Below are 72,089 nucleotides of genomic sequence, written 5' to 3'. Positions count from 1 at the left end.
TGTATAAAATATAATGTGTTAAACATGATAATACCATCCTTAATTACAAAAAAAAGGTAAATAATGTCAACAATAATTATAGAAAAATTATTATGTGCTCAACATGCAACAATTTCGCAAGGTATATATATATAAGAAATTATTAAGTAATATGTTAAATATCATATAAGAAATAAAAACGTAAGAAATTACCTTACTTCTTTCTTCTTGAGAATAAGGTGAGTAACATTTCGTAAGTTTCACGTACCTTCCATTGATGACCATGAGAAGCAGAAAGTGGATTTACCTAAAAAAGGAAAAAACAAAGCTTGTTCATTCACATTAAAATTATTTAGTGAACATCACTTTATAATTAGCAGCTGAAAAATCTGAACTATTTCAACTTGTGTACCAAAATTGACTTGAGTCCAACGAACACCAATCAAATTTTAATGGAAAATTTATGACCCAACCAACCCAGTTGGAAAGAAAAATCAAGAACTCAGCGCAACGAGTTCTATTTGTAGCGAAGCTATAGATTTGATTGGGATGAAATTTTTGGAACTTGAAGACATGAATAAAAGTGATGTGTGAATAATTAACAAGTTAGGATTAAAAGAGATTGCAAAGAAAAGAAAACTGCAGTGCACAAATCATTTGGAATCTGATTCGAGCTTTCAATTACAACTATAATTGGGTGTTCTATAATGAAAACCCGATGGTTTAGACTCCAAATGTAAAGTTCAATGTCATGCACTATATATATGATACCACTATAATACCTCCTTTGTGTTTTATTTTATTTTATTTGTCTCGATCAAACTGCATAACTTAAGGTTGTTATTAAGTAATCCGTTATAACAGGTGCATACCTATTACTGGTGTCATGTTAACATGTCCTTTAAGTTTTATTTTTTGAAGTAGGTCTTTTATACTTTTTTTAAAATAAAAAATAGCAAGTTGTTATTAGTGATTATTAAAAATTCATTATTATGATAATAATTTTGTCTAACATATAACATGTTGAGATAGAACCACTATTAAAAGAACGCTGTAAAAAGTTAACTCTGGTGTAACATGAATTACCTCGTTATCAACATATGGTCCAAATATCATATATTATTTTTCTTGAGACTGATGTTCCTCTTGTCTCATGTAGAGTTAAATGACCAAATTATCAAAACATAAAAGGGTGATCCAATAATAATAATAAAAAAAAGCTACTTAGGTAAATGTGGGAAGATTTTATTAGTCGCACGTATTAGATTTTTGTATCTCCAAAGGGACTTGTGACACGAAGTATTGCAGATGTCAAAAATTTATTATTCTTCCATGCAACCTAAAAAATTCAAATTTTGATCAATACGGTTAAAAAAACAAGATGTAAAATTGAATTGAATTTAAATATTATTTTAATAGTTTATCAATAATATCTAAAACAATTACATTCAAAGTAATAAATATTAAATATTTAAATTATTATGAATCAACATTCAATAAATGTTGCATTGTAAAAAAATTGATAATATAAAGCTAAATGCCCTGCTCGGAGTTATTTATTTATTTAATAATTAATTATTAAAATAATTCAAAAATTAAATTTTTTTATAAAATTTTCTTTATTATGTTATTACTAGTTTCACCATAATTTAATTTTTATTACTTTTTTTAAAAAAATTTACATATTTAAGAGACATAATTTATTTTTCTAAATAATTTTATATACTGAATAAATAAAACTTAAAAATAATATTATATATCAAAATTTTATATAATTTTATTCTGCGTAGCGAAATTTATTTTTTAAAATATATTAAATAGTTTCGCACATTCAGTATCGAAACATTAACTCACCCTTTGATATTAAAATGTTCGGGTACACCAACCTGTGAAAGATTCCTGTCCCTGGAGAAAAGGTACTGAATTTTCAACGTTCTTTATGTGGGGATTACGAGAAGAAGTGGGTAAGAGCTCCATCCCTACACCTAATTTTTATTATTAACAAGGAAGTTTTTACTAATATAATATTAAAAAAAAAAAATTACCTGAATGGATCGGTGCTCAAAATATTTACAGAATCAGACTTAATTACTATATCAGTAATTGGGTAGCCAAAATTCTGTCCTTGAACTACCAAATTCTGGAAGTTAATTTTTAATTTTTTTTCAATTTTTTTAATATTTTTATATAATTAAATAAATTTTATTATTTAAATTATATTTATATATTTATATTCTATTATGTGAAAATAAATAAAAATAAAAATAATATTTATTTTACATGTTTATTAAAAAAATTAAATAATTATGATAATAAATAATATTTTTAGAAACTAATAATAATTATATTTTTTTAAAACTAATTAAAATATTTAAATAATAAATATATTATTTTAGATAATAATGTTAATGCTTAAAATTTTTATATTTAAAGAATATAAATTATATTTTTAAAAATTAAATAAAAATATTAAATATTATTCTGTTTATTTATTTATTTAAATATGTAATTTTGACTTAATATTTTTAAATATTAGTATGATAAAATGAAATTTTGAATTAAAATTTTATTTTAATTAAATTAGTTTTTTTAAAATAACATTATTTAATATTATAATTTTTAATACCCTAAACTCAAAAACTTTACTATTATAATTTTAAATAAATTTTATTTGAGAATAAAAATTTTATTTTTAAAAAGTAAATAAAATATTAAATTATAAGTTAATTATTTATACTTGAGACAAATATTTTAATATTAACGGTTTTATATTAATAAGGTAACAATGATGAAGACAAAGTGTATTAATAAAGATGATAACAAATTCATAACAACATTAATAATTAACTATCTCCGTAATGGTGGTCAGTTCCACAACGAGGGCGACGTCTGCGACGTGGTGGATTTCGTCGTTGTGGTTGTTGCTCTGGAATTTCAGGATGAACTTGTGAAGGATTTGGATCATCATGAAGGTCTAGTTGTTGGAATGCATTTGATAAATTACTAGGTTCATTAGCAAAATTCGGTTGGTAAAGAGACTACATGTAAGTTTGTGCTGAAGATGGAATTGTAAAATCAACTCCAAATAAGTTTGTAAAAAAATCCTCCGATGTTGTTGCAGACGAATGTCTTGTATTAATAATGTTTGCTTCTGGCGTAATGTTCAGAGAAATTGATGCAGTCTCGTGGTACAACGGTGTGGAAGTCGTACCGATTTCAAATGTGTTGGTAGTCATTAATTGTTGGTCGCTCCTTCTTGGATCTTGTAATAGTTGTGACACAGATAGAAAATAGATAGAATTGGCAATGTACCATTCCATTTATTCTTGTGTGTGACACAATGGGCCTTGCATTGGATGACCCGTTATTGTCAGCTCACGTCTGGTGTTCCATATCTCGATCCATTGAGCATGTCTTGTAACTCAATTTTCATCCTGTCTTCCTCTCATGTCAATTTTGTGGAAGTCATTCAAATTATTCGGTGGAAAATGGACTTCTTGGAAGAGACGAAACTATAATTTGACTATATCTGTTTAGTGTCATTCAACAATTGCAAAATAAAGGATGACAGTACATGAAATCCACAGTTGGACATCTCTATATGCTTCCATGGGTATTGATGTTTGCAAGTCTTGATATGGTGCCCATAAAAACTACAAATAAACTTAAATTTGTTACTTAAGATGATGTGTAAAAGATAAGAAAATAAATATGAAGAGTTACCTGATTAGCTTGAATGTGATCAAACATTGATCTGTACCCCACAACATCATTGTGAGGTTTATTTCAAAAGTTGAGTACTTTACCCCCACTTCATCTGCACACAAGAGAGTATGTTGGTAAATTACTAGAAATTGGCGCAATATATGGCATGTGATAACATGCCCAGGACATTAACAGTGATGAGCAACCACCCATTGTTTTGCTACTAACTTCCGTGACTCTACACATTTCCCTGTACAACATAGCTAAACAAGCAGAACCCCAACTATATAGTCTTGTTCTTCTAAGATTAGTGAATAAAGCTAAATACATAAGATGTACTTTGTTGCCTGTTTTGTCAGGAATCAAAACACCTCCAATTAAACCTAGTATGTAAGCCCTACAATGAGTGTGAACTTCTTCTTCATATGGTTCTTCTGGTAATGGCAACATGTTGTCTATCAGCCACTTCAGTTTTATCATAGAGCCAATTAGTGACTCTCCCTTGACTGTCACGATACCGAGATATGTATCATACATTTTCTCCCAGTCAAACATTGTTGGAGCAATGACTGGTAAACCATCAACTCTTAGCCCGAGTTGTAGTGCAACATCCTCCAAGGTTATAGTGCACTCCCCTGTTGAAAAATGGAATGTGTGAGTTTCAGGTCTCCACTTCTCAAACAAAGTTGTTATCAATGCGTGATCCACCTTAATATGCCTTAGTTTTGCTACCCCAGCGTGACTAGACAAATCACTATCACTCGTAAAACGTGGTGAAACATTGAATGACTGAGAATCCAATGTTACCATTATAAATAGTCATATTTGTGTTCATTTTATTCATTCAACCTTCTAAGCTTGTTCCTTGTTCTTGTGAACCTTCTCCTTCTAAAAATGTCTTCAATTTATGTCATTGTTCACTCTGATGGTGCCATTAACCAATGTCCTTATGAAGGAGTCACGTTCACCTCATCATCAGCCAAATTGGTACATCTAAAGAGAGGAGTGACTCTACAAAGGCTCAAGAAAGTCATCCACACAAAACTCAACCGAGACAAAAATGAAAGGGTGACAACCATACATTTTCGCTACCCAATTAGACTTGGCCCAGGAGTTAGTAACTACACATGTGTTGAGTTGAACGATGATGAAGACGTTGAGGCACTCTTCAACATCCACGATTCAAATAAACTTCAATTAGGTATAGAATTATATGTTACATTTGCTACAAACGTAACACAGCCACCACAACTTTCGCCTTCATCTTCACCTTGCCAAACTTACGAAACCATAAATCTATCTTTTCCAACATATGATATGAATTCCAACCTTAAGTCTTACACACAACTTTTAACTGGTCCATTCATGGATCTCAATGAAATACCCTCCCAACCATTTGAGCAAACCCAACCCTCTCAGCCTCTTAAAGAAACCCCCATTGAAGAACATGTTGTTGTGGGTCTCCCAATCGAAGTATTTGATCCTTTTAGCGAGGACGAAGATGAAATTCTATCTCAACAGTAAGATGATGAAGAAGACTCCCTCCCACTTCCAAATATTCTACCATCACAACCATTACCATTATACAACCCACCTCCACATTTTCTAGACTTTTCCATTCAAATACAAGAACATGACTCTGAGTTTGGCCATGTACTTGAATGTGAAATGGTAGTGTATTCGCCTAGAACACTATTTGTTGGCCAGCGCTTCCTAACAAAAGAACAAGTGCAAGACGTCATAAATAGATTTCACATTGTCAATCATTGCACTTACAAGGTGAAGATGTCAAGCACAACTAGGCTTGTCGTGGAATGCGTTCACAACGACTGTTCCTAGTGATGTCGCCCAATATTGCGCACCAAAGAGCAACACTGAGAAATAATGAAGCTTGACGGGTGCCACACATGTGCTTCCCCACTCATTTCACAAGATCATAACAACTTGGGATCACGAATGATTTCTCATGGGATTCGTGAAATGATACAAATTGATCCATCCACACCCATCACAACCATCTTAGCCCACATAAAGTCCACAATGGGTTACACAATCAGCTGTAGAAAGGGATGGTTAGGGAAACAACATGTCATTGAAAATATCTTCAGAAATTGGGAGGAGTCATACCATAAGTTACCTAGACAGTTGCTTGCAATACAACTGTATGTTCTGGGCTTCATTTAGAAATTGAGTACGCAACCGGCATACAAGAGTGGCTTGCTTGACAAGGGGAATGTGTTCTTCAAGAGGTTGTTTTGGACCTTCAAGCCATGCATTGATGGTTTTGCCTTCTGCAAACCAATTGTTCAAGTGGATGGAACATTTTTGTATGACAAGTATAAAGGGACTTTATTAGTGGCAGTTGCGCAAGACAACCGCAACAACATAATTCCCATTGCCTTTGCTGTGGTAGAAGGTGAAACTAGTGATGCATGGTTCTTTTTTTTGAAAAACTTAAGGAGGTACGTAACCCCGTTGTAATAAGTTCTTCATTGACAAAGGCAGAGAAGTAGATGCAATGATTAATGCTGGACATATGTACTCAGAGGTTGCAACTAAAACAATTCAAGATGCACAGTCAAAGGCAAACACTCATAGAGTCATCACCTTTGACAGAACAAGCACTAGATTTTTAGTCGAAAAAACGCAACATCCGACAGAAATTCGACCCGTAGGAAGATTTACAGTACGGTTAGAGGAAATGTGGTGTGATTGTGGGAAGTTTCAAAAAGTTTACATCCCATGCTCGCATGTACTTGCTTCATGCTTATACACACACCACAACTTTGACATCTACATATCTTACGTGTATATCTTACAACAAGTTTCTAAGGTATACGAAGGTCAGTTTGGAGAACTCAAACATGAAGACTATTGGCCAACTTACACGGGCCCATGTTCGAAGGACAAGTATACCCATCGAGAAGTAATAAAGGGTTCTTAAATTAAGTTCCCGAAATATCGTCCCACAAGGATTGATTTTCAATTACTAAGAATTTCTTAATTCAATTGTTTAAGCTTCAAAGATACGAGATTAATTAAAAACAAGAATTTATAAAATCAATTATAAAACTAATAGTAAGGGATACAATGCACGTCTTGGTTAAACTTATCGGAGAGGAACCTAGGGCATATGGGTTTTCTCATTCAATCCCTTATGTTATTTTTCTATTTAACTCTAAATCTGATTTCCTTGTGATTACCAATCATTCATATGAATACTATTAATACCCAATGGTCATGCAATATTAATATTCTTTTCTCTAAATTAATATCCCCAATGGTCATGCAAGACATCAATTTGAGAAAGCTTAAGGAACCTATGAACTTGTTAATTTAATAATGATTAGAAGAGAAAGATTGGTTTGGTCCACCTAATCCTTTATCTCGTTTTACCCTATAGATTTATTAATTAACCGAGGTACAGTCGCTTGACGATATAATTAATTAGGATTAAGAAAGGAGCGCAATAAGATAAAATTTAATCACAAAACGGAAATCAAATTTAGATTCAAACATCAAAATTCCATAAATTCATGAATAATAGTTCCCATAGCCCTAACTATGGACTTAGTTACTCATGCTAAAGAAAATAACTAAAACAATCATAAACAAAGCCATAATCAAAAGCAAACTAGAATGAGATGAGTTCCCGGTCTTCAAGTACGATCACTCGAAGCTCTAAGTCTCGCCAAGCATGTGCCAAGGATCCCGTACAAGAGAGACGAGATGAGAGATGTATCTCCAAAGCAAAAGCCAAGATGTCAAAACGGTGTAAAAACGTGTCTCCAAGATGCCTTCAGTCTTCCTTTTTAATAGGGTTTGAAAACCCTAAAAATTCTAATTAATTAGACTTCCCACAAATGAGTACGGTCGTGCAAGGCCTTAAGCATGACCGTGCTTGGGCTCGAAACACCCATGTGGTTGTTTAAAGGAGTTGGGCATGCTGACTACTGCGAAACTCTATTCTTCTATCAATTTGGGCCCAAAATGCACCCAAAATATACTTGCGGCCTCTTTATACAAAATTGCACAATTAATAAATAAATTAGTGTAAAACCCAAATAAAATAAAGATTGAATATGAATATATGAGCTATAAAAGATGGCCTAATTATAGACTTATCAGCCCAACTATGTGTCCAAATCCAGAACTGAAAAGAATTTCAAAAGGTCGGCCTAAGTCTAGTAGGATAAGGACAAAGATGGACATTAGAGAACAACAAAGTCAGCCAAAAAATTGTTCTTATTGTCACACCCATGGTCACACAAGAAAAACGTGTCCAAACATTGCTCAAACTTCTACTTCCTGTCATTGATTTATATTATTATTATTACTTTAAAATTTTCTTCATGTAATTTTTAATTTTATGAATGTCATTGCAACTTATAAATTTTAGTATTAGTAATTTATATTAAATATTATATATATATATATATACATAATATTATTTAATAATGTTTATTAATATTAATAACATATTTTTTAAATAAATAATTATGTATAAATTTTAATAAAGATTAATATCTCAAATTAAATAAATAACCTTATTATTATTATTTCATAGTTTTATTTATTTTACAACAATATAAAATTAAATAAATTATTATTGTAATTTTTATCAAATATAAATTTAAAATTAATTTAATTATTATTGTAATTTTTTTAAATAATATTAAATAAAAAAAATATAATTTCAGAATATAATATTAATACCGTTTTACAAAAATTAAAATTATATTAAATAATATGATAACAAAAATAAAAATATTATTTATTATCATAATTATGTAAAAAAATTAATAAACATGTAAAATAAATATTATTTTTATTTTTATTTATTTTCACATAATAGAATATAAATATATAAATATAATTTAAATAATAAAATTTATTTATTTATATAAAAATATTTAAAAAATTGAAAAAAAATCAAAATTCAACTTACAGAATTCGGTGGCTAGAGACCGAATTCTGGCTACCCAATTATTGCTACAGTAATTTGGTCTAATTCTGTAAATTTTTTGAGCACTGGTCCATTCAGGTAATTTTATTTTATTTTTATATTATATTAATAAAAACTTCTATTAACAAGTAATGTTTTTATAACTCCTTGAATTTAGATATATTGCAAATTGGGGTTAGAACTAATGTATACATTGAAGTGATAAGTGGGAAGAAGTGAATGCAAGTTCCTTCAGCTCCCTCCGTTTCCACGTTGATGGTGTGCTCTCAGGGTTAAAAATAATAATTAAAAATAAATTATTACATGAGTTATCAAAATAAAAAATTATAAGTATACGTACGTTAGTGTGAATTAAATGTTATAATATTTTGGTTCGTAACTATTTAATTATGAAATAATTATTTTTTAATGTAAGTTAAATATCATTGCATCACTTTTATAAATAATGAATTATATTTATATATTTTGTGTAAAAAATTAATAAATTTTTTTGTTATTATAATTCTTCTTTTCTTATTTTTAACAAAGTGATATCAAGAACTTAGTTCGATTTTAAGTGTTAAAAAAATTAAAACAAAATTGTTCTTATATGGATTGTTTTGAAAGCAACAAAGATAGAAATAAAGGAACTTAATCCTAACCGCAACTTGCCGGTAAAACTAAAGACTAAAGTTATAAAAATTGTGTGATCCTAATTGCAACTTGTTGATAGAACCAACACTATAAGATTTAGTTTTTAACACAAGCGCAAAAGAAAAGTCCTCACAAGGAAAAAAATTTCATATTTTTATTTAAATTTCACTTTTAAATGATTACAAAGAATCTTATTTATAGGTTAAGTCATCTACAAATATTAAGTAAATTTTAAATGCTTTCTACTTATAACTAAATGTACTCCCTTAAGAACAAAGTGGATTTTAAATGCACTCCACTAAGAACAAAGCGCTTCATTAAAAATTCATAATCAAAGTTAATGTCTTAGAAGACTTAAAGACAACCAAAAATTTGACTTGAAAATACAAAAAGTTAGTTGAAAAATTTACCTAAAAAATAAATACGAAAATAGAAAAATTAGGTTTTCTCTCTTAAGTTAAGTTTAAAGTGTCACTATGAAATTATAAGAATGTGACCCATTTAGATGCAACTTTTCACTCACTTGGATCTTTTTTTTCTTTGATCTTTATGATTAGGACTTGCAAAACTTGCTTCATCCTCTTAGTCTTGACTTTAGTTATTGGACATTTAACTCTATGTAAATGGTCTTTTGTTGTGCTAGTTGGATCTTAAGTGTTGACAAGGTTAAAAAGGCGTGTTTACAAACTCTATGAGAGAAGTTTGAATCTTTACGTATGACGAAATTCGAGCCTATTTCAGATGTTGATAATAGAGTAACGATTATTGTAAACCAAATGAAATGATATGGAGAAATGGTGGAAGATATTCACATAGTAGAAAAATATTTCACTCTTTAATCACAAATTTTGAATATGTGGTTGTGCTTTTCAAGAGTCAAAAAATTTAGATTCAATGTTTGTTGACCAATTAATAGATTCACTTCAAGCCTATAAAGAGAGATTTAATCGAAAACAAGATGAGTCTTTAGAGCAAGTCCTTAAAACTAAATGAAGAAGAAAAAATAAATAAAAGAAGACGTGGATGTGGAAGAGAATATGGTCATGATCAAGAAAGAAAAGATTGTGATAATTATCAATTCACTAAAGGTCATGAAAGAGATAAAGATATAGATACAGGTCATTTTGGTAGGACAAATGTATGAAACATATCTTGTTGCAAAACATGCAAGAATAAATTTTCTTAAAGAAGTTGAATCAGAGCAAAAAAGTCTCTCCAACTTGTTCACACTGACGTATATGGTCCATTTGATTCTATCTCATTTGTAAATATAAATATTTTTTACCTTTTTTTTATGATTTTAGTAGGAAGACTTGAGTTTATTTTTTAAAGAAAAAATTTGAGGCATTTGTAGCTTTTAAAAATTTTAAAGCACTTGTATAAAAAGAGTGGTTATGTAATCAAAGTTCCATGATATGATAGAGTTGATGATTTCACATCAAAGGAATTTAATGAATTTTAAAACATTAAATTTGTCGTCTTCTAACAGTTTCTAAAACTCCCCAATAAAATAGGTAGTAAAGAAAAAATAGAATTATTTTGAATATGATAAGATGCATGTTAAAAGTTAAAAATATGCTCAAAGAATTTTGAGAAAAAACTATTACTTGCGCAATTTATATTGTCTAACCGTTATTCTATAAGAAATGTCAAAGATCAAATACTACAAGAAGCATGGAGTGGAGTGAAGTCAAGAGTTGACCATCTTAGAGTTGGGCGCATTACATATACTTATGTACCCAACTAAGGAAGATTCAAGCTTTATGATCATAATGTGAAGTATGTGTTCATTGGCTATGATGCAAATTCAGAAAGCTACAAATTATACAACTCAAGCAATGGCAAAATAATGGTGAGTTGAAATGTTAAATTTAATGAAGAAGAAGCTTGGAATTGGGAGAAGGAAGAAGACAACACTTATACTTTTTTTTCATACTTTGAAGAAAGAGATCAAGAATGAGGCCAACCACTAAATGAGTTTTTTACACCACCTTTTTCACCATATCATGAAATCTCATCAATTTTTGAAGATAATTCAAGTGAAAAACCAAGAGAAATGAGAAGTTTCCAAGAATTATATGATAAAATTGAAATGATAAATGATTTGTTTTGTATATTTGTAGTGAATCTATAAATTTTGATGAAGTTATGAAGAACCAAAGGTAGAGAAAAGCCATGAAGGAAGAAATCCAAACCATTAAGAAGAATGACACTTAAAAACTAACAAATCTTTCTAAGGATCATGGTATTCAAGATTAAAAGAAATGTCAAAAAAGAGGCAGAAAAATACAAACTAAGGTTCATTGTTAAAGACTATAGGCAACAACATGGAGTTCATTATGATAAAGTGTTTGCACAAGTTGTTTGCATGGAGATAATTTGTCTTCTTATCTCCTTGGTAGCTCAAATGAAATAAAATTTTTCTAAATAATGTCAAATTAATATTTTTGAATGGTTATCTAAAAAAAATGTCTATGTTAAACAACCAATGAGCTATGTAGTAAGGGACAAGAAGAAAAAGCTCTTGAAATTGAAGGAGGTGTTGTATGGATTAAAACAAGCGTCGAGAGCATAAAATAGTTGCATTAATAAATACTTTTTAAGACAATGGATTTCTTCGTTGTAAACACAAGTATGCCCTTTATGTTAAAACTTTTGATAACGTTAATATTTTGTTTATTTGCCTTTATGTGGATAATCTTATCTTTATTAATAATAATCTAATTTTATTTGAAGATTTTAAGAAAATTATGTCTTGTGAATTTAAGATGACAAATATGAGACTTATGTCCTTTTACTTGGGATTAAAGGTGAAACAAATGGAGAATAATATTTTTGTCTTCCCAAACATGTATGCAAAAGAAGTATTGAAAAAGTTTAAGATGTTTTATTGCAATCTTATAAACATACCTATAGAGGTGGGTTAAAATTGTCAAAGTTTGATGATGGACAAAAGATAAATTCCATGTTTTTCAAGAGCCTTATGGCTTATGGGGATCTAGAAGTACTTAACAAGCACAATGTCTGATATTTTATATGCAATTGGAGTCTTAAGTCGTTTCATGGAAGATCTCACCTCTATCCACTTAAAAGCTCTAAAGAGAATTCTTCTTTATGTAGAAGGTATAATTGATATTGGATTAATTTATACTCTTTGTTATGACTTCAAGCTTGTGAGATTCTATTATAGTGATTTTGCATATGATATTGATGATAGAAATAATACTACTAGATTTGTGTTATTTACAAGTGATTGTACTCTTTTTTTAAATTCTAAAAAATAATATATTGTCACAATTTCTACTTTTGAGACTAAGTATGTCACTACAACCTTTTGCACATGTTATGTTATTTGACTTAAAAAATTGTTGAAAGAAACTTGCTTGAATCAGAAACATAGTACTAAAATTTACATTAATAATAAATTTGCATAAGAGTTTACCAATAATTTAATGTTTCATGAGCAAATCAAGTTGCAAATATTTTTACCAAGTCACTTAAATTTGAAAACTTTAGAAAATTATAAATAAAATTTGAAGTGGGAAAGAATTTTTAATTAAGGGAAGATGTTAAAAATAATAATAAAAAATTAAGTTTTACACAAATTACAGGAATAAAAAATTGTAACTAAATGTGTGTTAATATAATTCTTTAATTAAAGACAATTATTTTTTAATTTGTAGTCACTTAATATTTACAAATTAATTATTCTTCAATATAAATTAAATATTATTTGATTACTATTATAAATAATAAATTATACTGATACATGATAAAATAACAAAATCTTCTTACTTTTATAATGCTTCTGTCCTTGCCTCCAACATTAGGTTCCTTTTTGCATGGTCAATGTTATAGGCAATGCTGCCAAAGATGAGGTTGACAAAATTTTTTGCATGTATGGTGGAGGTTTCGGTCGCATTGAATACATACAACATTTTCAAAGAAGGAAATTGATTTTTCATACTCTTGAGTAGCCCTATCCAAAAATGCTAAGCCTGTCCGAAATCAGCTTGGCCGAAAGCCCAGAATGCAAACAGGGTCGAATCAGTTTATTTAGGGAAAACGCGAATCATTAAAAACAAAGTTATAAGGATAGAAGCGGTCGGAATCGGGTGAAGGAATTGACATCCGAACTGACTCGACCACTTATTAAATTAATATTAAAAAAATAAAAAATTGTCACCTAGAGACATATATTTAAATCTTCTTCTATTTCTTGGGACCGCTGCATGCCACTTTTTTTTTTCTGTCTTTCCTTTCTTCTGCTCCGTTCTTTGATTTGGTTCTTTCTGCTAGGGTTTTCATCCCTAAGGGCCGCATATTCTTAAGGGGAGGGTCGAGGGTAACGTAGAGAGGTTATTGCTGGAGAGATCGAGGGATTCAAGAGTGGTAATTTGGGAGAGGGTGTCAAGAATGAGACCCACAAAGGCATCTTGGGAAAGGTCGAGCTGGCGGAGGCTGCGGCAGCCAACGACAGCACCGCTAGATGGAGTTGATGAGGTTGTAAGAGAGAATGAGAGACGAGAGAAAGGGGAAGCGGCAAAAGGCTGCAGGGAAGGAGCAGGAGAGGGAGGCGTTGATGAGTTTGATTGTTGTGGTCGAAGAGTTGGTGCCTAGCTTTGAGCAGAAAGAGACCATCTTAGTTCAAAGAGAAAGAATTACAGTGGAGAAAGAAAAAAGGAGGAACAAAACTAATTGAAACATCTTGCAACGGTGTCGTTCTGGAACTCTTAAGGTTTGTTACCGTTGGTTTTGGTTGGGCATAGGGGCTACTTTTGAGAGTTTGCCGGTTTTGTCATTTGTAAGGAAGAAAAAACAAAAGAAGAAAGGTGGGTCATTGGCCTGATTCTTCGACCCGCTCAACTTGCAACCCGCATAACCCATAACCCATTCAACCCAAATTTTTAAGCGGACAATTGCGGTTCCAATAATCTAAAGATCAGTTTGGATTGTTCTTAGGTCAACTACACCTAAAACTGTCCAACCACCCACTGGACAGCCTACTCTTGAGATAGGACGTGAAATAGGTAAAAGGAAAAAAAATAGAATATAAAAAATGCAATGAAATAAATAAATATAGAAAGTATGTGTATGAAAATCCAAGTCAATGGGTGTCCATTACAGTTAATATTACACTTTCAGGACAGCCCTTAATGCTGTAAAAATCTTATATAATTTTTACTAATTGTCGATAAGGGACAACTACTGTACCTTTAAGCTTGCTATAGATCAACCCTATATAAATGGGAGAATGTCATGTTAATATCTCTCGAACGGGGTATGGAATAGGTAACGGAAAATAGAGATAAAAAAATAGTAAAATAATAAAAAAATATGATAAATGATGCAATAAAAAAATAAATATAAAAATATAAACACGCATACAATTGTGCCTGTAGATTCACTTGCCATATTTTTTTTGCTGTATTATGATAATTACATTAAGCAAATATAGAAATTGTATTTATAAAATACTTTTTTTGTCTATTTTTTTATTATTATATTGCATTATTAACTATATTACTTTTTTTTCGCACTTTGTTTCATTTTTTTATTTTCTTTCTACTTCTTAAAGATAATGAATGACAGAGACTGTCCAAACAAAAAATACTAGACAAGGATAATGATTTTAACTTTTTACTTGATCAATTGTAATTCTTAAGATCCAAGTTAAGAATTAAAAGTAATCTAAAATTATATTTTAATCTTTTATTAAAAGTTGAACTTTAAACTGAAATTCTCATTCTAACAGGATAATTAGATTCAGGATCCAATTATTCATGTGTTTAAAATTAATGTTTAGATTAACGAAAGAAGAACAAGTAAATAAAATGGACTAAAATAAAATTGGGTGGAATGAAACATGATGGAATAAAAATATTGTTACATAATTTGTGAATAATGAATGAAGCGAAATTAATCATGCCTCTTTTTTTTTTTTTGTGAACTCTTATAGTACTCTTACTTTAAAAACATATAATTATGATTTAATTTTAATTTTATTGTACTATAACTTTAACAAATGATTATTATCAAATAAAAAAATTACATGTATACAAACAAAATTAAAATTTGTCGTAAGAATAAAAAAATAATATTATTTCTAAAATATTAGAAGCTATTTTTGGTATATTTGCTAAGGTTTTTTTTTTTTTAAATATGACACTAATATGAAAGTATTACTATTTTTTTTATGTATTTAAGGTTATTTAACTTATTTTTTTAAGATTTTAATTTTAAAATATATATAATTTAAATTGATATATTTTATTTAAAAACTATTAACATGATTTTAATTTAATTATATTTAAAATTGAATATATGAAAGCCAATGTTAAATCAATAACCATGATTATAAAGTAATTAAAGATATTTTGCGTAGTTAATGGGAATATGATTGCAAGAGAGGTTTCTAGAAAGTGAAGCAGTCTCCTAAACTTTTGTATTATAAATTAAAATTTATTATTTAAGAAATATAATATCAGTATATTTATTTTTTTTTATAATTCATTATGCGTATATTTTAAGATAAAATAACGTGTAAATTATACTTTTTTTATTTTAATAAGTTTACTTTTTACTTACATTAATTCTGTTTTATATTTTGGAATTAAATTATTTCTTAATTTTTTTATTATTCTACATAAATTTTTATATTTTTCATAAATACTTATTTTTACACATAAAAAATTTTCTTAATTTTTTTAAATTTAAAATTTACTTTTAGGAGTCTTATCTCTTAAATTTATAGTTATTAATATATTAATTATTAATATTTAATTAAAAAATTAACACTATATAATAAAAGTATTATTTTAAAATTATTAAATTTTATTAAATTTTTATCATTTTTGATGCATACTCTTCGTATTTATAGAGTTAAATTAAAATTATTTGTAAAAAGTTTTACTTAAAATAATTTTATTGTATATATGAATATTTATAAAATATAAAATTTTATTTTTTAATTATTAAATTATATACGTATTTAATTTAAAATAAAATATTATATATTGCTCGAACTGCTGTATCAATTGCCAACACATTAAATTGTTGTTATTTGGTAATGGAAGGAGACGTTGTTCTGCGTGCCTTTGGCAATGCGAGAATTGCTCATCATCTTTGGAGTTCTCACCCAGTGCTTGATGGAAAATGTTTGATTCCCAACACAAAATCTTAAGACCATGGCAAAAGTATGATCACTGTGGATGAATCATTAGGATTAACAGATAACAGCTCTTAGGGTCAACTGTAAGAATAAATGATGTGAGTATGATCACTGTGGATGAATCATTATATTTTTACTGAAGATGATATTGAAATTGAGATATTGCAAAGTTTATTCGATTTTTAAATATATTATGAAATTTACTATGTAAAAGACTTACCACCGCGCGAGTGTGTGTGATGATGTTCTAAAAACCCTTGACAAAGGCATGACCTGGGCACACCAAACCCTAGTTATTCCTCCCAATGCCATCGCTCTTCATGACGTTAACGTAATGGGAGATTTGCCTGAATAATCAAAGATGTTGTTATTTATAAATAAGACGATTGACATTCATAAATGGTAAGAAATATACCCTACAGACACTATATTAAACTCTATACCAAGTGTTAATGTTTTTTTTTTATAAGAATACTCCTAAAGAGTTAAGGTACTATAAACATAATGTAAGAGAAAGTAGTTATAGAAATACAAACGTTGCATAACAAAAGTTCTTCTAGATACTAAAAAAAGAATTCTTGAATTTTCAATTACAATAGTACAACGAAAAATGCATTCAAAAATATCAGAGAAGTCGCCACTAAAGTTTATTTTAAGAAAATCTTGAAAAAAAAATAAAAAAAAAATGATCTTTGCAACAAAAAATGAGTTCGGGAGTTGTTTACATGTAGGAAGGTATTAACACCCTATAATATCCATTTAAAAATGGTTACCTTAAATTAATTGTGCGAATTTATTTTAATCTTGAAAAAATTTTATTTAACCCATAAATATTAATTATTTACATTTTAGAAGAAGAGAAAAAAATAAATTATTTTTGAAAATTATTTTGACTTGACGAGCATGGTTCCCGCTCCTACGTATCTCCCAGGTGCAATGGAGAACTCAAAGCCACGTAGTTCTATCTAAAACTTTATGGGGTTGGTTAATTAAAATTAAGTTTAGTAAAGAAAAATTATTTTAAGATTAAAATTATTTTCATAAAATTATAATGTTTAGGATACAAGATAACGCAGTTATACATGTACCCTACGAGAAACAATACAGAAAGTGAAGGAAGATCACACAAATATATTGCAAATCGTTTTAAAAAAAATATTTTATTCGTAAATAAAGTATTTGAATTTTAATTTTGATTATGATTAATGTTAAAATAAATTTAAGATAGCGTAAGCTATACATAAATCTCTTATAATTTTGGACAATCGATGTTGCAAAAATTTGTATAATAAAATGAATAAGAGATTGGTTGTTTAATTTATTAAATTAGAAGTATGATTTAAGAAAGTTTAAAATATGAAATTAATTATATTTAATGAAATGAATAAAAAAAAATTAAAACTTTGTTTAATAAATTTATGTTGTATAGAACCTAAGGTAATGTTGGTACAGATAGGTTCTAATAATTTATAATGCGTAAAGGTAGAGTCGCTACACATTAACATTATAAATTATTATGTTAATAAAATAATTTTTATTGATTGATTAGTAAAATAGTGATTATAGGGAATACATTTTTGATTGATTATTAGATAATCTTTCTAATTAATTAAAGATAACATATGATAAATTAATATTGTCTAAAATTTTGGTAACGTAGATACACATAGACTTTATCAATTTATAACACACAACGATAAAAAAGCTACACGTTAATGTTATAACTTGATGCAATTATATTATTATTATTATTATTATTATTATTATTATTATTATATAAAGAATTCATAATATAAGAAAAGATAAATTATAAATATAAAATTGAATCATTATCCGCATTCTACAACTATACAAAATAAAGAGATAACAACTCTAAATGGTAAATAACAAACATAATAATTAAGACATAAACAATGAGATAATATAAAAAATTAGAGAGAATTTATTGCTAATGTTAAAATGAGATAAATTTTACAAATAAAAAAAATAACTCAAAGATTAAAAAGAAAATAATAATAATAATAATAATAATAATTATTATTATTATTATTATTATATTGCACTTAATAAATTCTTACTTTTTATTATAATTATTCTAATTATTGTTGCTAAAAAATGAAATCAATAAGTGGAATTAATAATATTAATAAAACAAAAAATGAAATAAAATAAAAGATTAAATAATACTAAAGAATAAACTGTATGAATAAAATAAAATATAGAATATAAATGATAATCATAAATAATAATTTCTATTTTTAGAAACTAAAAAAAGAAGAAGTGCTAAATAGGAATAATAATAAAAAAAATAAAAAATGAATGATTAACAACGGAACAACAACAGACTAATTGGACCGAAATAGTAACAATAACAAAACAAAAAGAATAATAAAAAATCTATTTCAGCACCCGAATGCATATTCCTTTCCATACATATATAAAGTCTATTCATTTAATGTATCCAGAGGTACTAAACAAAATTTTAATGCATGAATCACGTAAATCTAAGATTTAGATTAGGTGCCGAAAGAAATTTCATTTTTGCATGTTGTGTGAAACAGGCCCGACGGCGTAGATCAGCAAATTTCAAATCACTTTATATCAATGGTAATAAAAAATAATAGTAAAAAAAATCTAAAAAGCTGTAAAGTTTTATCGCACATTTAAATAATCCTCTCCTTTCTCACTTGTGTTATATTTTGATACTTTTTCAACAGAACTAAAAGAAATGAGGAGCCCGTTTCATATTCTGAGAGGAGGAGAATACCTGAGCTATGATAGAAGATGCTAAAATGCCAAAAATGGTAATCAACAGTAGTTTGATCGAAGGTCCATTGCTTTCCTTATCCGAGAAAGAATCTCCTTCTTCCCCTCTGAAAAGCTTTTTTTTTTTTTAATTTTTTTGTCGTTCTTTAAGTTTTTTTCTTGTGTTTTTTTAAAGCTCTTCTCCTTTCCAGATTTTTCCTTGTGATTTTATACCAATCATTTTTAAAGTTTTTACATAACGTCAAAATTTTCAATTTTTTTTTAATGTTTAGAGTTCAGATGGATTGAGTACACACTGCAAAATTTTCGTTTCTTAGGTCAAAATTATTTTCTAAATTTTATATATTTTTTGTGAAAACAAAAGTATAAAATTTTGAGATTAACCATAAAAAAGGGGGAAAAAATGGTATTCACATCTCTTCATCTAATTTTCACTTCTTCTTTCTTTTCGTCTCTCCTTTTTTCCCATCACAATATGTATTACATCTCATAATTTATCTACTTTTCCCCCTTTTCTTCCTATCTCTTTCATTCCTCCACACACATATATAGGGTGAGAAGAAAGCATATCCGCTCAAACAATATGGATACAAAAGCTTTCACTTCAACGTCCGCAACCAAAATTTTAACACATTCATATGTCCAATACTTTATGAGGATCCAGCCCGTCAAATCTAAAAATCATATTGTTTGTAATGTATCCATAAAGCCCACATATAACACTTCAAACCACATATTGTCCATCTTTTTTGGTCTGCTTTCCGTTTAAGGATTCCCCGTGTTGTGGAATATGTTTCTTTACATAAGTAGGTAGTAGGATGACGATGGGTAGAATATGACTAGGGTATTATAGTATTCATTTTTATATTCGTATTTAAAAAATATATTTGTATTCAGCTTATATTCATATAAGTATGAACATTAATTTTCATATCTATATTTTTTGGGTATCCACATATCCAGTTTTGTACCCATTATTCATATTGTTTTTGAGAAAATAAATATTTAAATATCATAAGTGCTAGATGTAATTCGATCAATCGACGATATCAGAGCAACAACAAAATAGATTTGTACAATAAGTGACTCTTCGTATGGGATCACTTTGTAATCTTTTGGAGCAGCATTAACAACTATAAAAACTAATTCTAATGAATAAGTTTTATAGTTATTAAGTTTTGATGAGATAAACATTGAGAATGAGAGTAGAGTTAGAGTAGAGTAATTTAAGTACTAAATGACAATAAAAAGTTGATATCTAAAATATTTTTTATTTATTTTTGAATCTAAAATTATAAGAAAATAACAGATTTAATTAAAATAATATAATATAATTAAGATATATATGAGATATGATCCATTGACACTTAGTGTCAATAGATTTTATCCCTATATATATGTGTGTGTATGGAGCGGAGTTGATATTTAGATATCCATATTCACACTCATTCTTATTAAAATTTGTGAGTATTTATTTATATATGTACATGTATCTATGTAATGGGTAAATACCTTGTCCAATGAGTAAATTTTGTAAATACTCATATAGTATTTTACCCGTTGCAATCTTTGTTAGCTAGCATGTTAATTCCAATTATAACACGCCATCTAGTGCTTTGATTTTAAGGTGGTGGATCCCAAAGATGAGGTTTTGAAGGATGGTGATATAGTGATCAATCTAGATGAAAGGGCTGGATTGACGGCTCCAAGGGCTCATAACCTAGTGTGTGTTCTCGTTGAAAGGAACAGCTACAGTAAAATCTTTGGTTATTGATTTATCTTCCAAATCAGTATACCACTGTAGTACTATTGCCTATGCTAGATAGCTCAAGTTTAAAAATAAAACTTGAGATTTGTTTGAGATTTAAAAATAAAACATAAATATATTGGCAGCAGGGAAGATATGTTGGTTTTCTTTAAGACACAGAAACAGCTTAAATATTTTTTTTTTCCTGTTTTCTATATTGATATTGGACTTTAATTTTAGTTTCTAAAAAAAAGTAGTTTTAGTTTCTATAATTTTCTAATTGTTATTTTAATTTCTTTTATTGATGTGATTTCACAAAAACTTAACACATGACAACTTATATAACCACATCATTATTTGATAGTAATTACAGTCTACAAGTACTGAGTGTAAAAAATTAGAAATTAGAAATTAAAAATAAAGATATTAATTAAAGTTAATTTCTTTTAAAAATATAGAAACTAAATATATTTAAGAAAAAAAGTATTCTAAGGATGACCAAGCAATTAATTATAAACCTATACCAACTTAACTCCTTTTTGGCATTGTTCGTAACAAACATCCTCAACTGGGCATTTTTGCATAATAAAAGCTTTGTAATGTCATTACAAAAGTGTAACTCCTATAAAATATTTTTAGATTAAACGTCAAGAAATGCAAAATCCATTATTTCAAAATTTTCATTCGATAAATGTTACTCGTTTACACTTTTTATACACATCTATCCCTAATTAAGCTTTGATGAACTCAATTTCAGAAATATACAATTGATTGAAAAAAAATTGAGAAATATACCGTTGAGGATAAAAAAAATTTGTTGTATGACTTTAGCCTATTTCTTCACTCTAATTTCGTCCAACAACAAGCCAAAGAATCAAGCAGAGATTTGATCTTAATTATGCTCAAATATGATGCAAATAAAAAGGGTAACTAGATCTAGCTGGATATTTAAAAGCAAAAATAAGTAATGAATACTCAAAGGATACAAGTTTGAATATTATCCAAAACAAAGCAATAAACTTCGACTTTTGGCACAGTGAGATTCAGATATAACATCACCCCAAAAAGTAAAACATGCTTATAGAGCGAGATTCATAAGAACAAACAAATACTTAATCTGTCGTAGTTCTAAATACAAAACACCCTAATATGCAAGATAGGCAGTGAGCTGCATGAGAGTCTGGACTCCATCAGCATTCTGTTGCTGACCTGTAACCGGAAAGACCTTAATAACAGCAAAGCCATTGGCATTAACAAACTTGCCAGTGCCCCCAATGATGGCAAGTTGGGATTCAGAAACTTGGGTTCTGTGAACACCAAAGAAACAAAGACTATCAACATAACCATTCTCTTCAAACTTGGAGGTGAAAGCCAAAACCTGAGAGGTTCCATCAACAGAGCTGGCTACATAAAAGCCCTGTGCCTTCCCAAGCAAAGAAGAACCCAATTCATGACCTTCCGTTAACTCATCATCAAACACAGTCATTGTCCCAAACATCAACTTCTCAAGGGTCATTCCTTCTGGAAGTTGATTCGTGTTTGTCACCGGGAAACCCATTCCTCCGTTCAGTAAGTTGTTCCCGTTGTTGTTGAAGACGTTCCCACTCGTACCCGCCAGTCCGGTGAGGAATGGGAGGTTATTGTTGTTCAGAATCCCGTCGTTGTTGTTGTTCTGTGGAACGCCGTTGTTTATTGGAAGGTTCGCACCGTTTGGCTTCGCAAACGCAACTTGTGCGTTCAGAGCTGGATTTGTCACCACTCCTGTCACTGCTCTCGCTGAGGGGTTCGACCCACCCACCATGTCGTGCATGTAAAACGTCAGCGTTTTATGTTGGTCAACGCCTTTCACTTCTGCTGCTGGGGATGCTGCCACCAGCGGAGGGACAGTGGTTGAAATTGGGGATTCCGCTGTGTCGGGTTCTTCTGGCGATGTTGTTGGTGTCTCTACCTCATCCAGGATTCGAGTTGAAGTTGTTCCTGTCGTTGCATGGAATATAAGTGCTATGCACATTATGGCTTTCAATGGCACATTCATGGCCACAGATCGAGTTAGTATTTTTTTATGGTTGAAGGCTCTTCTTACAACTTAATTTGACCATGACGATGAAGAGTTACGGTGACGGGTATATAACATGAATCGAAGAATTATGAAATGACGGAGTTGATGAGCGGAGTAGTTGATGAGTGGAGCTAGCTCCTGCTTATCTCATTTTCGATCACCAAAGTTCTCGTTGTAGTTGTTTGAACTAAACAACACATGATCTTACCGTTAAAAATAATAATTAAAAAATAAAGTATTATATAAATTATAAAAATGAAAAGATGTGAATAAATATATGTTAGTGTAAATTAAAGATTATACTTCTTTAATTAAAGATAATAATTTTTTATTTAACTATTTAACATTTAGGAAATAATTATTTTTTAATATAAATTATTATATTATTATTATAAATAATAATTTGTACTCGTGTGTTTTTTTTTTTGACAAAATCCAATTTTTTTTATTGTGTTAGTTCTTCTCTTTTTTTTTTTTATCTCTTTTGTATTAAATTATATGTTTGAAGATACTTTCTAATTTGCTGGATGTTTATTGAAGAAAATTGATAGTAAAAATTAAATTTTAATTTCTCAATATTTTAAGAACTAAATTTTAAAAAAAAGTTATAAGAATTTCCTCAATACATGATATATTAATAAGGACAAAAAATATTATTAAGTATGAAATATTTAAAAAATTAAATGAGGTAGTAATGTAAGAGTTTTAATTTTTTTATCAGCCATTTCAACACTTAACAAAAGAAATGTTAATGACAAATATTAAATTCTAATATTTTAAAGATTAAATTTTAATAAAAAAGAACTTTACAATTATTTATCACAAAATATATTAGAGGTAAAAAATTATTTAAACTTTAAATTTATTCTTCAAAGATATAATAAAATAAAGAATTAAAATAATGACCAAAAAAATTTTAAGAATTAATTTGGCTATAAGCAAATTTTTTTAAAGATTAATTTGACCAAAAAAAAAAATCCGTAAAGATCTAAAATGATAGCTACATGAATCTTTAGAATAATAGTTTGATCATGACTAAAAACTTTAAAAGACGTGTATGATTGCACACGAAGTGTTAGAGGATTAAATAAAAAATTTGCTCTGATATTGAAAAGTTTAACAAAGTTATAGTTGACCAAAAAATTATATAAAATGATTAACCATTGTAGCTAAAATAAAATTATAGTCACTTATCCTTATCAGGTAAAAATCATTGCTTAATATTTTATCCAAACTCCATCTGTATTAAATAAAATACCCAAAAGAAAATTGATATCTGAATACATTCAAATACTCAAGTTGTGGAATACCGTCAAATTGCATTACTTTATTATGGGCAGAATACTCGTCATCGCATTTTACAATGCAAGTTTCATATCCAAAACACAGATGGAATACCGAATGGAAATGACATGTATAGCATTGATACTACAGTTGAAGAAAAGGAGTGGGATTTAATCGTGCAACTGGAATACCAATAAGATCATTAGCCCTAGGAGCAGATAATCCTGGTCGTTCATCCATGTTGATTGTATTTTTGCCCTGGTCTAATATTTGACCTTGGGAATCAAGCATCTTCCACTCAAAGCATTGAATAATAGCTCCAATGATAGTGGGTAATTCCCTCATGGCCAAAGGCATGCCAGGGCAACCTCTCCTTCCACTACCAAATGGCAACAACTCAAAGTGTTGCCCTTTGATATCTATAAGACTCCCTTCACCTTCTACAAACCTCTCTGGCTTAAACTGTAATGGATTTTCCCAAATCTTTGGGTCCCTTCCCATGGCCCACATATTTATGCAAACAATTGTACCTTTTGGAATCATGTTCCCATTAACCACACAATCTTTAGTTCCTTTTCTCATAATCATTGGTAATGGAGGGTGAAGCCTCATTATTTCTTTTATGATTGCATGGATGTAAGGAAGGTTTGGAATGTCTTCTTCGCACACTAATCTTTTGTTCCCAATGACTCTATCTATTTCTTCTTGAGCTTTTTTTAGCGCCTTTGGATGGTTGAACAATTCTGCTATTGTCCATTCCACTGTGATGGCCGTTGTGTCCGTAGCTGCGGTAAAGTAATCCTAGAAATCGTATAAAGTAGATTAAGTGTTAGAAGATAATTATTCACCTTTAAGCAAGTATAATAAGATCAATTATATTGAAACAGGATATGGAGTTAACTTTTTGTCTGCTTTATCCCTTTTAACGAAAAAAAAAAGTGTTTTGTTAATTTTTTTATTATGAATCTGATACTCTTTATATAAAAAAGAAACAAAGCTTTGAAGAGATAAAAGTGTTTTAATTTCATCAAGGAGATATATTTATCACAAAAGTTAATAAAATTTTTATTAAGCGATAATTTATGATTAAATATAGTACATTTTTTTTAACATAATCAATCCATTTTCATTAAATTCTAAAAACGATGATGGTATATTTCATATTATAAACTTGAGTATTTATTTTTAAATTTAAATATATGTTTTTTGTTGCTTCTTTTTCCTTATGTCATGCATGATTTTATGAATATTTATTACTTAATTTTATATTTTAAAATTTTTTAAATTTTTTAAAATTTTCTTCTAACATTAACATTTATATTTTAAAATATTAGCTTTTATCTTAAGATTGTATTCTCGTCTTCTTTCCTTTAACATTTTATACAAAAAAAAATAGATTTAATTAATTTTCAATTTAATTTAAACTTTTTTTTATCAAATATTAATTTCTTATATTCTTAAAACAAATTTTCATATTTTATACAATTTTTTTTCTCTAAATCCAAATTACTTGTATTTTTTTACTTGCTTATTTGAATTAATTATGAATATTAATAAAAAATTAAAATTAATTTTTAATATTTTAAAAATTTATTTAAATTTTAAAATACACCTATAATACAAGAGTTGTATATGTTAAATAAAAGGACAAAAAATCATATAAAAAATGCTAGAAACATTTTTATGCAACATTTTTATAATTGATCAATTTTTTACCCAAGTATTTGTCTCATACATTGATTATTTTTATTTTTAAAAAAATAAGTTTAATTTTAAAAAATAAACTACGTACAATAAGTGTATTAAAGAATAAAAAAATATTAGTAACATTTCTAAAAATTTGTACAGTATAATAAGTATTTTTAATATTATTTTTTTATCAATATTGAAATTTAATGTTGATAGTCAAAACATTATAGTTGGTATGAAAGATCAATTTATTAGTTACTAGAATGAACTCTTTATTTTAATTCAAGAATAACATTGAAAAGACTTATAGTACTATATTTAAATCAAGTCTTAAAAATAAATATTATTAGTATACTTTCAAACTTATTTTTGAAATTCATTTTTGATATTGGTTGAGATCCATTTAAATTCGTGAAATTAAAAATAAATCTTATTAAATAAGAATGAAAAAGAATTATTAAATTTTAACTAAAAATTTGTTAAAAAGAATATTAAAAAAATTCCTATCAAAATTATTGTCCGTTTAAAGGTGACAATATGTCAATTTCTAAAGCTATCAGTTAATGTTATAAAACGTCACGGGGAGAACTTAATTACGTACCAAGATCAATGATTTAATATGGTTCCTAGTCAACTTGACCTCACAATCTTTCTCCTCAGCAACATCAAGCAAAATGTCAAGAAAATCCTTCAATTTCTCTTCACTTTCCTCTCCATTCGTATCTTTTGCTTTCTTTCTTGATTCCTCACGATCAGAGATGACCTTCTCCAACAAAGCATCGTACCTCCTATGTATGTCCGTTGCCCTCTTCTCGAAACCTTGCAAGTCCATGTTTTTAAAGAACCCAATGAAATCCGACACATTAAATTCCCCGAAAATTTGTGTGACCTCACGAACCAAAGCCCGTGCTTGTTCTGCTTCACCGTCTGTTCCCGAGCTCTTAATACTCAACATCATTTGCGATATTACGTTGTTTGAAAGCCTCAACAATGCATCGGTGAGATTAACGCTCTCATTGGCCTTCGATTTTAACGCAAGAATTTGAATGAATTCGTGGAGTTCTCGAGTTCGAATAGGTAGAAACTGTGCCATGGTTCGGTTACCCAATAGCTCAGTGGTGCTTAGCTTTTTCATGAATTTCCAGTAAGTGTCATAAGGAGCGAAAGCAAACGTAGCATTATCGTAGGTAACCATGTTGATGACCATACTCATTTTTCGTGAAGAAAATGTGAGTTCGTGGGTTTTGAGAAACTCTTTGGCAAGTTCTGGGGTGCTTGCAATCACGAATCGAACAGAACCAAGTCGAAGGCTTATAAGAGGGCCATATCGGACAGAGATGTCTCGGAAAGCTTGATGGATAACGGGTTTAAGGAGATGGAGATGTCCAATTATTGGTATTGCTGGTGGGCTTGGAGGGTACTTCAATTTGGGTTTTGATTTATTTTTTCTCCCAAAGAAAAGAAATTGGAGAAGGAAAATAGAGAGTATCGAAATGAGAACCAGTGTGAGGAACTCAGAAATCATCATGGTAGCTTAATTGGGAAATGGAAATGGAAATGAAAATGAAAATAGAAAGGATACTTATGACTTATGCATTGGACATGGTTTATTTTGCCGCTACTACCATGTGCTTTTTATAGTAATAAACAAGCGCAATGCAAAGTTGTTTGGCTCTCGTTAAATACAACTTGTGATTGTTAAATAGTTAAACGATGTTGATACATATATTTTATTTTCCCTCACATCTCATTATACATTACATGTTTATTTTATTCAGTTCTTATCTTCCTAAATATAAATACTCCAAAGAATAACATCAATCACCAAGCATATTATATTTTGTACGTCAACTTACACTGATTAATACGTGCAAGGAGTTTCTAAATTGAAGTTGTCATTTTGAAGATAACACCGAAAGGTGCAATTTTTTAGTTTATCAAAATATTATAAAATTAATTTATTAAAAATAAATAATAAATATATCCATTTAAAAAAAAATTAAATACACATATGCTTGCTTTATTAAAACAATAAATTCACATTAAAATAATTGCTTTAACTTGCTATACGCGTACATAAGAAAAAATGTTGGTGCGTAGATGTTCTCGTTAGTTAGTCATAGTCTACACTCTAAAGATGGAATCTGAGAAATACCATTTTTTTTGGAAAGTAGAGAAGTATATTTATTCATTAAAAGGAGACAACTTGAGAAGCCTCCGAAGTCAAGTACAGAGGATGCAATCATACTTAAAAGAACCTCCATATTGTAAAACACATTCAACAGTCAAGACAAATAAAATACAAATTTGAATGTTTAACAGCTCATGATTCCTGAGTATGCCGCAAGATTAGCCCCTTGCACATGCCCAACAAACCAAAACTCAATTAGATTGATGCAAAAACATAGTAATGCAATTATGAACATCATAAGGTACATCCAGCAAAAGTAAAGTAAAAAGGTAATTTTCACTCGTGTCTTTTAAATGAAGAAAACATTTTATGGATAAACAGTAAAATTAATATTTTATTTGAAAAAATTAAATATTTTTTAATTTTAAAATATTAAACAAATTATAATTATTAATTAATAAAAACATGTAATATCTTCTTAAATTTACAAATATCATAGTAAACACCAGTAGAAAAGGCCGTAACGCGCCGCCCATTGATTGTTTAGACCCCTTTCGTTACCAAATTTGAATATTTTTTGTTGTTGTTTGATATCTCAAATCTATCTCCTTTGAATTCTACTTTCCCTCAAAATCAATTCATTATGCGTTCCAACGTCCTCATCTCGATTTCATTTGACCAATCTCGACCATTATCATTTATCAACCACATCTCCAAAATTTTCATTAGCAGCATAATTATTATTCTAATTTTTATTAGCAGCACCTTTGACTGGATAGAATTCCTCTTACCTGCTACTCTTATTTCTAATTTTCGAATTAAACTTTATTTAGATAAACTTACTATAAGTTTTGTAAATATATATATATATAGAAAATAAATGTTTTATAAATTAAAATTAATTTATATTTTTCTATTTTAAAAATTAATCTTATTTCACTTTTTAAAAATTTTAAAATTAAGTTATTTTTAATTTCTGAAAAACATTTTTTTTATATTATTTTCTTCTCTTACAATAACTTATTTATAAAATCATCTAAATAGAATCTTATGTTAAAAAAAAAAAAAAAAAAACATCAACTAAAGTCTCATCATACCATACCAAGTTAAGATTTGACTCCAAGGCTACTAATATCCGTAAGACTTTCCTTACTATTCTCAACTACACAAATGATTGCCCGAGTTGCAATTTACGTATTGACTGCGACAGTTATAAATTAAGTAATTTTTTATGTTGGTAAAATCTACAATATAAGTGAGAGGGTTTAGTATTTTTTTTTTCTATTATTGATTTTATATGAATAAATAATAAAATTAAAAAATACTAATATTTTTTATTTTTAAAATATTAAAAAAATTACAACTGTTAATTTAAAAAATTACGAAATATCTTTTTAAATTTACAAGTAGTATAGCAAGCACCTTCTAAGTCATGTCTATTATATTTTTTTAAGGAGTGATTTGATACTATTATTGTTATGTTTTGACAGTAAAGAAAAAATAAGTACGAGAAAAATTAAAGTAAAAGGAATTAAAATATAAGATATAATAAGAGAAAAGAAAGTAGTAAAAAAAATAAGAGAAAAGAAAAATATAAAATTAGTTAATTATTTAAAGAATAAAACTAATTAAAAAAATATTTGATTAGGCTTATACATTCGATATTTAGGTTATAAATTTATAAACTAATTGAAACATATATTAGTTAGGTTTATCCTGTGCACTTCGACCTTGATGCATAAGTTAGAAAAAAAAAATGATCTAATAATTATATTTTCCAACCAAGTCATCATTTCCATTGAGAACTGCTTCGTCCACTTCGTTCGCGTTGACTTTCACTAAAAATATTTTATTTGCGATAAGGTTACTTAATTTATATACACTTGCATTTTTTTCACGCAATTAACTAAATTTAAGTACATAAAATTATTAAGTGAAAAAGTTAACTAGTACAAAATCATTCTAACTTAATTAATAGTTTCAAATTTGAATTCTATATATACAATTATGTTAAATATTTATTTAACTTCATTTGCAAGATGATGTAATAAAAAAATCAAAACAAAAATAAAAGACAAAAATAAATTCGGTAAAAATTTAAGATAAAATAAGACAATAGAGATTATATATAAAAGTAGTAGTTATTTAAAAAGTTACAGCTATTTTACTTAATTTATAAGTTTAAATATACTGTATAGTTAAAAAAATGGTTAAATTAATTAAAATCATTAAAACACATGAATTATTTAATGAAATTGTTCCAACTTGGGATATAATATTTATTAGTCTGAAAAAAAAGTAATTAAATTTATTTTATACACTTATATCTTCGAGCATAATGTGGAAAAAATGATATAATAATCACGACCATTTGATCGAGGTTGACTTCGATCAAAATCTTCAACAACTATTGTTTGTTAGGGATTATTTTTCGTGCAAGTTCATCCACGTTGACTTCCGCGTCTTCAAGATCTATCATAAAACTTTTCATTGGCAGTAGAGTTAATTATTCAACTAGAGTTTAAATACTTAAAATTTCAAAAGTTTATATATGTGTAGGAAAACTATACCATAAATTTAAAGAATATAAGAAATATTATATAAACACTCTCACACTAATAAGATAATAAAACTGTGTCTATTTAATAACAGTAAAAATAAATATTTTTTTTAATAAACTAAGAATAATAGTTATGAATCAAAACTATTAAATTTAATATTCTTTTTTTACACATTTCATTGTTTTTAGTAGTAGATGTTTGTACTGGAGATAATCCAAGAGATAATATTATTAAAACTGTAGAAAATAATAAGAAAATAAATAATTAAAATTAAAATACATTATCTATATTAATGTGACTCAATCTGCAAATATTATTTCATATTAAGAAATTCGTCACCATACATAACCACCAAAATTACAAATAAATATTGATCACATTTGTTATTTTATTTTGAAAAACTAATTATCGTATATCCTGAAATTACAACATTGTTATCTGCTATCAGATAAATTTTGCTCATATGAATAAATTAAAACACAAGTAAATCGATGCTCTTATATGTAAAGTTAACTTGACGTGAATGTATTAGCTTTTCTTGTATTCTTACAAAACTTTAAAAAAAACTTAAATGAAATAATAAAAAGTACATACATCTAAAAAAAATATTTTTAAAAATCATTACAATATAATACTTATAAGTTTTACTAACTCCAATATTATTCTTATAAATTTTTAAATATTTAATTAAGCTTGAGTTATTTTATTATATATATGGTGAAAATTAAATTACTCCAAGGATATTTTTCCGTTTAATATTTTTTTTGTATAAATAATGAATTTTTCAATCTAACTTTAAATTAAAAGAATTAAAATAACTAAAGTTTCCACAAAGTCATATGAATTAAAAATTAATTAATCTTTTGTTAGATAATTTTATTTTAACGTCTATATATATTTTTAAAATACTAATTATAAAATTATATACTTATAAAGATATATATATATATATATATATATATATATATTATTCACGACATATTAAAAATATAAACATTTAAATAAATTTAGGATGAAAAATATATATTTATTATTCTTTCATAATTTTAATGCAATAAAAATGTTTTTAATAAAAAATTATATTAATTTTATATGTTTCAATCTCATACTAAGAAATGGGTTAACAAAATACCATTACAAATTATGTATAACTATCAATTGTGATCGGAGGAAAAAATAATGTTGACACCACATACGAGAGTCAAAATAGTTAAGAAAAACAATAATAATTGAATTTATTAAAAAATATATGTTTGATATATAATTCGATAAAATCTAATCAGTCTAGCTTATTTATGCTTTTTTAATCGGTGCATTTGATATTAAATATTTTTTTATACTTTATATTGCTTAAAAATATTAAATAAATTATTGTTTTAATTTAATTTTTGATAAAAATATATTCTATTAATATAAAATTTAATTTATAAGATATAAAAACATTAATATACTTTGTATACAATAAAAATAAAATCAATTAAACTTTATTTTTAACATAAATTTAAATATTTTATTATAGATTTTCATATTAAAACATGAGGATGATATAAAATATTCCGTCTAAGATAATCACTAATTATAAATTATTTTTTATTAATTATGCATAATTAATAGGGTAAATTACACTCTCAAATTTTTAATTGACACCTCTAATTTTTTTTTGCAAGAATTTGGTCTTCCTTAATTTATATAATTATATAAAATATTAGCTGTGTCTTGTATAATATGAAAGATATGTAAGTAGTATATTAAGTAAAATTTGTTAAACTTTATGAAAAGGTGAGTTTAGTTTATTCTAATTAATGAGTTTTTATTTTTTTTCTACATCACATGTATACTCTATAAGCAAGTTAGAACTTTTTATTTGAGTATTTAATATAATTATATCCACATCAATTCAAATACTAAGATATACATACTTTGTAATATCAGAACTCTTATATTTTACATTCTAAATTTTTATTTTTTATAAATTTATATTATTTTGTCATTATAAATATATTATTTTATTTTATTAAAATTTTAAACAATATTTTTATTAAATTTAAATTTGTATTATATCTAAATTTGTATTTTTATTTTAATTTTATCGTGCTGATAAATAGTAAAATTTATGAAAGCCCAAAGTGTAGTATGAATTAGATCACTTCATATCTACGAGTAGATACATGTATGTTCAAGTGAATAACCTTGCTAATTATTCTCTATAACCTTATCTATCAAATAAGCAACGCAACTATCGGAGAGGCAAGCAGAGATTTGGATATAATAATTTTTATTAAATTTTAATAAATATACAAAGATACGTAATTAGAAATTAATATATAATAATTTTTTATTCAATAAATTTAATATTTATGATTTTAATGTATTAGATCTTGTGATTTTTAACAAATTACGTTTAAAAGTTAAAATTTATGATTTTTAATAAATATTAGATCATTATATGTCTTTAAATACTAGTTAAAAAAATTCTGTTTAAAAGTTAAAAATTTTATTTATTTCTAAATTTGTTCGGATTCCACCTAGCACGGGTAATTAATTCGACTAAAGAAAATATTTTTACCAAATCAAGCCCTCACAGTCACGTGTCAATCTTGACTTTTACCTAAACAACCGACATTAGTATGTATGTTTTAAAAATTTTGGAATTCAAAAGAAAAAGAATTCAAATTCAAAGCTACAAATAAAATTTGGATTTGGATGGTTGCATTATTAAATTTGAAAGTGAGTTCTTTTTTTTTTTTTTTTGTTACGGTTAAGCATTTTATTATTATTTTTATTTTAAATTATTTTTACATTTTTTTAGAATTATTTTGAAATATAACTTTAAATTTTGAATAAGTGATCTCATTTCTTTTATTTATAATTTTTTTTTTTGTTAATCAAGATTTAAAAGTCCAAAAACAAACAAACACATAAATTATACATCTAGCCAACCAAATACTTGGAGAGTCTAATCTTAAAGTAAGAGTCTTGTCAAAATAAAGAAAAGGCAAGTTACACTCAGATCTAAGTTTTATAAACCAATATGCACTCTAATTAGTTTTTTTAAGGACATAGCTAAAACAAATGAACTTAATCTCTCTCAACAAACTCCTAATTTCACTAATAACAAAAGAAAAAAGGATGATGCAACTTTGATGGTTAACAATTGAGGAGATAGCCACCTCATAGTTGCATTTAATCCAAATAAGTTAAATCTTTCTGGCCATGACTAGTTTTATTTTTAGTAGACTCTTCAAAGTTCTGCAACAAGAGAGGAACACAAAATCAAAGAGCTATGAAAACTAGCAATGAGCCTGTCATCACTATCACTGATTAGACCTTTGTAGCTTGTAGTCTTGTAGCTTGGGAAGTAGCTCCATCAACATTTAACTTGAATTGAAAGTTCATAGGTGATTGTCATTTGATTAACCTCTCAACCTGTAGACATCCAAATTCTACTTCTTGGTCAAGCCTGCCACAGAAAATAAGAAAATCAAGCTCAAATTTTATCTTATGCAACAATGACTCACAATTAAGAAAATAGTTTTGAAAAATTTCCCTATTCCTATTATTCCACAAATTCTAAATAGCAAATTCAAACAAAAAATTTCAATAAAGATACAAAGGAAAGTTAGAATTAGACAAATTAAATATCAATCAGCTGATGAATCATTGACTGAAGAACAAGGACCAACTATCAAGGAAAACCAACTGGTTCTATATCCGCTTAGCAAACAAACAGTCCCTTAGGACATGGATTACAGTCTCAACATCTTCATTACACCTATAGTCATTTGACAACACCTCAACAAGTGCACTCAATCGTACAAGTAATATAAAGAAAGTAAAGTATCTTTCCCACGGATATTGATGTAAACACGTATTGATTCACTAAATTGAACTAATTGAATGCAGTTAGGATTGAAGGAGACTCTAAAATATAAATTGATTTAATTTACTTTGCAAGTAAATAACAACGAAATATGAAATAAGATGAGAAATTCAATGATAAGATAGTTAGAATTAGACTTCACCCATTGTTCATGTGATAAATTAAACTCCTTTACTAGTTCAAGCTCTTCTTAAGATGTTAAGAAAAGTTTTCACTAAATTAATTCATATTCAATTCCTTGGTATACAAATTCTCTTAAACCTATACACAAAGATTAATTCCTTAATTCCAAATGTATGAGTCAAAGGTTTTAGAGTACAAGGAAACCAAAAGATCACACACCCAATAATTTCTATTCCTAGAAAATTAAATGATGAGACAAGTAAATTAAGAAGCACAACCACTCATTCCATTTTCCAATGTCAAGAAGGTTCATAAAAACAAAGCATGAGTAGCAAATTCATACCAAGCATTAAAAACAAATTTACAAGCTAACATCAAAACAAACTTAAACTAGAGTCAAGAATCTAATTACATCACAATCCCAAAGGGATCCATCAACCCTAACTACAAAATGTTTAGCAATCCATCATAGAAATGAAAAACACAAGAAAAGAAGGAGAGGTCCCCTTAGCCGTATTCTTAAGAAGAAAATGAGTCTGGAAACTTTCTCCAATCTTTCTTTCCAAAGACTCAAGTATAGGTCCGGTCTTCCTGCCCTCAAAGAGTTGCTCCTTGGCTCTTTCTCACAAACAAGAAAAAACCCTACCTCCTTCTTACAATGTGTCTCCAATCTCTTTTATATTCCACAATATGTATTATTGTCCACGTCAGTAAGTTTGAGCCTTGACGCACAAACGTCTGCACTTTGGCACTGAAAGTCCTGCAACTTCATTAGCTAATTATGATAAGCGCCTTAGTGCACACAAGCTTGCGCCTTGGCACAAGATGACCCGAGAGTGCATTGTCACATTTGGGTAGCGCCTTGGCACACATAGGTCTGTGCCTTGGCGCTGAATAACCTGCAATCAATATCCAAACTTCAGCATTTTTCATCCAAAACAGTAGTAAGGTAAAAAAAATGTAAAAATTAGAATTCTAATAAATTTAGAAGAAAAAATGAAATTTAAGAAGTTAAAGAAGAAGAAAAGAAGATTAAAATTAACTAAAAAACTACATACTACTAAACTCTTAACATCATGTTTGTATGGTTCAACATTAGTAAGGAGTCTTCCATATACTATTTTTTATAAAAAAAACATAAGTAGGACTTGCCCAACTGCAAATAAGATTAAAAACATTATGATGTTGATTCTGAGGTTACTCAAGGAAAAAAATCTATTTGTAAGAAAATTTAATGGAGAAGACTCCATTACTAGTATATTTAAAAATTAAGAAAAAAGTCCTACCCCCTACAAGGGTAAGAGAATTGATTTGAGCAATTAAATTACATAAAGACTTAGGGAACAAAGTCTTAATTTTAGACCAGTTCCAACAACTATTGTGTACAAACATAGCTACAGGATTATTCAATTCAAAATCAGGGACAAGTAACAGGGTAGAGTAACTAAGGCTTTGTTGGGCTTGAACCTAATCTTTCCAAAACTTAATAGTCAGTCCATCACCGAAGACCTAACCTAGCCCATTAGAAAAAGCCTTCCAAACAGATAGAATGTTACTCCATAGATGAGAGGAATTCTAATAGTTACCAGAATTAAGGTTCTTCTAATAAAAAATTTGTATTTACTCCTAATTACTTGGACCCATAAGACATTAGGGGACGTGATTCTTTAATTTATAATTTTGAAACATAATTTTAAATTATTTTTTATAAGATAAATTGTATATATTTTAGAACAAATTTTAGGTGTTCTATCATATAATTTTTTTATTATTATTTAATTAAAATTAGATTTTATTTTAGTATGTATAACTAATATTTATCATTAAATCATTATTTGAATAATCAAGATTAAAATACATATATTTAAAAGGTTTACAATTAATTGATCTTTTAAAATAATCATATCATTTCAACAAGCTTTTAATCTCAAAAAATATACTTGTTATTAAACTCAATTTTGTTGTATGGATCAAATTACACTAACAATTTATTTGTTTCAGCAAATTTAATGGAAATGAATTCTTTACATTTGTTTAAGCAAAAATCCCTCTCCCTCTTACTCTTTTTAGCTCCCTCTTTTCTCCTCCTTTTTCCCTTCTACCCAACTCCTCTTTCTTTATCCCTTTTCCCTTCTTCTTTTCTTCCTTTTACCCCTTCCTAGCCCCTTTTGCTCCCTTCTCATTCCTCTCGCACTCTCTTCCTCCTACTCCCACTTAGCTCCCTCTGCTCTCTCCTTCTTACTCCCTCTCTCTTGCTTCATCTTTTACTTAAGTAAATTTTTTTTACTTAAGCAAAAATCATTTTTTGTATAGTTTATTTTTTAAAAAAATGTATTATTGGTTGCGGTTTGCATCAAAATTGTAGATGATTCAAATTTAATCAAGATTGATTTAGGTAAAAATAAAAAATAAATATTTTTACTATTTAGTATCTTTGTTTAGTTTGGAAACTAAGAAATATAATCGTGTAGACATACTGTAATATTTTTTTTTTTGCCAACATGACAAGAGCGTGTGATCAAAAGTTTTATGAAAAATGTGATATTAAGTTGGATTTTATTAAAATTAAAAATATTATAAAATTTTTATTTATCAAAAAACTAATCTTTGAAAATAAACTAGAATTTTAAAGTCTAATTACGTGAAATAAAATGTGGAAATTGAATTCCATTACACTCTTAATATATCCCTTAAAAAAGATATTACCTTATAATCAATTATGTAATTAATGATAACTCTAAGATACTCTTTTAAACACTAAAATAAAATAAAAGAAATCAATAACTTTCTTTGGTGAAATAGTAAACTCAAGGTTACGTGTTCTCGAGAAAACAACAAACATTTTCAAAAGAAAAATTACTGTAATAAAAACGTATTGATCTTAAGCTAGTTTAGCTACACGTTAGGTTTAACAAAAAAAGTAGTCGAGCTAAACGTATGTCCTAAAAATATTGACTCTTAAGATAGCCTAATAACTACACACAAGCCCTAAAAATAATATCACCAAACCACGATAATGATAGTTAGCTAACGATGAGTGAGAGCGATGAATGTTACGAAAGAATCGAGAGCAATAACCACGGTTGTTATAATTATCAAAGTAACAGTGAATAGATAATTTAGTCTATAATCATAAACCTTAATAAGTTTGAGAAAGACATCCGAGGAGGCAGCAGCTCTTCTCTTCTTTGGTCGTACAAGGCTAAATTAAGAAGAGAAGAAGGCTTCCAACTCAATTAAGAAATTCGATTAGACCTCAGGAGGGGGAGCTTTTAGTATCATAATAATTGTAATAATAGTCAAATAAAAATGTTTTCATAGTCAAACTAATTAATTTTTTAAGCATATACAGCAATGCTACGACAATGAGTCATTTGACTTCTCAAAAATAAATAATTTAAACATCTTATTTCAACTTTGAAAATAAGCTTTCAAAGTATCCTTTAATTCATAACTTAATATCGGGCGTATTATACGATCAAAGAATGATTTGAAAGTCGCTTCAATGCTGAAATCAAATGTTTGAATTCCTTGTTTTTAAGCAGCCAGATAATTTTCTTATTGTAACATTACCCGTAGCAAGGCTACCAAAAATAATATTCTGTAAGTGAATTTTCACAATTTGAATAAGTTTTTGCAAAATTAACGGAAATATAATTCATTAGAATATAATTATTAACTTCTCAAAAGTGATAAACGAGTTTAATTTTAGCGTACTTTTAGTATAAACTAATATTTCACCCACGCAGAATTTTGATAAGAAAATAACAATTATTATAGAAAGAAAATTTATTAAAAAAAGAAATTTGTAATTACATATCATTAATTTGTATCAACAAACTCAACACTACAAAAATTTATCCAAAACTTTCTTGTAAATAATAGTTGTAATTATGTTTAAAATAATATTTTTTCTATCATAATGTGTCATGACACTTTGAGTAGAAATAAGAATGAGTTGATATATTTTCATTTTTTGCCATAGATAACTTTATTTTTTCACAAGAACTTCTTTTAACAAAACTTGATAGATTTTTGAATTAATTATTACCAATTAACATCATAAAATGTAATTGTTGTATATGGTTAAAAAAAAGGTTAATATTGGAGAGAACTCATTGGTTACAAAATTTCATTATCTCACTCAAGTCTGAATTGATGAATAATCTAGTTGCAAATTATGATGCCCAATGCCCTTGGAGCTTCACTTGAGACTATTACATATAATCACTAAACTTATATCAAATTTTATCACTGTACATTAGACCATAAATTTACCAAAAACATATTTAGATAGTTTTTTATCTTCATCCATTACATGATGATAATAGTCCGGCCTACATCAACATTTGAAATAAACTTGGCAACTTCATCTGCATGGTTAGACCAGAGAGTGCACTGTAACTTCTTTTTCCTACACGTTTAAATATGCAATAGTTTAGGCATTTGAGTCAAAGAAATATTTAAATATATATTAAGGAAGAATCAAATCTTCAATGAAGGTAAATTATAAATAACTAAGGTTAAACAATAAATCAAAAGCACACTTACTCAATATCCTCAACATATAGAATCAACTTCCTACGAGGCACACCATCCCTGCAAGCTTCCTTTAAATTTTCAATCTCATTAACTCTTCCCATGACATATAAATAGTTGAAAAATAATTATCAATGGCCCTACAAAAGTATATGAATATTAAAAGCATTATTTATCACATTATTATAAGTACCATAGAAGGAATGATGTACCAACCAAAATTCAATTATCAACTCTAGAATACAACATATCACCAAATGAAATAAATGTAAATCCAAATTGATGAATAGCATGAGTAGGCTCACAAAGAGGAACAGAAGTTGAAGACTAGAAGTTGATCTTGAAAGTGTGCTAGTACAACAGCAATCTCCCGTGTTCTATCTCACTCCAAAGTTAACTAAAACATAAAGTTTACCTTCAAAAAGCACTTCCTTAAACTTATTTAGGAATATTTTCCTTTTAGATGCTTGGATTCGACCTCCCTACGAGACTGTTAAGAAAAATTAATTAGTTCAAAATATTATGATTGCCCCTTACAAAATGATGACTAATTCAATAATAATATAACTCACATGGACATTGAGCAAAACCATCTCAACAAAAATAATATCGTGTTTATTATCATATCTAGTCATACTTCACTTGCAAAATACTCATTCCTTAATTTTTCATGTTGATTTGAGTGGAGAAATGTCAGAAATTTTGTTCAAATTGGGAGTCATCTTCTCACGATCAAAGGAGTGCCAAAATTACTTACCAAATTAACTTTCAATCATTAAAACCTTAAGAGACAACGAGAAACATAACCAATTGTTAGTGTTTAAGAAAACAAAATAAATAATATATTTAAATAAAATATATGAAGTATGAATGAACATGCCTATTATAAATTAAGAGAATAAAAATACTATTTAGTATTGGATATTATAATTTCAAAATAAATTGAGTCAATTAATACAAAAAAGCAAATAAAAACAATATGCGATATAAGAAAAGCTGAAAGCTATATGAAAATAGTTGAGCAAACTTCTCAGATTTACTTGAAATCTGTGAAGAAGGTTTACAGTAATTACCCACCAAGTGCAAACATACTATTTCGAACATAAATGTTAGTCCTTTAATAGCAAATCGTGCAAACTAAATTCTTAGCTAGGAATAATTATAGAAATATTTTAAAAATATAATAAATATTATTATTCTTTCTTAAAATATTCTATTTTGATTCATTTTATTTTTAATATCATTTTTTATTATGCATTGTTAGAGTAATTATAGGAAAATGATTCAATTCCTCCGTAAAATTATGTAAATATTACAATATTAAGAATAAGATAAAGTATTTAAATATTATAAAATTGATTATTTTTAATCATTATGAGTGTTATTAGTGTGGGTGTGACCATTATTTTAAAGTAAAATATCAGAATATAGTTAACAAAGAAATTATATGGTATACTATATTAATTAATAAATATTATTATTCTTATTTAAGGTATTCTATTTTGATTTAATTTTATTTCTGATTATGCATTATTAGAATAATTACAAAAAAAATTCTCTCATATTAAGCTTAATTAGGAATCATATAATATAAAATATAATTTAATATTTAGTTCAAATTATTTATTACTTTTTATTTAAATTATTTTATTGTATATCTAATTCAAAAATTTATTATTATTAGAAATTTTTTAAAAAGAATTATATGGTATACTATAATAATTACTAAATATTATTATTCTTGTTTAAAATATTTTTATTTTATTTTATTTTATTTTTGATTATGTACTATTAGAGTAATTATAGAAAAAGATTCAATTCATCCGTAAATAATTATGAAAAGATTGTAATATTACAATATCTCAATTAGTAATAATTTATCTCAAAAAGTAGGACAAATTTATTAGAGATACAATATTTTTTAAGATCCATTATGAAAATTTTAAATATCTTGTTAATTAGTAATTAGAAAAATTAATGTAATTAAACCAATTTACTTATTTATTATAAAAAATTAAAATTAAAAAATATTGTAAAATTTATTATTTTAAAATTTAAAAAAAAAAACTTACTTGTGACACATGTACAAAAGTAGATTAAATTTAGTATATTATATAGATTAGACACATGGTTCTTGTCTTATTACGGTACAGTCAAATATTATTTTTTATTATAATACTATATCGATTATATTATAATAATTAGTGAATATTATTATTCTTATTTTAAGATATTTTATTTTTATTTATTTTATTTTTAATTATGTATTATTAACGTAATTATAGAATAAAAATTCAATTCATTCATAAAATTATGAAAAGATTATAATATTACAATATTAGTTATTAATAATTTATATCAAAAAGTAGATTAAATTTATTAGAGATACAATATTTTTTAAGATTTATTGTAAAAATTTTAAATATCTTATCAATTAGTAATTAGAGAAATTAATACAATTAAACTAATTTATTTATTTATTATTCAAAAAATTAAAATTAAAGAATATTGTATAATATTATTTTTAAAGCTCTTAAAAAAAATTTGTCACATGTGTATAGAGATGGATTAAATTTAGTATATTATATAGATATTTTTACACTTAATAAATTATAATATACTATAAATATAATTTTTATATTAATTTGTACAAAATTCAACAGTTTTTTTATATGACAATATATTAATAAGTGATGATATAAAAAAATATTTAAATTAAATTTATATATATATATATATATGTGCATATAAATTGATAAAATCAATATCATTTTGATTATAATAAATTATATATAATCAAATGACAAAAATTTTTTACATGTTATATAAAAATTAGTGAAAAAATTAAAAAGAAAGGAATTACCTTCAAATATTTAAAAATATTAAAAAGATAACTTATTTAACTAAATTTGAATTATACATAAAAAAGTATTCACATTTTCATGATGTCTCTAAAAAATATTAAAGTATTTATTTAATTTCTAAAACTTTAATATTTTTAATAAAATAGTTACTTATTTAAAATATTAATTTTTTTATAAAACATTTACATATTCTAAAATTAAAGAAAAAGGAAGAAAAAATGAAAATAATTAAGTTTGTCTATTTTTTATTCTTACCTCTACAAATTTGCCTGTGCAGTAAAAAAAAATTATAGTTACGTGATTTTAAATAAAAAATCTGTTTGATAAATTAAAAATGACTGACATTATTTGAAAAATATTGTGAGAAAATTAAATATGAAACCTCTTTAAAAGGTATTCGACAAAAGTATTTCTTTTAAAAATGTTAAAATAATTTAAAAAATGTATTTTTATTTATTAGTCTTTTTTATCATAGAATAATTTATATATCGCAATTATTAATTGTAACGTGAATTAAAAAATTTACATGATATTTTAAAATAAAAGTATAAAAAAAATATATTTTTTGTTATAAAATATAAGATAATTCACATAACGTAGCTAAACTGATGTGCCTACATTTTTATAATACGTGAATTATAGAACTATATATAAGATAATCATAAATTGTATATATTAATAAAAATTTAATTATTTAAATAAAATAAAAACATACGGACAATTTTATTAAAAAAAGCTTCGTTTAAATTATAAAAAAAAAGTATAAAAATATTTATATGCTTTATTTTGAATATATATATATATATATATATATATATGTAATTCATGTACTTAATTTTATAACAATAAAAGAATTTATATATCATTATAATAAATTTTTATATTCTATGTTTTTTAATTTTATTTTAAAGAAAATAGATATACTTCAATTCACACACTTGGATCACTTAAAGGAAGAAAAAAAAGAAGACAAAATATAGTTATCTACAAAATATCCACATGCCTAATTTTAAAAGATACAAATTGCAAGTCATGGTGTGAGAGCAAATATATTCCGATTTTGATACAGAAAAAAGAAAGAGAAACATAATGTATAATATTATTTAGAAATCACATAGGAAGAGATAGACCAAATTATGAAGGAAGAGAGTAAAATAAAAGACAAATCGACTGGTATTCGAATTTAATAGGAGTTTTCAGGGGATGGGTTGGATTAATTTTGACAAATTATTTTTCTTCACTCAATTTTATCTATAGTTGGGGTCCATACTTAAATAAAAAAAACTAAAATTTTATATATGATTGATGACTTAATTTTAATATTTTAAATAATAAATTTATTAAAAATAAATAAGAAATTATTTATTCTAAAAATAATACAATAATAATAAATTTAATATTAATCTAAAATAAGGAGATAAAACAATATAAAATAAAAATAAACTTTAACAACCTCTTATAAATTATAAAATATAAAAATTTAATATTCATTAAATAATGTACAACATCAAAAAATTGAAAGATTAATAGTAAAAAAAATTAAATTACTTATCAATCTTTAATTTTTTGTTTCAAATAAATTAAAAAAAATAAAAATGATATAAAATTAATATTAAAAGGTTCACGTGAGACAGATCATTAGGTCAAATGGTTTAATTGAATTTTAATGAAATAACCTTGTAATTCATCTCATATTTTACTGGGTTTCAATATTTTTATCCGGATTGATCTATTTATTAAATTAACCCACTAACTTTTATTTGGATTAAATTGTTTTGTTGGATTCATGGAAAGAACATAACCTATAAACACTGTGAAATGCACCTCAAATGTATATTAGAGCTTCAATTAATGTTTAAAAATTTTCACTCAACTCAAACCGACCTAACTATAGATGAATTAGATTGTGTTGCATGGTCAGGTTGGTATCAATATAAAAAATAAAATAAAATTCTTGTGTATGATCAATAACTTATTTTTAACATTTCAAATAAAAAATTTATTAAAATCAAATAATAAATAATTGTGACAACCTTTCATAGATACAAAATTTAATATTCATCTCATAACTTAAAGCAATACATAATATTTAATACATAAGGTTTAAAAATTAAAAGTTACAAATGATTTATTAATTTTTAATTATTTATTTCAAACAACAAATTTAAAATATATATATATATATATATATATATATATATATATATATAGAATTAACAAGCGAAAAGTTTATATGACACAAATCATTAGGTCTATTATATTGGTTAATTTTAAAGTTGCAAACCGTATTTTACTGGATTGGTCAGATATAAAAAATAAAAAAAAACCTCTGAACAGTGAAGAAGCACCTCAGACATATATATAAGTTTCAATTAATGTTTAAAATCACGTGTGTAATTATATAATTCATTTGTTGTTTAGTTCAAACAACTACAACGAGAACTTTGGGGATCGAAAATGAGATAAGCAAGAGCTAGCTCCACCCATCAACTACTCCGCTCATCAACTCCATCGTTTCATAATTCTTCGATTCATGTTATATATACCCGTCACCGTAAGTCTTCATCGTCATCATCAAATTAAGTTGTGAGAAGAGCCTTCAACCGTAAAAAAATATTAACTCGATCTGTGGCCATGACTGTACCATTGAAAGCCATAATGTGCATAGCACTTATATTCCATGCAACGACAGGAACCACTTCAACTCGAATCCTGGATGAGGTAGAGACACCAACGACATCGCCAGAAGAACCCGACACAGCGGAATCCCCAATTTCAACCACTGTCCCTCCGCTGGTGGCAGCATCCCCAGCAGCAGAAGTGAAAGGCGTTGACCAACATAAAACGCTGACGTTTTACATGCACGACATGGTGGGTGGGTCGAACCCCTCAGCGAGAGCAGTGACAGGAGTGGTAACAAATCCAGCTCTGAACGCACAAGTTGCGTTTGCGAAGCCAAACGGTGCGAACCTTCCAATAAACAACGGGGTTCCACAGAACAACAACAACGACGGGATTCTGAACAACAATAACCTCCCATTCCTCACCGGGCTGGCGGGTACGAGTGGGAACGTCTTCAACAACAACGGGAATAACTTGCTGAACGGAGGAATGGGTTTCCCGGTGACAAACACGAATCAACTTCCAGAAGGAATGACCCTTGAGAAGTTGATGTTTGGGACAATGACTGTGTTTGATGATGAGTTAACGGAAGGTCATGAATTGGGTTCTTCTTTGCTTGGGAAGGCACAGGGCTTTTATGTAGCCAGCTCTGTTGATGGAACCTCTCAGGTTTTGGCTTTCACCGCCAAGTTTGAAGAGAATGGTTATGTTGATAGTCTTTGTTTCTTTGGTGTTCACAGAACCCAAGTTTCTGAATCCCAACTTGCCATCATTGGGGGCACTGGCAAGTTTGTTAATGCCAATGGCTTTGCTGTTATTAAGGTCTTTCCGGTTACCGGTCAGCAACAGAATGCAGATGGAGTCCAGACTCTCATGCAGCTCACTGCCTATCTTGCATATTAGGGTGTCTTTTATACGATGAACTTTCTGATTCCAACTTACTATTATTGCAAAATATTTGTATTTCGTGTAATGAAATGTCAGCGTATTTTACTTTTGTAACAAAAAGTAAATGTGCCACAAACAAAAATCAAATTTATTGCTTTGAATGCAAATCCTCTTAATACTACTTTTCCTACTTAAACGTAAGTATTAAATAAATAAATATATTTATTAACTTAAAAATATTTAATATTTAAGAAAATTCGTGTACATATAAAGTAAAATAAAATAAAATCCTTTAATGCATCTTAGTAGGTCAACCTCCTCTTCATTTTCATTTAGTTCCTTGACTTGGGAGATTTTGATAATAGAAAAAAACACTCGTAAAAATAAGCGTACGTAAGACCCTAGAATCTTCCTCTCTACATGGACAAAGACCTTAGTCAATTGGCTGGCGTCATGTACGATGAGTTATCTTGATAGGATCAAAATTACATGGAAGTTTAGGTGGATAACCTCTTCGTTGATAGAGATTATGTACGTCATTCACGATAATTGATGGAACAGATCTTAAAGGAATTTGTCTAAGGTCTAGTGTATCTTAATAGTGTTTTATTCGGACGGTTGAATATTGGCTACGTGCAGGGATGCAGGGACAGATAAGGTAGTCTCGGGATCTCGACATAGAATCTAACAATGATTTTTCTTTTAGTTTGACAACGGTTAATTACATTCATTTTGAATCAAATTTGGCTAGAATTTGCAAAGAACTAATGTAATTTCTAAATATCAGAGACGAAGATAAATGACATTAATTAAATTTTTTATATACTATGTAATAGAAACGCCTGGTCATGGTTATATTTTAACTTGTACAATTGAACAACATTTCATAAAAAAGGTTTTAATTAAGACCAATCTAAACCCCTTTATTGAAACCTCTGTTAATGAAACAAAAAAAATCTCAAACAAACGGCCAACGCGTGTAGTAACTGAATTAAATTGAAAGCAATATATATTTATAAAATCCATTCAGATACAAAGTTAGTATTACTTCCTTTTCTACAAAAAAATAATACGCTCTTCTATGCTGCAATATCTAGGAATAAAAGATGCTCTCTAGCTTATGTAGACAGTAATCTGAAGAAGTGTTTCCACCCCATTTGTTATGTGCTGTTCAGGTAAATTGAGCGTCTCAATTTTCGCATACCCTTTTGCACTGTCATATTTTCCAGTTCCTCCAACTACAACAATATAAGACTCTTGTATACCCGTTCTATGTACCCCAAAGAAACTAATAGAATCCTCTTCATCATGACCTTCACTATGAAACAAAGTTGTAAATGCCATGGTTCGGCTGCTTCCATCCAATGAGCTAGCCAAATGAAATCCCTGTGCTTTACCAATAACCACTGACCCCTGATCTTTTGTAATTTCATCATCAATCACTGTTATTCTTCCGAACAAAAACTTCTCTAGTGTTGCTCCTAGTGGGAGTTGATTTGGCGTAACATATGGAAGTGAGTTCCTATCAATAATGACCTTGTTTTTGTCAATGTTTTTTATCACCATGGTGCTTGTGGGTTCAGGATTAGTACCAATGCTATTGCTGGCATCAACTAATGGTTTGCCACCTTTAAAGGGGAAGACCCTATTATAGGGTTTTGAGAAAGGAAGGTTAGTGGTTTGAGTGTTTACAATGGTGCCAGCCACAATTCTTTCTGAAGGGGTTGATCCACCTAGGATATCATGCATAAAGAAGGTGAAGGGATGTGTGTTGGATGCATTACTCTTAGGGGCTTGAGCATTCCCCTTGGTGAAGACCTTATCTGTTTGGGTGATGCCAAAGAGGGAGAGGTGGAGCACTATGGCTTTTAGGGAAAATGTGGTGAGGGTGAAATCTTTGGCCATTTTTCTCTTTTATTGTACGCTAGCTGGGATTCATATATTGGAGTTGATAAATGAAAGGGGATAATGATCTCCTTGGCTGGTTTGTAGATGGATGAACTAGAAAGATTTGTATATGTAGCTTTATAGAGGAGATTGAGATTGTACAAAAGTGGGGCAGCTACAAAGATTGGATTGAGATTAATTGGACTATTGGAGTTGTTGGTTACCCAATCAGCTCTCGGAGGTGGAGTGGCTAACCCTGCAGCTGTATCCTATCTTTGCCCCTTAACTTTACCTGTGTACCTAGTGATGACAAATTTTAAAGCCTCAAAGTCGTGAGTATATATATTACATAAATATTTAAAGAAAAAAACCTTGGGAATAAAATTTTGAACACTCATATATTAACTTTGGGACTTCATCCCAAATATTTTTCCTTTAAAAATAGTATTCGGTTCATGTGGATGTAGAACAAGGTTAAAGGTTTCGAAGGGTTGAGATAAACGAGTGAGAGTCAAAGAGTGCAATAAGGCCGAACACACAATAGACTATTTTTATATGGGCCATTGGGCCGGAAGTCAACATTTCAAAAAACCTAGTCCTAGAGCTTATTGAGAAAGCATTTTCGTTGAAAAAGAAAAAGCAAGAAGTTTTTTTCAGGAAGAGTCACTTTGTCATGAAAATAAAAAGGTTACTAGAAAAATAAAGTAATTATTAGAGAAGAGTTCAGTTCACCAAACACTAAAAAGAAAAATTGAAAGGAGCTCAAGGCTATATAGGTTAATATATTTTAAAAATAAAGTAATTTCTTGGTGTTTTGAGTGTATATTAACTAACATTATTTCATAAATATACCTAGAATGAAAGAAGAGTTCGACTGACTAAAAAATAATGATATATTTTAGGTTAATATATTCTTTTTAAAAAAAAATTAAAATTTTTGAGAGCTTCTTTCTTAATAATTAGTTTCTTATAAACAATCACGCCATAATTTAAAATAAAAAATAATACAATAAAGAGTAATCAAATGTAAAACCTCGTCATAGTCTAATAAGGGACAGAGATTTTAAAACACTAATCACAGAACAAATCTGGTGATTTGATCTGTCACCTTTATATTTGTTTCATCTCTTATATATACATATGTATGTATGCAGCTTTATTACTCAATAGAAATTTGGTACTTTCAAAAAAAGTAAAATGGGATCATCCCAAATAGGTTGAACAATAGTTTGCTAAATATCTAACTGGGTAAGTTCATAACTCAAGGTGATTTGTAAGGCTTTTTCTCAAGTACCAATTGCCGTCAATTTCAGGCTCTAAAGAATGTTCAAAGCTGATCTAACCCCATGAATTTTAATTCATAAATAATGACTCCATGTCTCGTAAAGGAGGAGAACCCAACAAAAAAACTTTATATCACATGTAGATATGAAATTGATTAACGTTTTTAGTCTTACCTTTTCTTCAATCTGTCCTTTTCAACTTTCGTTCTTTCTCATTTGATTGCATATAAAACACAAATAAAACCGTTTCATTGGGATCGTGCTGGTTGGCCTTTTTGTATTTTCTGCTTGGCGGAAAGGATTTTCCATCAAAACTCCGCTTTTCTTGGCCTTCTTTTTTCCCTCCCTAAACCAACACTTATTTCAATCTAAAATGAAAATATTGTTGCAGGGACATGATGCTAACTTTTGACTTATCACATATCAAGGATGAAGCTGAATAAATAACTTAATTAAATATTTATTTAATATTTTTATTACACAATAATTTATATTATAAATTCAATTATAAAGTATATTGAAATAAAATTTAAAAATTGTTATGTTATATATCATAAATATGCTCAAGATGTTAGACAGATGTCATTGTTATGTGAATTTTTCCTTACCTATTTTGCTTTATATATATATATATATACATTAAGACTTTACTGTGCCTTGAAGGTCCATTTGCTTTTACATTTATAACCGTGAAAGTAAACCATGCAGAGCATGCGCTGTTTGCCTAGTTTTAATAAATTAGAATAAAAAAAATATTAAAATGTTATAAGTGCAACATAAAGATAAAAAAGTATTGATAGTAATTTAAAAACTTACCTAATTCAACGTTATTTTAATGTATATTAAGAGTATTAAATGCTATAATTATTATGAAAATTTATTTTAAATAATTTTTTATTTAGTGTAACTTTTTATTATTTACAATGCTGCACAGGTTAAAAAAATTTAATTAAGTTATTTTTTTATAAGTTCAAATAAAATTTTCATAAATTCTTTTAAATGTTTCTTAATTATATTAAGAATTTAAAATTAAGAGTCTCTCCAATTTCATAAAAGAAAATTATTGTTCATACAAAGTTCTGGACTGAAAATTTTGTTACAATGCCAATAATTTGCATATAATTGTTTTCTTTTCAACTTGCGGTAAATTATATTTTTTTTCAGCTGTTCTGATTAAGTCAAACAAATTAAAGGAAAGAAAGGAAAGTAAAATCATGAAGATAGTGAATAGAATTCTCCTGGCTTCTAAATGGTACCTTTTGATTAGAGAAAGTTGAATTCCAAATTAAAGCGAAGGGAAGATTAAACACATGGTGTGAAGCAGCCCCACCACCGATCAGTATGAATTGGACTATGCAACCATAAAGTGAACTCAGCTCTCATCATTTTGTTACTTGTAGGGAATGTAAAATGTACAATATTGACAGGGGAGAAAAAGAAGCAAATTGAACCCTTCAACATGGGGACCTTGCATGTCACATAACAAACATAACAGTTGTAGCTCTTTGAGAGTCATAGTGAAAATGAGATAACAAAGAAATAAGACACTCATCACTCTTTTGTGAGTATAAATAATGTGTTTTTGCTAACTTCATATGTTAAATAAATACTAATCATTATTAAAATAATTTATAAAAATATCTTATATAATTAATTAAAAATATAATCAAAATTTTATTACAGAATGTGACAATCTTCTTTTTATGTGTTAACTTTTAAGAAAGACTATACCTATTTTTCATAACTTATTTATTTTAAACGTTAAGTTGCTTGATAAATGTTAAGTGCTAAAAATTTTATGCTTAAATAATTATCTTGACATAATTTTTAAATAAAAAATAAAATTATTATTAAAAATATTTTTAATACACTTTTATCTTAAATTTTAACTATCTTTAAACATAATTTTTAACAAAAAAAATTCCTTTAAGAAATATTTGTTAACAAGTATCAATATTTATTATAATAAATATTTCTAATAAAAAATTTCAATTAAAATCAACTAGATGATAGTGGCAGCTATTTGGGTGGGGAGGATAGTGGGCTTTTGAATTGTGCTTGTGATGAGTGTAGAAAAAATTGGTGACTGAACTATATGACCCACCAATGTTTGATGATTATGGCTGAAAAAGAAAAAATTAGAAGGAAAAGTTTGCTGAAGAGAATGTGTCCCAAACAAACCAGCCTGGCTTTGGAGTGCTGCCTGCTACCATTGTCTGGCATGCATTACCAAGTGACTTGTCTCCCTGAGAATGCGCAGCTATTCATCATATTCAACCCAATGTGGGGAATGCAATGCATATACTCAGGTGTACAATGTTCTCATGCTTAGAGAAGCCATGGAGATCCATGATTGCTTTTCAAGTGTTTCTCTTGTTGTGGTGTGAATATGGGCTTATTCAGGTTCAATTTGGTTGGTACTGCCACTTATTTTGAATTTTCCTTACTTTCTACGAAACAAATGCTTAATTTGATGTCATTTATAATTTAACAATTCCCACGAACACGAACAAATTAATGTGGGTCTCAGGTACATTAGTATATTTTGAAGTTAATTACAGAGGTTAGCCCCCTTCTCTCTCTTGAAAGCTGATCCCAAGCATGTGAGTGTTTCAGATTATGCTGGTGTGAGCAAGAGAAAACAATTGAAAGTGGAACAGTTGCCAATCACTGCCTTAGAAGTGTTTTAGCGTGATAGATATAATACTACCCTAAAACAATTGTTAGTTCTACTACTTCAGTGAGCATAATCAGTAAACAAACACCAACCCAAAGGAAATTACACCCTTCCAACTAAAAATGATTGTAAATTTACACGACATAAATAAAGCATGAGTGCTCCACAAGTCATCAAATTTCTAATCATACAAAACACGCACAGCCCCTAAGGTGTATTAAACAACAGAATGAAAACTAAAGTAAATTAAAGACAAAAAGGAAGAAGGGTGAAATTGAAAAAATATTATGTTAATTATAGCTTATTATGTCGACCATGGAAATGTTGGCCTAGAAGATGATGATAATACTAATGAAGATGATGCTGTTGTAGATGACCATAGCTGTGCATTCTTCACCTTGGATACACTAGCCAGTACCCCTAGTGGTGTCACATCTCCGATGATGGTCACTTTCTTTGTCTCCATGTCTATGCTGAACGAAGTTACTCCTACGTGGGATTAGCCAAATATATATATATTAACTACTTTCAACATAAATTCTTATGCACTTACATAAGGTGAAACAGTGACACTACAAAACCTACAAGTCACGGATGACTTCGTTGATGCAAATGATTACATAACACAAACCAAAGAGGAAGCCTTAAGAGTGTGGAAATTATTATTACTACTACTGTTTGTCTAATTATATCCAAGGTCTAATTTTGAGACCCCAAAACTATGTATTAATTATTTAGTTAATTAACCAGACTCACCTTCCATTTTTGAAATATGTTTCCTAACTTTTCCTTCGCAGGCCTTGCAGTGCAATGACACCCTCAACACCACAACCTGAAGGTTTGAGAAGATAAATTATCATCACCATCATAATATCAAATTAAAACAAAATGAATATAAATTGTGCAACAAGTAACAACGCAAATTTTCATTAAAAAAATAGTAACTCTCCTCTTCATAAATTTTCAAAAACATGAAAACAAACAAAACTTAAAAAGAAAAGAAAGACCTGGTCCTTGGAGTGAGCTGAAGAAGAGGACTTAAGAGTAGGAGAATCGTTTTTGGTCATAACTTTGGAGTTGCCTTTGGCGTCATGCAGAGAAGGAGCCATTGTTGGGATTTTATTAGACTCAGATACCCAATCAATGAATGGAGCATCACCAAGGAGATATCTTCTTGATGAACCATCACTACTAGGATGAATAAACAAGTCATTGATATCAACAGAACTTTTTCTACGCATGTCACTGTTTTGCTTATCTGCTGAACTCTTTCTATGCTTCTCGAAGTAAGGCTTAGGATTGATGGGCAAATGAGATGAACAAGGAACATGAAGTTGGGTTTTCCTTCGATCATGGTCGTAGCTTTTGGTGCTTCTACAACGATGGTGCATACTAGAAGTTATTGCTGTGGAAGCAGGGGAAGAACAGAACAAATCAATTCCTTTCATGTTTGTGTCGAGTGGATATGATGGTTGATTTCTCTACTTGGTGACTAGTTATAGAGTAAGGTAGAACAAGTTGGAAAAATGGCTTTTCAAGTAGTAGCTAGTAGCTGAAGCTAAAGCTAAGGCAAAGAGAGTAACTAAAAGATTTTCTTAGTGAGGGAGGGGGAAATAGAGATAATGTATTAGGTCCCACTAGAAAGTGTTGGGTAATTATACCTCGGAAGATATGAGATTAATCTGGATTTTCAAAAAGTTGTGTTTAATCTTTAAGAAGAAAAAACTAAAATGCTAAGAATATATTTTTAACCTACTCTTTTAAATACTAAAATTTATTATAAAATATATAAATTACATTCTCAATTTTACATATTTCACTTATAATTTTTTATTTTTAACAAATTTTAATAAATAAAAAATGTGTATCAAAAAAATGTTTCATAAAGTATGTTATTAATTATTTTCCTTTTTTCTTTCAATTGTTGGGAATAAGAAAGTGTGCTAGTCTTTGCCGTAATATGATTACTACCACTAGTTGTGGAATTAACAAAAGTTTAGGGGTGACAACCACCTTCTATTATTGACGCATCATTGTTTCACGGTGGGCTCGGTTCTACAATTTGTGGGCTCCTTATTTCCTTTTCTTTATATTAGTACTTTTTTATGTTTTGGATGCAGTGGGTGCGCAGTGGATGTAGATCGTTAGAAACCAGTCACATTGGTTGGTGCATTTTCGGCCAACTTAATTGCTATTATTTTCTTATTTGTTGTCATTTAGCTCCTAATTTTTTCAAATAGTTACGCACTTCTGTTGACCTTTCAGACTATTAAGTTGCGATTATCAAAATTGTATAAAATTATAAGGTAAATACCATTGACCTAGGGTGCATTTAGGAATACTAAGTGTTTATTGAATAAGTTCTTTTTATACAATGGATTATCTTATAAAGTACGTATTCTTTATCAAAATAAGCTAAAAAAATCCTTTTCAAACTGTATGTTATTACCATAAGCTCTTACAAATGCTTTCTTAGTCAAAATTATAGTCACGATTACTAATGTTGGGACCTCAATTGCGATTACAAATCACAGTTTGAAACTCTGAATATGCTCAGTTTGATAGATATTTTATCATGAAATTATTTTGGAGATTCAAGATTTCAGCGACAAAATTCGAAACACTCCCTTTAAGATTCGTTTTGTAAGTTGATAAAAGAACACTTGACGACATGTCGTTTTAGAGGAAATGATCAGACAGTAAGAGTAGTTTGTGACTATAACGTTGTACAACAACCTAGCCTGATTTCTGGTAGCTCCCTATTTTAATTTATTTTTTAACTTACTATTTTACAGATAAAACACATACATTAATTCGTGAGTAATTCGTCCCGTAGCATATAGCAATGTTGTGTTTTAGGCATCACATTATATTTCATGATAGTATTATTACACCAATCCACACACGTAACTGTTGTGTTGCGTTTGGTCTTCAAAAGAGAAATTGAAGTTCTCTTCCTTGACTGCAACATCGCACCGTAATAGTGCCCTTTATTATTATTATATATACACGTTAGGTTTTGAAGTTGCCATCATATTGTAAATAAAAATAATTATCCGTTTGAATCATGAGAGTTAAAGAATCTTGTGCCAGAATTTGGGGATTGCTTGATGATAGAGGACAAATAATAGGTCAAAGGTCGGCTATGCTTTGTGCACTACGCAAGTTAAAAAAATTGAAGAAAAAACAAAAAGAAAAATAAAGTTAAGGAAAATTATGAATTCAACGCAGGAGGATTTTAGTAAACTTAAAATGATTATAATTATAGAAGAAGTAATCATCATTAATTTATCAATGTACAATGCATGCCCATTTCCTAAAAGAGTTGCTACTGTTCTGTTACCCTTAAATATTACAATTGATTCAAATTTAACTTGCGACATACAGCACCCTCAAAAAACATATATATGACAGAAGGCCAACAACTAAATCACAAAAGGGTCTTGAAAATGAAAATTAGAAGGCCAACAATTAAATCCAAAGCAATAAACATCTTTAATTATTCATAAACTCAAATGCTTTGCAGATGCATCAAACCTTGCCTGTTGTGTTTCTCTATACTATACCAAATAAATGAACACATGGGTTCCTTCTGTGTGATCTATATTTTACTCTTATCAGGCTTGTACATACTGTCAAACCTGTGATTCTTTCAAACAAAAACACAATATTACACAAAAGTTCTGTGGGTAACGTACAAGTGCACATGGATTAATTCATACTAGTTCTAGTGGGTATGCAAAACCAAATGCACCGTGTCACACTGTCGCTCGCTGTGAAGTCTTTCTACACCAGCATGGATTGCTTTTAGACCTTTATCAGATCCTTCATTAAATTACATATAGCTTTTGCTGTGGGTACCCTTCAGTGATTCAGAGTAAAGTTTTAAAATTTTTATATATTGTTGACAAAAAGAAGACTAAGTTATACATATAATCACGCGTTTAAAGGTGTGTGTGTCATCAGTTGAAGGATTAAGAATTTGAGACCTTTTCAAACACTATCCTTAAATTTCTCTCCCTTCTTTCCTTCCTTTTTTCGCATCTTTCTTAATCGTTTCGTTTGTTTAAGCCTTGGCATAATATAAATTTATGTGGCTCATGAACCACGCAAATATCCAATGCTTCTTCATATGTTTGTGTTATAAATCCACTGATGGAGGACGATTAGCCGGAAAGTGCAGAGAAGAAATTGATTTTTGCCAACTTCCTGTTCAGAATTTAGATCTAAGTAGGTATGGATTGGTTCTGCTCACTGGTCAAACATCAATGCATAGAACTATAGAGTACGGTGGCAATTATATGATTTGAATAAATTTTGAGTTACATTTTAATTTATAAGTAAAAATGAATCATTAATCTACTTGTGATCTATCAAAAATATATTATAAAATTCCAATCTATTTAACAAAAACCATTTAATGAATTCATTAATTATCTTTTTTACGAATGAATATTTAATCCATCCACTTAAAAGTATATTATATTCATTTAAACTTTTTTAAGAGAAGAATTATTGAAAAAAATTACCCATAACAAACAAAACAATAGCAAATAAATTTCAAATTTTTTTTGGTAGCCAATTTCATTTTCAACATAAGTGAAATAGCATTCAAAGTTTAGCACTTGTAGATATTGAGAAGTTGGCTTAATTCAAGCCCAATTGGGGTCCACGATTTAAAAAAAAAAAAGAGAACTAGGTTGGGGTTTATTGACCGAAAAAGGAGAACTTGGTTGGGGTTTAGGGAAGGAAACAGAGCAATTAGGGTTTCATTTCACTCTCAGGGACACAGGAGCTTCAGAATGGGTAGGAAGAAACGAATGCAATTGCACAATGTGCTTCTAAAATATGTTTTCTTTTCCCCTCAATTTGATTTCAATATTCCTTGTTTTCAAATTTTGTCGAATCTAAATCCTTTAAATTTTGAACGTAAAAGCAAGAATCAAAGTGTATGAGCTGAGGAACAAGACGAAAGCAGAGCTTCTGAACCAATTAAAGGATCTGAAAGCAGAACTTGCTCTTCTCCGTGTTGCTAAGGTCACCGGCGGTGCCCCAAACAAGCTCTCGAAGATGTGCACTCTCTCACTCTCTCGTAAATTGTGATTTAGCATTGCAATGTTATGCAAACCTAATTGCATTTGTTTTATTGTGTGGACCATGCAGAAAAGTGGTTCGGCTTTCGATAGCGCAGGTGCTGACCGTGATTTCTCAGAAGCAAAAAGCAGCGCTGAGAGAAGCTTACAAGAAGAAGAAGTACCTACCGTTGGATCTGCGTCCCAAGAAGACCAGAGCTATCAGAAGACGCCTCACAAAGCACCAGGTTCCTTTTATTCTTTCTTCTTAGCTTCTATTTTCTAATAGAAGTTTCTGTTCTATTTTTTCAAGACTAGTCTTATTGCTTAGTTTATGTTTGTGTAAACGTTAGGGTTAGTTGTCTTATAGAGGTGTTGTTAGTGTTGACTGTAGAAAGATAATCTTCTGAGTATGGTGAATAATGGAGATGATTGGCTCTGAATTTAGTTGAAATGCAGAATTAGGGTGTGTAATGGATTAAGATTTTAAAGAATTTTTTTAGTTTGAAAGATTTCAGGATTTTTATAACTTTTAAGGCTTTTAGCATGACTTTAAAATCAGAATTTTAATAAATTTTGTAAAACTTCTAAGTCAGGATTTTAATTGATTCTCAAGGACTTTGTGAATTTGGTAAATTTTTGACATAAAGAGTTTAAATTTTTTTTCATACATTTAAATTTGAAAAGAGTCAGAGACAAAAATAATGAAAAATAACAATGTTTGGTTAAATAATGATAATAATAATTTTTTATAGTATCGTATCTTCCTAAATAGCATTCACCCACCTATCCATAGTTATATTAGTTCTCCAAGTATTAACGTGTTCTCGTTCTTGCTCCTAGGTTTGAATAATAGACTCAAAATTATGATTTTTATTAGCCGGTAATATTGAAGATGAATATTCGTTCATCGGTTTAATTAGAAATTCATTAGAACAACATTATTTGTGAAGAAAGTTATATAGTATTGCATATGCTAACACAAGTTCTACTTCTATTTTAAATAAATATGAAGGTGCTGATTTAAAAATTGTAAGCCTTAATTTAAAAATATCAAATATTCTTTCGATCATATTCTTTAAAGACGCATGACGAAGATTGAATAATTATTTCTTATTTAGGGTTATTACCCTGATCTGCAAAATCTTGTAAATGATATTTTACACTTCGAAATGGAGCTAAAACTTGGCGTCGGTTAGAAAATTCACAATCTACCAATAAATATTTACCTAATTACATATGCAAATTATTATTATTATTATTATTTAAAAAATAAAGCACTTACCTTGAGCTACTTTTAAGTCCATTCATCATTTAGTAGCTTAGAATCATGAGCCGAACTTTTTCACCCACTAAAAATGTACATGAACTCCAAATCAAAATTACAAACGATTAATACATTTTGTAATATTTTTCTATGACGATTATGATAACTGCTTACATCGCCCCTTCACCATTGCTGAAATATGTGTCCCGTCAATAGCTCCAATGCAATCCTAAAAGTTAGCATATATAACACTTCATTCTATAAAAAATATAAATATGATAGTGTCAAATTTAATTATAATTTTTATTATAAGATAATTAGTGCGTACTTTGAAGAAAGGGAAGAACTTTGTATTTTCTCTAATTTTAGCCATCAAAGTAGATGTTATTGTATTCAAAGCCTTCAAAATCTTGTGAAAATTTTCACTTGTAGCAAATTGTGATCGGCTATATGTGTACTTATATAATTAAGAATACTTATTAAATTTATGTCTCACCTAATAGATACTTATATAATTAAAAACAATATTATAATCTCGTAAAAGGTTTAACTATTATATATATATATATAACAGTTAAGCCTTTTACGAGATTATAATATTGTTTTTAATTATATAAGTATCTATTAGGTATATATATATATATACACATTATTATTTATATATTTTAGATATTTAAACATCCATTTATTCAATTAATAAAATGCTATATGGTGTAGAAAAATATCTCAAACTCAACAGTTAAAAGTGTTAGTTAACTATTTGAAGATCTACAGTTAATTGTAGAGATCATAATATCAATTTTATCTTTTAATTTTCTCTTTTTTTGATACATGTTGTAAAAAAAATTATTAATTAAAAGTTAAAATTTCAAGCATTTTTTGTGTTATGTATCTGAGGAATAACTCAACTAAATAGAGCAAGTCAATAGTACTGTCATTTACATTTTTACCAAATAAGGGAATGGAATGGGAATAATAGTACATTATTATATATGAACAGTAGTGTAGTGCTATTAGCAGAGAAAAAAGGAGCATAGAAAAAAAAAATTTACTTGAAAATTCTTTAAGCATTTGAAAAATTACTTCAAACAATCCTCCAAAATCTGATGGGTTTGGATGGAATTGTTTTATGAATTTAGTATTTATAAATATTACTAAAAAGTCCTTCAAAATTTTTCTAATACAATCCTTTAAAATCCTTATATTTTTTAATGAATTATTTTTAAGTTGTAAAAAGTCTCAAATGAATATCAATGAATTTTAATGGACTCTTTAAAAAAATACCACTAAATTATTTTTAAAGTGACATAAAATTTTGATTAAATATTAATAGATTTTTTTACTTAAAATAAGTCTTTTAAAATCTAATGAAATCCTAAACCAATACATCTTTTTTAGATTTTGATTTTGAACTCTTCTGAATGGTAGTGTGTTGGATGGAAGTTATACCATCAGCGTACACTTGCATCTCATGTTATAAGCTGGAGATATGGCTGATTTAGGGTTTAGGGTGCATTTAGATAACTGTTTATTTAAACATTTATTTGGTAAACTATTTTTAAAATGATGAATTATGTCATAAGTTTAACTATTAAACTTATTTGAATAGGCTGAAAATAACTTATTTTAATAAGCTATATTAAGAAGCTTATTAAAATAAGTTGAAAACAACTTATCACTCAATAACCTGTTCATAAATTCTTTCAAATAGGTCTTTATTAGGTTATTTAGCCAAAACTTACAGCAACATAAAGATTAGGCTTGTGTTTTGTCTAACTGGATCACCATATGTAAGTACAAAATGTTAAATGGCAACTTGTAATTTACATTGTTTTTTCCTATTTTAGATGTCATCTACTTTCACAAATAATATTGTTGTTTCTTTTATTTTTTGGAAGTATATTTTGTTGTAAATATCTTAAATACGGGCGCATTGATTGGAGTAGGGAACACAGTTTGGTTGAAGGGTCTCAATGCAATGGCATGATTATCACTTAGCCTTATTCGAGCAAGAGACAATTCAATTTCTCTTATAGCTTGTAAAATTACTTGCAGAAGTTTCAAACTTGCACTGATTTTAGATTGTCTATCTTGTTGGGGTGATATATTGAACTGTAGTTTACCATCTAGGCTCTCCTCGTATATGACAATATCTGTTTTAATTTTGGGGGATCTGTTTGTTGAAGTTTGCTGTCATTATCCATCCCTTCATTTAATGGCTGAATAAATTTTGCTTTGTATTTCTTGCAGGAATCTTTGAAGACGGAGCGTGAGGAGAAGAAGGAAATGTATTTCCCAATTAGAAAATGTGCGGTAAAGGTGTAACGTTGGATCCGAGTTTGGATGATATTTTTGGCGTCACTTTCTATTTGTTATTTGACATAATATTTAAAAAAAATTTAGTCTTCTCAGGTTCTATTTTTGTCTCCTTTCACTTAACTTACTTTTCATGAAACAGAATTACGACCTTGTTTTCTGTTTTTTTTTTTAGCTTTGAAAGAGATGTTTTATATACATGGTGTGCACCATTTGTTTGTGAACTGCACATATTGAGACAAGAATTTAGATTGACAAATATTAAGTGCAACTCGAATCGAGTGTCTAATTAAATGTATAATTTTGGCGTCCTGCTACAGAAATAATGATACATCAAGTGTATTAAAAAAAAAATTCTCGAGAAAACTGTTTATTGGGTATCTTATGTCCTTGTTAAAAAACCATTTGAACATCGATATGGTAATTGGTTAATGGTGAAATTCTTAAATTTTACGTTAGTGTTTAACGTTGATTAGCTTTAACTTACGCATGGTCTAAAAAAATTTAGCTCTATTTATTGTTGACTCAACTCAGCCCAACACAAAATTCAACTAACTTGAAGCCAGTTGGCTTGCTATGGGTTGGGCCGTCAAAGAGTTAAACAGGTTTTGGTTTAGATATCGATTTGTTGAATTTGGACATGTTGTCCATTAATGGGAAATTGGATAAAACTGTAGGGGGATCAAACCTCTCGCTTTACCCTCAAAACGTGTTCAAAATAACCGCAACACAAGGCTCTCATGGGTTCATCATATACGCACGTGTTCAAAATTCAATGAACTTTTTTATTTTTCTGAGAGCATATTGAGTAATCCTTTAAAATTATAGTTGAAAATTATCTCTTTTTCTTTTGGTTTAAGAAGAGGTATGCTAATGGTTCATGTCATTTTGGTGGTTTATGTTTTAAATACTATTAGGATAGCTTAAGATGAGATTATGGGAAGATAGGACGATAAGTTATTCCAATCGACAGATAGTTTGATTAAAAAAAATGGTCAGAAAAGATAATTTTATTCTAAGGCCAAAAAATTATTGTCCAAAGGTTGTCAAGGGGTAATAATATATAAATCCAGTTATTTATTTTTCAAGCAGTTCATATAAATGGTGTGAGAAGTTGTTTTCCTGAATAAGCCAACATAGACCCCACACACATTGCACTTTTGTTGTGAAGGCTGAAAAATATTTAAGGATAATAATAATAATAGCAACATCGAAAATTTCAAACGAGGTCCACATATATTCAGCACACACGAATCTTCATTCTGCGAAAGCAAATGGATATTTCTTGATGCTGAAAATTCTTTGGCGATGCATTGCAGATATAACTTGAAGTTTTTGTTCACTTAATACCTCAAGAAGATTCTCAACGTATTGTTCTCTCATGCCTCTGTCATTATCATTGTATTTATAGTTAACATGTTTTATTCCCCCGATTCTGAATCTTCCACGCCATTTTCTTGATTGCTTAGTTTTCCACCTACTTAATACATTCCCTTTCGAGTCAAAGAATTGCCAAACTGAATCTAAACGAGTTAAGTTCCACATTTTCATCGTTGATTTTTGATTAGTCTCCTGTATGAGTTGGTATAATAGAAATTGTACAAATTTCACTTTGAATTTTCTGCATTGATTTTCTTGGGTCCCTTTTATGCATTTATTTGATTAGTCCTTTTAAAATTGAGTAGAGTTTATTATGAATCACGAATTAAGATATACCGCAAATTAATCTAAAATACAGAATAATTTTGAGTTTAAAGCAAGAAAAATGTTAAAACTCGATTAGTAACAGAAAAAGAGGATAAGATATGACGTGTGTTAATCTATTTATTCAAACGTGTCCTTAATTAATTTAAAACGTACCACTTACATAATTTTTTATGCTTTTTTAAAACCAGATTAAAATAATAAATATGTGAATAGATTTATTAATATTAAAATGAAAAAATATAAATATAATAAATTTTATTTATATACACCGATAAGGTAAAAATCTTTTAAATTATCACTCAATCATAAATTATGATTATAATAATTAATATAAAAGATATATTCATGATATGTTTTTATTGATTATCTGAACAAGAAAATTAAATTCAAATAGAATAGTACAATCTTACTTTATACAATTTTGAAATATAATTTCTCAACAATATATATATTACAAAATTGGTAAATTTAATATTAAAATAATATCGTATTTGGTAGTTACGATTTTTCTCTCTTCCTATAACAAGCCACGGTATTATCAACCGCGGTTTATATACATTAGCAAGTTATTATTCTAATATTTTCTACTGGGACTTACATTAATATACAATTACAATTCCTCGTAATTTCGCTAAAATTGACGCTAACTTGAAATTGGTTGAAATAAAAATATAATTGAAAATTATATAAATTTTATTTTTATTTCTAATTTATATATATTTTTAATACTTTAGACAAATGTTCAAGAATGTTTCACCGAAAAGTGGAAAAAACAAAGACAATAACTGTAACTAAAGTCATATACGTGTGGAAGCTATTACGTTGAAGAATAAAGCGTGGAATTAGTTGGAGGCAGCACAAGGGACATTATTAGTCATAGGAAGCAGTTCAAAATGTTAACTGTTCAATGTGAAGTTGCCAACTTTATTACAGAGGCGCGAGTGAGACAGTGATTTTATTTTGTCTTTTTCTTAATTCTTTCTGGACAGTGGTTAATGCTAATGCTATCCACTTTCTACTTTCCTTACCCTTTCCTCTTTCTTTTCAGCTTCGTTTGTTAAACAACATCAAATTGTGGAAATTTAAAATGAGTAGAGTAGCTAGGAATGAGTATGGATATAGATTTTTTTAGTTTTAGCGTGAAGTGAAGTTTAAAGTGTATTTTTATTTAAATAAATTTAAATTTACTTAAATAAAAATGAACTTATTCAAACAAAAAATGCATTACAAATTTTGTAATTCACGCTAAAAATTGCCAAAAAAAAAATCCATTTCCGAATGCGTATTAGGATCTCAACCAAAAAAAACTCAAATTTACTTTTAAAATATTGTAATAAAATTGAATAAAATATATTGTTATATATTTTTATTTGATTTTAAGTAATATTTCATATTTGAATTTGTGTACGTCAAAACAGAAATATTTAAAAAAGCTAACTCATCGTATTATAGACATTTTGACTCAAATAAAATATTATTTTATAAAATATTACTTTTATGAAAAAAATAATTTGTGATTTATATTGAAAAAATAACTTGCCTCTCAAATATTTTTTTTCAAATAATTCACCTCTAACATTTTAAACTAATGAAACTTATAAAAAAAAACATTAATTACTGGGTAAATAAGGATGTTTTTTATAAATAATTTAATTAAATGTAGATTTAATAATTTTTTATTAATTGGTAATTTATTCATAAATTTGATGGCAAATCTTATTCAAATAATCTCTTACAAGTGTCCTCTAAATCTGACTTGACTCATTTAACGTAAATTATATCACTATCCCCTTCACATTACTTCACTTATGTTCATCTCTAGTAGTTGTCTTTAATGGACTAATCGTGACCCACGTGAAAAGATTATATCATAAATCTCATGCTATGTGATCGAAATCTTTTATATTTATAATCCAATCCAAGAGTTTTTCATGCAACGCACGAGTTTGTAACGTATAAAGAGCCACAATTATAAATTCGAATCCCATTCTATATTTTACCAGATCAAGGAAATGCGTGCAATTAAGCTAATTAATGTTAGACCACATGATCAAAATGCTAAAAAAAACGTATTATCGTTGGTATATCATTTTTTTTCTTTATCTACATCACATGTATCTTGTACATTTGATATACATAATTAATCATGCGCATTAGAATAATTATGTGGCAATTGATCTAATAATCTCGCTTTCTTTTTAACTTTTGATATGACAAGTAATTAGGGGTGACGTTATACGTACACACAATTTGTAAAAAAGAATAAGTGAATTTTCATATACAGAACGGATATTATTAAATTAAAATATTTTTTAAAACAAAAAAATACAGGCGCATTGCATTATTATTTTAAAATTTACTGAATTTTATAAATGAAAAATAAATTATAAAAAATGGAATTTACAAATTATTTGCTAAATGTAAAAATAAAGGTCACATAATATGGTAAAGAAATAAAATAATTCTTAAAAACCCTTTCATATTTAATTTATAGAGGTGATTTGTGCATTAATCATTGCTGTGTTCATGACAATGCGTTGATTAAGTTAAAATATGAGTACTGCAGCTTATTGTTTAACCCTATTTTTATTTGTCTAATTATCGTGATATATCACGATTAATTACCTACCCAATCAAGAACATATTAATTGTTGAAGGAAAATTAAAAATAACTATAATAAACAGTTTTAGTGGGAAATATATAAACGAGGGCTACTTCGCATTGGAAACAAATTAGGATTTAACTTAGCAAAAGATGGATCCCATACGTGGGCGCAATTTCATTATACAATGCATATAAAAATGGTCTTCAAATTCTTTTTTGGTACTTCTTAATGTTATATACTTTACAGTTATAATTCTTTTAATATTTTTAAAATAAAAAAGTATTAACATTTTTTTAGCTAATCAATTAACTCTATTATTTATTCATAGAAAATTAACAGTTAAAATTTTTCTACGTATAAATTCTCTTGTTTATCCATAATACTATAAATTTTACCATTTTTTATATTTCAATTCATAAATGTCTGGATCATCATGACCCGTTGTATTTGGTGCTTTTGACACGATTTTTTGTTTGCTTAATGTGTGGTAGAAAAAACAAAATAAAAGATATCATTCGTATGACTTGATCAAAGCCAAGAGAGCGAAGCAACTAATCAATGTGCATCCAACATAGACTAATATTTGGATATAAATTAAGTTAGTGAAGATTGTAAAAGACGTAAATGAAACGAGGTAACGGCCTAATAGAAAATAGCCAAAAAAATTTGAGATGTCTTAATTGGAATGCATGCTTACGATAAGCACAATAAAATAGCTGTGAAATCCGTGACCTCACCAACTAATTAATAAGAGTACTAAATACAAAATTCACGAACAAGGAAATGTGCATTTAATTAAGACAAAATAGAAACATGTTTACCAGAAGTATTAAATTAGTATGCATTGAACAAGAATAAGAAACCGTCCCCAAACAAAAACAAACAAACAGAAGTAACCAAAAAAAGGGTTAACTATATTCAACTAGATTTTTAGCCGGTTTGCACTTTCATGTCACATGTATTCACTTTTACTATGTTTTCCTTTTAAATGATATGGGAGGAGTAGAACACTCTATACACTTTCTTACTATATTTTTCACCAGTCTTCTTGGTTAATCTTGTAGTCTATTAACCATCTCATTTCATGTATCGTGGAAAAAAAAAACACTATAACTATAGCTATGATAAGTAAACAGAACAAAAAATATATTCTTAGTTTAAATGAGTTTTAATTTTTTATTAAAATTGTAATGCTTGTAATTAGTTTTTAAAATAAATTTTATTAAAATCTAGTTCAAAAAAATTAAATAAGTACTTTTTTTGTCATTAACATTTATATATTTAGCGTTGAATTAACGCTTGCGCAAGATGGGAACACGATGTACTTTCATCGTCACATCTCTGTCTCCCTCTTATCCATCACCAATTTCCATCTTAGGGTTTTTTTTTTCTTTCCCAAACTCATATTTCAATGTGGAAGTGAAGTCATGATTTTGTTTTTTCTTTGACTTAGATCATTAAAAGTGAAATTAAGAAAACAAATTTGTTAATTTTTAAAAAATTAAAAGTAAGAGAAAAGAGGCTACGAGGATTAATTGATGGATATAATTTTTTTAAAAATTTAATTGTGTAGTGATTATGACAAAAATATATTGAGTACTTAATTTATAAAAATACTTCATTAAAATTTTATTATCTAATTCAACAATTAATATATAAAAGATAAAAGCAAAGATTAACTTTTTATCAGCTTAATTTATTAGAAGTTAAATCTTTAAAAAGTTTCAAGGACTAGTTTTAAACAACATCTTTTATACAAACTAAAAAAAAATTCAATTTTTATTTTAAAATATTATATACTAATCAGACTAAAAATTTATTATGCTCTAAATTAAAATTCTTTTAACCAAACCACTACTTAATATATGAAGATTAATTATGATTAAAATTTTGCTTATTTAATTTATTAAAAACTAAATCCTACAAAAAAAAAAATTCTAAACATAACAAGTGTTATACCGATCAAAAGTTTGTCTTCTAATAAAAGTTTGTCTTCTAATAACTTTAAAAGAAAGAGGCTAATTCTTTAATTTCAACCTGACTCCAAGAGGTAAAGATGAACTTTTATTATAATTTTTTTTACCACAATTTTTTTATATTGATTTTTTTATCACATCATCTATCATATTGTTTATTTATATTTTATCTCTCTTTTTCATATACCCATTTCTTATTCCAAAATGCCATTTTTTCCAGTTCTAAACCAAATGGAGAAGAGTATTCACCAAACTATTAATGTTTATTTGAAAATAACATGTATTACACCAAACTATTAATGTTTGTTTGAAAATAACATGTATTATTGTTGAAAAGACAAGGTCATAAGCTCAGCTTTATTTCTGACCTCCATGACTATTGACTTTATCATTTAAGAATTTACTTTGGATCCTCTTCTCCAGCTTTTGAGTGCAGTCAACGGGTAACAAAAATTTCAACCGTCAATATAATTTTCAAAACAACTAGCGAAGAAAGATCACGTAATACAGTTTAGATTGTGTGTGTGATTGATAATAAATTATTTTTAAAATCAGTTAATAAAGTTATTTACGGAAAAAAAATATAAATAACTTTTAAAAGTGAACTAATTGAAAGTTACTCAAATTAAGATTTAGGTTATGAGTAGTTACCTTCTGATATATTTATTTTCTATTGTATTCTCATGTCTTTAAATATTTTACATTTATATAAAATAATATTACTAATTTTTTATTATTTAACATATGTTAACTAGTTATACGTCTATTTTTTAAATTAAATAATTCTGATTTTATCGAGTATAGGATATAAACTTTTGGCTAACATATCAATGATAAAGTATAACTTATAAACTTTAAGTTAATTTTATCCAATAAAGCCTTTAAGTATTAAAGATAAAATATCATAGTCGCGGAAGAAGATCCGAATTTTTAATAATTAAATCTTACTAAAATATACGTGAATAATATTTTTAAAAGTTGAGATTATGGTATATTTTAATTAAATTAATAATAATGGTATATTATTTACACGATTCCAATTCTCTTCCATCAAATAGTAATTGCAGTATTCCAATTCTAATTTGGTTCTATTCGAATTTGGAGTGGACTTTTGTCACCTACTTTTTTTAAAAAATTGTTAGTATGTTAAATCATTAAAAAAAATTTAATAAATTTCAGGTTAACTTATTAAAATATTCATTTTAAAAACTATTAAAAATACATTAACATTCATTTTTTTAGAAAGAGTTTGGTAAACTATACCATCGAGGCGTAACAGTTAAAAAATTATAGGATTATTCTTCCAACAAATTTGAAAATGTTACTAATATGTTTCTATTAAAAAAGAATGATATTGTCTTTCTTGTGTGATATGTCCCGTCTTGTGAGATGGTGGGACAAAGAAATAAATTAAAAAAATTGTGATAAATAATATGATAGAAAAATAAAATATGAATAATATTAAAAATAAAAAATCCAAAAAAATAAATAGGAGTACATTAACCAACCTCATGCATATAGGACAGTGAGAATTAAGTGATGTAAAAGATGTTAATTTATACTTGTACATAGTTGCTTTCCACGAGAGATCAAGTGGCTTAGAGCACCTCCAAACGAAAGTTGCTATTGAAAAACAATTTGTTTAACAACTTAAATAGCAGTTGAGAATTAATAGAGAGCAAGTCTCGATGAACAAGTCAGAGCAACGGGTACTATAAAAAACTGGTGTTGAGATTTTATTTTTAATGGGTTCCAAACTAGTTTCCTCGGATTCAAGTATATTAATTTTTCCTTCTCATGAAAAAAAAAAGTGAATAAAAATTATGTAACATTAGAAAAAAATGTAATAAAAATATATTATAAGAATCGTTTTAACGACTTGTTAGAGTTGTTTTAATCGGAGATGTCATTTGAAACATAAATTCAGCAAGCATTTATGAAGTCCTGCACAAGTTTTTTGGGTAGAAGCTAGATAAGTGCGTCCCTATTACTGTTATGTAGCCGAAGCTCACAGGAATTAAATTTTGGTAGGCTACCAAAGGAAGATAATTTGGAACCACTTTCTTTTCGGGTTGGCAACTCGCGAGTCATGATTAAGCAACGAAAAGTTAGCCACATACTCCCTCATATATATTTTAAATATGTTTTTTATTACTAATTAAAAATTATAAAAAAACATGAATCTTATTACGTTGGAAAGAGCGTGATAAGTAATACATTTCTTGCAACAGCTCTTATTAAGCTAATTATGGGGTGGTAAAACTTAGTTTTGATGAATGTTTTGGCATCTTCGTGGAACGTTGGAACAGGTGTGGAAAGCAACAGATGAAAAAGAACGAGGAACGCTTTATGCATAGTCCTGACTCCTACCGCGTATCCTCTTGACAATAATCATACACTGCGCTCGCTGCAGGTCCCATCAAGGGACATAGTCAACCATTGTTTGAGTCAAACACTAGTCTATATAAACCCCGCTCTGGCTTTGCTTCTTCTCATACCCATAAACCTCAACAAACACACCATTACCACACTGTAAAGCAATAAAATGCCAAGAAAAGGAATGAGAAGCATTTTCTTCAAACCACCACTTCCTTCCCCGTCATCAGTCCCACCTCCCTCTCCTCTCCGCACCTTCTCAGACTCCTTAATGCAAGAAAACATAGAAACAGCGGAGTCACTCATAACAAAATGGGACTATTCCAACGCCAATTCCCAATCCAAAATCACTACGTCTCTTTTCAGTGGCACGCGCCACGAAGCCGAACAGTACCTAAATGCCGTTAAGGGACTACAATCCGCTATGCAGTACCTCGTCGCACAGGATTCCACCTCCACTTCCCTCGTGCGACCTCAGTTCTTGATGCAACTCGCAATGAACACGCTCGAGAAAGAGTTCTACCAGATTTTATCTTCTAACAGGGAACACTTGGATCCCGAAACCGTCTCCGCCCGTTCCTCCGTCGATCACAGAAGCAGCGTCTCCGATTGCGACGACGAAATATCCGAAAATGAGTTTCGCGTCTCCGAGACCGAGAGGGTTTCCATGCTCGCCATGGCCGATTTGAAGGCCATCGCCGAATGTATGATTTCGTCTGGATACGGCAAAGAGTGCGTCAAGGTTTACAACGTTATGAGAAAATCAATCGTCGATGAGGCACTTTACCATCTCGGAGTGGAACGGTTGAGTTTCTCTCAGGTTCAAAAAATGGATTGGGAAGTGCTCGAGTTCAAGATCAAGAGTTGGTTAAACGCCGTTAAAGTCGCCGTTGGAACTCTGTTTCACGGCGAGAGGATCCTCTGCGATCACGTCTTCGCTGCCGATTCAGGGAAGAGAATCGCCGAATCCTGTTTCACCGAAATTACGAAAGACGGTGCCGCGTCGCTGTTTGGATTCCCGGAAATGGTGGCAAAGTGCAAGAAAACGCCGGAAAAAATGTTCAGGACTTTGGATTTGTACGAAGCCATCTCAGACCACTGGCCTCAAATCCAACATATCTTCTCCTTCGAATCAACTTCGAATATTCGCTTGCAGGCCGTTACATCAATGGCCAAACTCGGCGAGGCCGTTAGAACGATGCTAACGGATTTCGAAACCGCGATTCAGAAGGATTCCTCCAAGAAACCGGTACCCGGCGGTGGGGTTCACCCTCTCACGCGCTATGTGATGAACTACCTCACGTTCCTCGCCGATTACAGTGGCGTGCTGGTCGATATAATCGCCGATTTGCCGCAATCACCGATGCCGGAATCTTACTATCGCAGCCCGATGCGTGAGGAAAACACGTCGGCTTCGGAGTTATCGGAGCGAATCGCGTGGCTCATACTCGTCGTGCTTTGCAAGCTCGACGGCAAAGCGGAGCTGTACAAGGACGTGGCGCTCTCTTACCTGTTTCTCGCGAATAACATGCAATACGTTGTCGAAAAGGTTCGCAAATCCAACCTAGGATTCCTTCTCGGCGAGGATTGGTTGGAGAAGCACGAATTGAAGGTTGGAGAGTACGCGTCCAAGTATGAGCGCGTAGGGTGGAGCGCGGTGTTTTCATCGTTGCCGGAAAATCCCGCGGCGGAGAAAGCCAGGGCCTGCTTCTTGAGGTTCAAGGCTGCGTTTCAAGAAGCGTGTAAAAAACAAAGCTCGTGGATCGTATCCGACCCGAAACTGCGTGACGAAATCAAAGCGTCGATAGCTTCGAAGTTGGCGACCAAGTACAGTGAATTCTACGAGAAGAACCGGGTCGGGTCGGAGTCTGTCATTAGAGTTTTACCCGATGAAATTGAAAAATACTTGTCTGACATTTTGTATGGGAACGGCATTGGAGATTCGGGTAGCGTCTAGTCGACGACGTCGTCTTCTCGTCACTCCAGTCGACGGTGAAGTCGGAGATGTCGCCGATCATTGATGACGTCACCAGTCCATTATATTTTTGAAAAAAAATTAGATTAAATTAAGGGGCAAGAAAATGTCCTGAGAGGCTAGAAATGGAAAACACGACAAGATAGAGTATTCTTACGTGTTTACTGTATATCTTTGATCTTTCAACTTGCTTACTGTATATGATTTTTATAATTTTTTAAAACTACAATTTATTTATTTTAAACTTCTAGGTTCTCTTTTTTATTTGTTTTTCATTCCAGCGGAAGAAGGGAAAATTGAAGGAAGAAGTAAATTTTTCATTAAGATACGCTGAACTCGATCCGGGTTTTACAGCTCATTCACAGTAACAATCCTTTTAAAACGGTGTAAATTTTTGTATTGAAAGCATATATAAATGATGCATTAATAATTGATATAGGTATTACGGTAAGAAAATTATACTTACCAAAATGATAAAATTTAAATTCTTAAATAGAGTGCTATTGTATCCATTTTTATTAAGTAAAATATTCTATCTGTTTGTAAAATGCGTTGATATTTTTTTTTGTTCAAAATTGTGAAATTTGAACCTACACCTAAATCTAGACGAACCCCCTAGCTGTAGCACTTGACTTATACGGGGATTCAAAGGTTAGGTTCATATTCACCAATGGGCTAGCTATAGCTAGTAGATTGATGAAACATGAACATTTTCACTTTTAGATGGAGCACAGCTGTTGCTGCCTTTAAGTTCCTTTCTCTTCCTTTCACTGCTCAGTTGTTTTTATTGTTAAAATTAATTGTGAAAACATAAAATTAAAATAAAAAGAACATTTCATCAAACTAAACAAGTCCCAAAATTTTTCTTCAATTAGATAATTAATTAAAGAAGAAAAATATTAATTCCATTTAATATAAAAAAAACTAGTAAAATATCCGTCACAATATAAAAAATTGTGGACTAAATGAGTACATGAAAATTGGACTTTGATCCGACAAGTTTACCAAATGAGCAGGCCCAGTTTTCTGTAGTACAACTCATAGAGAGCCATACATGGACCCTTGTTAGAGGAGATTTTTTCTCTCTTTTGCATGAAGTTTCGGTTTTTAAACAGAGTGCCCAATTCTTGACCCAAAAAAATTAGTGCTCAATTATTGGGCTAATGAGTCAACCATTTATTTGGACAATGCCCAGTCCATGTCTTAATTATGCCCAGTCCAATTCTTTAAACATATTTTGAGTAATTATTATCATAGTCGATTTATTATAACAATGTCGGATCAAATTGAATGGTATGTAATACACTTAAATTATATAATTTATCGAGCTAGACATGTCA

At 28.5% G+C, this 72,089-nt stretch overlaps 7 protein-coding genes across 7 annotated transcripts; 3 read left to right on the top strand and 4 right to left on the bottom strand.

Moving 5' to 3' along the window:
• Window positions 1-22,111: 22,111 nt before the first annotated feature.
• On the bottom strand, window positions 22,112-23,002 carry LOC113859779 (dirigent protein 25-like). Its single transcript, XM_027492469.1, has one exon. The coding sequence runs from the start codon at window positions 23,000-23,002 to the stop codon at window positions 22,112-22,114; it is 891 nt and encodes a 296-aa protein (XP_027348270.1).
• A 1,452-nt stretch (window positions 23,003-24,454) lies between these two features.
• On the bottom strand, window positions 24,455-27,524 carry LOC113859174 (licodione synthase-like). Its single transcript, XM_027491990.1, has 2 exons — window positions 26,601-27,524; window positions 24,455-25,111 (listed from the first exon to the last, which is right to left on the bottom strand). The coding sequence occupies exons 1-2, from the start codon at window positions 27,522-27,524 to the stop codon at window positions 24,455-24,457; spliced, it is 1,581 nt and encodes a 526-aa protein (XP_027347791.1).
• A 17,207-nt stretch (window positions 27,525-44,731) lies between these two features.
• Window positions 44,732-45,622, top strand: LOC113859778 (dirigent protein 25-like). Its single transcript, XM_027492468.1, has one exon. The coding sequence runs from the start codon at window positions 44,732-44,734 to the stop codon at window positions 45,620-45,622; it is 891 nt and encodes a 296-aa protein (XP_027348269.1).
• A 1,098-nt stretch (window positions 45,623-46,720) lies between these two features.
• LOC113859776 (dirigent protein 9-like) lies at window positions 46,721-47,512 on the bottom strand. The gene has a single exon (XM_027492467.1). It carries the CDS (start codon window positions 47,510-47,512, stop codon window positions 46,721-46,723), a length of 792 nt encoding a protein of 263 aa, XP_027348268.1.
• A 4,246-nt stretch (window positions 47,513-51,758) lies between these two features.
• LOC113859775 (protein SODIUM POTASSIUM ROOT DEFECTIVE 2) lies at window positions 51,759-52,902 on the bottom strand. Its single transcript, XM_027492466.1, has 3 exons — window positions 52,462-52,902; window positions 52,211-52,286; window positions 51,759-51,943 (listed from the first exon to the last, which is right to left on the bottom strand). The coding sequence occupies exons 1-3, from the start codon at window positions 52,900-52,902 to the stop codon at window positions 51,759-51,761; spliced, it is 702 nt and encodes a 233-aa protein (XP_027348267.1).
• A 3,262-nt stretch (window positions 52,903-56,164) lies between these two features.
• LOC113858906 (60S ribosomal protein L35-like) lies at window positions 56,165-60,254 on the top strand. The gene is made up of 4 exons (XM_027491701.1): window positions 56,165-56,260; window positions 56,391-56,526; window positions 56,618-56,774; window positions 60,044-60,254. The coding sequence occupies exons 1-4, from the start codon at window positions 56,257-56,259 to the stop codon at window positions 60,116-60,118; spliced, it is 372 nt and encodes a 123-aa protein (XP_027347502.1). The 5' UTR covers window positions 56,165-56,256; the 3' UTR covers window positions 60,119-60,254.
• An 8,644-nt stretch (window positions 60,255-68,898) lies between these two features.
• LOC113860072 (exocyst complex component EXO70H1-like) lies at window positions 68,899-71,285 on the top strand. Its single transcript, XM_027492697.1, has one exon. It carries the CDS (start codon window positions 68,944-68,946, stop codon window positions 70,729-70,731), a length of 1,788 nt encoding a protein of 595 aa, XP_027348498.1. The 5' UTR covers window positions 68,899-68,943; the 3' UTR covers window positions 70,732-71,285.
• The last annotated feature ends 804 nt before the right edge of the window (window positions 71,286-72,089 follow it).

The sequence above is a fragment of the Abrus precatorius genome, unplaced genomic scaffold (assembly GCF_003935025.1).
Source record: "Abrus precatorius isolate BTA unplaced genomic scaffold, Abrus_2018 Scaffold2, whole genome shotgun sequence".
NCBI lineage: Eukaryota > Viridiplantae > Streptophyta > Magnoliopsida > Fabales > Fabaceae > Abrus > Abrus precatorius.
Note: the sequence above shows the minus strand (reverse complement) of the source record. Positions and strands in the feature narration are given on the sequence as shown.

Bases quoted from the DNA above. Each gene is read 5' to 3' on its own strand.
- LOC113859779 (XM_027492469.1), bottom strand. From the start codon at position 23,002: ATGAATGTGCCATTGAAAGCCATAATGTGCATAGCACTTATATTCCAT.
- LOC113859174 (XM_027491990.1), bottom strand. From the start codon at position 27,524: ATGATTTCTGAGTTCCTCACACTGGTTCTCATTTCGATACTCTCTATT. The intron at 25,112-26,600 runs GTACGTAATTAA...TACGATTTCTAG, and splicing joins ATATTAAATCATTGATCTTG to GATTACTTTACCGCAGCTAC.
- LOC113859778 (XM_027492468.1), top strand. From the start codon at position 44,732: ATGACTGTACCATTGAAAGCCATAATGTGCATAGCACTTATATTCCAT.
- LOC113859776 (XM_027492467.1), bottom strand. From the start codon at position 47,512: ATGGCCAAAGATTTCACCCTCACCACATTTTCCCTAAAAGCCATAGTG.
- LOC113859775 (XM_027492466.1), bottom strand. From the start codon at position 52,902: ATGAAAGGAATTGATTTGTTCTGTTCTTCCCCTGCTTCCACAGCAATA. The intron at 52,287-52,461 runs GTCTTTCTTTTC...TCAAACCTTCAG, and splicing joins CAGCTCACTCCAAGGACCAG to GTTGTGGTGTTGAGGGTGTC. The intron at 51,944-52,210 runs GTGAGTCTGGTT...AATCCCACGTAG, and splicing joins ACATATTTCAAAAATGGAAG to GAGTAACTTCGTTCAGCATA.
- LOC113858906 (XM_027491701.1), top strand. The intron at 56,527-56,617 runs GTGCACTCTCTC...TGGACCATGCAG, and splicing joins CCAAACAAGCTCTCGAAGAT to AAAAGTGGTTCGGCTTTCGA. The intron at 56,775-60,043 runs GTTCCTTTTATT...TATTTCTTGCAG, and splicing joins GACGCCTCACAAAGCACCAG to GAATCTTTGAAGACGGAGCG.
- LOC113860072 (XM_027492697.1), top strand. From the start codon at position 68,944: ATGCCAAGAAAAGGAATGAGAAGCATTTTCTTCAAACCACCACTTCCT.